The 72,089-nt window shown below is 46.3% G+C and overlaps 1 protein-coding gene across 6 annotated transcripts; it reads right to left on the reverse strand.

Moving 5' to 3' along the window:
- Positions 1-5,370: 5,370 nt before the first annotated feature.
- SMOX (spermine oxidase) lies at positions 5,371-41,440 on the reverse strand. 6 transcript variants are annotated; one of them, XM_012188709.5, is made up of 8 exons: positions 41,257-41,440; positions 18,181-18,414; positions 14,358-14,584; positions 10,046-10,219; positions 9,124-9,478; positions 8,286-8,446; positions 6,290-6,379; positions 5,371-5,846 (listed from the first exon to the last, which is right to left on the reverse strand). In XM_012188709.5, exons 2-8 carry the CDS (start codon positions 18,386-18,388, stop codon positions 5,709-5,711), a joined length of 1,353 nt encoding a protein of 450 aa, XP_012044099.1. In that variant the 5' UTR covers positions 18,389-18,414; positions 41,257-41,440; the 3' UTR covers positions 5,371-5,708. The 6 variants fall into 6 exon arrangements, with proteins under 6 accessions (XP_012044099.1, XP_004014407.1, XP_042085685.1 ...); XM_004014358.6 differs by having other exon boundaries at positions 9,124-9,883; XM_042229751.2 differs by lacking the exon at positions 41,257-41,440 and adding an exon at positions 24,533-30,070 and having other exon boundaries at positions 9,124-9,883.
- Between the last annotated feature and the right edge of the window lie 30,649 nt (positions 41,441-72,089).

Raw genomic sequence — 72,089 nt, forward strand, 5'->3', positions numbered from 1 at the left:
TAAAGGAATTTCCATACTGTCTTCCATAGCGGCTGTATCGATTTACATTCCCACCAACAGTGCAGGAGGGTTCCCTTTTCTCCATACGCTCTCCAGCATTTATTGTTTATAGACTTGTTGACAACGCCCATTCTGACTGGTGTGAGGTGATATCTCATTGTAATTTTGATTTGCATTTCTCTAATAATGAGCGATGTTGAGCATCTTTTCATGTGTTTGTTAGCCATCTGTATGTCTTCTTTGAAGAAATGTCTGTTTAGGTCTTTTCCCACTTTTTGATTGGGTTGCTTGTTTTTCTGATATAGACTTGTATGAGCTGCTTACGTATTTTAGAAATTAATCTTTTGCCACTTATTTCATTTGCTATTATTTTCTCCCATTCTGGGGGTTGTTTTTCATTATCTTACTTTTTCAATGTTGAGTTTTAAGCCAGCTTCTTAACTCTCTTCTTTCACCTTCATCAGGAGGCTCTTTAGTTCCTCTTCTCTTTCTCCCATTAGAATGGTATCATCTGCACATCTAAGGTTATTGATATTTCTCCTGGCAATCTTGATTCTAGCTTGTGATTCCTCCAGTTTGGCATTTCTCATGATGTTCTCTGCATAGAAGTTAAATAAGCAAGGTGACAATTTATAGAGCCTTGACAGACTCCTTTCCCAATTTTAAACCAGTCCATTGTTCCATGTCCAGTTCTAACTGTTGCTTCTTGACTTGCATATAGGTTTCTTAGGAGGCAGGTAAGGTGGTCTCATCCTGGAGGCCAACAAAGCCTCTTTTTACAAAAGGTTAAGAATGAAAAATAAATGATGCTCTGGAATAAGTTGCAATATTATTTTATTAACTTTATTCAGTATTAACTTAAGGTGTTTTCTATGATTTATTGAAAAATTTTTGTAATTCAGAAAAGGTCACAGACTCCCAGACACAGATGTTCTCTGTGCAGCAAGAGGGCTGCATTCTGACATGGCCAGCAGATGGCACCAGAGGATGTGGTTCAGCCCATGAGGCTGTCCTTTCATAAACCTTAGGAGTCCTCCTTACCTCTCCCAGCCATGGAAAGGAGAGCCAGCCTAGTCCTTCCCTCTGTGGCGTGAGGACCCCCACCAACCACTGCTAGAGTGAGGATAGTGAGGATGCAGAGAGAGCAAGTGTAGAAAATGCTAGTGTGATGCTTGACCAGAAAAAAAGGCAAGGAAAAGTGGGAGTAAGATGAGGGCTGGGGATGGGAAAGACATGGGGAAACTGAAATTCAAGTGGGAAGGATAGAGTAGACAGAATGGGATAGGAAATGATAAGTAAAGTCCCTGAGTCTGGGGCATGGAATACACAAGTGATGGATCACACACTTCCATTGTGTCTGGGAAAGGTCTATAAGGATGGGTGTGTAGGCTAGCAGTCTGTAGATCTGTCAAGGAAGTTGGCTCCAGGTGGCTTCTATTTTGTCTGTGAAGCAGGAGACCATTCTGCCTGTTGCCGGTTGGTAGGGGAGGGGAGGTGTCAGCGTTGAAGGGGTGCTGACAAGGGAAGCCCATAAGGACTGCTGGCCAGCACCAAAGATGGGTCTGGGGGATAACACTATTCAGCTCAGCTTCTTCATTCACTTGCTCATTCATTCTGCAAATTTTCATTGATAACCCACTATTGCTAAGTCGCTTCAGTCGTGTCCGACTCTGTGTGACCCCATAGACGGCAGCCCACCAGGCTCTCCCATCCCTGGGATTCTCCAGGCAAGAACACTGGAGTGGCTTGCCATTTCCTTCTCCAGTGCATGAAAGTGAAAAGTGAAAGGGAAGTCGCTCAGTCGTGTCCGACTCTTCGAGACCCCATGGGCTGCAGCCTACCAGGTTCCTCCGTCCATGGGATTTTCCAGGCAAGAGTACTGGAGTGGGGTGCCATTGCCTTCTCCGGATAACCCACTATACCAGGCACTATTTTGGACAATGCAAGCTACAACCTGGGGGAAGGGGCAAGGGCAGTAGATAGACAAATAAAGAGACATATAAATAAAAAAAATATGACATCATGGAAAGAAAAGGACTATGAAGAAACAGGCAAAGGGAAGGATAGGGAGTGCTGAGAGTGCTGTCAATGGGGTGTTTAGGGAAATCTTTCTAGGGAAGTGACAGCTGATTAGAGGGCTGAATGCAGCAAGGGAACGAGACCTGCATTACTGGGGGCAAGCATTCCAGATAAACAGGACAGCCAGGGCCAACAGAAGGGGGCCATGGAAGGGAAGAGGAGCCAAAGAACAGGTCACACAGGATGCTGGAAATCACGTTTTATGCTCAGTATAACGGGAGTCACTGGACTAGGGAAGCACATAACCGGATTCATGTTGGTAAAAGGATCATACAGGCTCCTGTGTGGAGAACAGGCTAAAAGGGCCAAGCATGGAAGAAGGGACACCCGCTGGTCAGTATGAGAAAACACACTTCATGTGAATCCACCATTACGTTTGGCAGACCATTAGTTAGACAGGCAGTTCTCTAGAACAGAACCAACAGCCCACTTCATTCTTGCACCTTGGGATCAACCATGGGCTCATTTTGACAGGCCCAAGCAAACTCAGAGTGACTCAAACCAGAGGCACTTCACTCCTACCTTTGTGCGTAGGTAGGGTAGACATTCCAGGTGGCTCCCATGAAGAGGAATACCTGTTCCAGAGCAGCAAAAGTAGAAAGAGTACTTGCCGAGTACCCCAGGGAACCTGAAGGAACATTTCAGAGGCTTCCACAAAGCCACAAACCAAACACCTTGGTTGTGGACTCACTGATGCCCACAAGAAACCATGCAACCGGTTCCACACAGAATCCAGTGCCAGGAAAGAAATTCCTTCTCAAGTGACCTCCCACAAGTGACAAGAATTGTGTAGCAGTTTTGGCACAGGGTGTTGGCCTGAGCATGCCATACTAGACGCCCCTAATAGAGTCATTTGAGTATCAATCAATGCCACAGCTATTTAAGAAACCTAGTCACAGCAAGGAATTTATCCTATGTATATCTCTCTGGTACATATTTCAGGAAGGCATATCCACTCATTTCTCTTGGGTGTATAGCCAAGAGTGGAAATGCTGCCAGGCACAAGGCCAGTTTTAGTAGAATCAGCCACAGAGTCTCCTAGAGTGCTTGTGCTCAGTTCCATCCTGTCTATAAAGGCCTGAGATTTTTTTTTTAAATGGCACCAGCCTCTTCTTTTTATCACACAATAACTAGAATAATCCTTCACTGTAGCATCAGGACTTCCCAGGTAGAGTTAGTGGTAAAGAACCTGCCTGCCAGTGAGAGGCGGGTTCAATCCCTAAGTTGGGAAGATCTTCTGGAGAAGAAAATGGCAACCCATTCCAGTATTCTTGCCTGGAGAATTTCATGGACAGAGAAGCCTGGCGGGCTACAGTCCATAGGGTTGCAAAGAGTCAGACATGACTGAAGCGTCTTAGCATGCACGTAGCACCAAACAGACCTTGGGTTAAGTCTCACACCACCAATCTGAGTGAACTTAGGTGCTTTACTTGCATTACATAACCCTCTGGAGGTTTTGTTTCCTCTCTGGGATGAATCACCCTCCCTAGTCTGAGGTGGCATCCATGTTAAATTAAGAGACTCTATGTCTAGCCCTTAAGTGTGGGCAAGTCAGACTACCTTCCTGACTTGCCCACATCTGAAGCTCTCCAACTTGCAATCACCAAATAAACTTCACCCTCCTAGAGTTCTTTAAATTCCTACAGTTGTGACCTGGAAATTCTACATATTATTTTCATCCTTCATACTTATGTGATGGGCCACTTCTGTCCATCCCAGCACAGTTAGTGGGGAAAATCCAGGACATGGGGAGGGGTCAAGACTGGATCAGTGCCTCCAAACGTGAAGTTAATAGGAGGTGCTTCCTGCAACACAACTCTAGCCAGGAAGGAGACAGACACTCTTTGACCAAAGTAAGATCCAAATTTACATTGTCCATTTAAGTCCCATTATGGTAAGATCTCCAAGACACATTATGTTAACTAAAACAAGCAAAATGCAGAACAGGATGGATACTTTGTCACTTTCACATAAAAAGAGAGAAGGGTACATATTTATAATAACATATCTAGAAATAGATACACAATATACTAATATATACAATATAATAATCCTGCCATTGGGATTGGCAGTGGTACTGGGGACAGCTGTGGGAGGAGGTTGTTCAGTGTATCCTTTTATGACTTTTGAGCATGAACTACAGTGACAGATCCTCTATTCAAAAAATAGTTTAATACATATACTTACAATTTTTCAAGTTACCCATGAGGTGAATATGAATCCCTAACATAAACTCCATGAGGGATGTCAGGTAGGTCAACCTTCACAAAACAAGGATGCCTCTTTGACATGTGCATGTAGGTGTGTGTGGCGGGGTGGGGGGTGGTGGCAGCGTGTATGTGCATGTAGGTGGGTGTGCATGTAGGGGTGTGCAGACAGGTACAGGGAGGAGTGTAGAGGCATATCCATGTGTTGGACATCTTCATCACAGCCTAAGATAAGGGAGTAAAGGATATAGAGTCATATGAAAGGCAGTGCCCTAAGCTTCTGAAGAGCTAACCCAACCTAAATTCACACAGTTAAACCAGGGGGTACACCTGGCTTTTCATCACATCCTCCACCACCCAACCCCTCAACTCTGTAGAATTCAAATTCTGTCACTAGAAATCTGGAGTAAGAAAATGACTAAATGTTCTTTAAGGTTTTATGCATGTGTGTATAGTTGTACTTGTGTATAGGTGTAAGGGTGTAGGGTAGTGTATCTGTGTAGGAGTGATATATGTGTGTGTGGATATATAAGGGGTGTATATGTGTGTGTGTGTTTTCACCCACCAAAATGGCTGTACTTCTGTACTTCCCAGAACTTTTTCTGGGAAAAAGCTTCCCAGAAGTCAACTGGAGCATCCCAAGGGCAGAACCAGGGCCTTCTGGCCAGATGACATTGATTAATAATTAACACATCTGAGCTACGCATGGAGCCACAACAGGTGTCCCCTCCCATAAAACTCACCTTCACTCCATGTGGCTATGTTACCCAGTCAGGCTCTGAGAAGTCCAACAAAAGGCCAGCAGGCAGACCCAGGCCTATCTTGAAGGAGTTGGGCTGGGTAATGAGGGGCTCTTACTCCTAAGGAGTCTCACTGGCAGGAAGGGAAACAATCACAAACAGATTGGGGTGAGAGGATGCCCCTTCCACTAAAGGCAGGCATCTTCCTTTCTGGGGGTATAACCAGACCACAGCTGGCCCCATTATCCCCTCGAAGAAGATATGACAAACACACAAAGACATACATACACACACATGCACACACACGCACACACACGAGGCTAAGAAAAATGGAAGAGAGAAGCTGAGGAGCACAGGAAGGGCAAGCCTCTTTTATTATCCCAAAATGCAAAGTATTGAAGGCACTTACAATAACAAGGTTAGAGATGAGGGGAAGCATAGGGAGGTCAGAGATCAGAGCACAGAGGTAAATCAACGGACCCCACCCTGGTCGCCACCCAGGAAGGAGAAAAGAAGAAGCTACAGGGCCAGCTCTGAAGCCAGTCAGATGTCTAGCTCTACAAAAGATACAAATCCATTCTACAGAGGATTCAGAAATGAGGAGTACACAGCAGCGAGGGGCAGGGCTGGCAGTCACGAGTTAGTGGTTCTTTAAGGAACACGCTCGGCAGCAATGAGGCACTCAGGTCCCCTGCTGGAAGAGGTCTCGGTACATCTCAATGAGACGGGCAGCCTCACGCTGGCCAGAGAGCAGAGCACCATGGGTGGTGGAATAGTACTTGCGATGCGTGGCCTCACCTGAGAACAGCACCTGCATAGGCTGGGCAGGGGGACAGGGAAGTGAAGATGGAGGAGCAAGAAAAGCTACCTGTCTGCCCCAGAATCCCCATCCATACTATAAGTTAGAAAGGAATAGGCGGGCATCTGAGATGCAGGTATTGCTATTTCCACAGGATGAGGAGCTGTCCATCCCACCTGCCCATCTTCCCCTGCTTCTTCCCCAAACATCCAGCCTCAGTCCTTTTTCCTCTGAGGTTTTTGTGAGTCCTGGCTCTACAGTTTCAGAAATTCACACTGCCTCTTACTAGTGAACTTGGGGAATGATTTAACCTCCCTAAGTTTTGATTTCTTCATCTCCAAAATGAGTTTATACCATCTACTTCTGAGGGTGACTGTGAGGATTAAGGGAAATGATGTATCTAAAGGACTCAGAACCTGAAAGAATATAAGAACTCGATAAAGTTAGGCAGTAATTTAACAAACCTTTATGGAGCCCCTATTAGGTTCCAGGGACTGTTCTGGGCACTTGGAAGATAAAAGGTGACCAGGCAGCTGCTTTGAGGAGCTTCCTTGCTGGTGGGGAAGCCAGACACGAAACCCAATTACTAAATGGCATCATACGTGACGCGATGGGTGTTTGGGCGAGGTGCTGAGAGCCCAGAAAAGAGGCCCTCTGTCAGGGAGATCACACAAAGCTTCCCAGAGGACAGGACCTTTGGGCTTCGTCTCAGAAGATGCTGGATAAATAAACAGGCAAAGGATGTTTCAGGAAGAAGGAAAAATGGGGGCAAAAATGCATCTCCTAGGCCTTGTCTAGGAGATGGTGAAAATTTTGGCAGAGCCAAGCTTAACATCAAGAAAGCAGGCTGTTTAGGTGGGGTCCAAGCATAGAACAAATGCTTGCATTCCAAGCTTGCATTTGGATTTTATTCCAATATACCTCAAGCTGAATGTGTCAGGTACCAGTTGGGGACCTTGTAGAATGAGGTTTTCATTCATCAGGTCTGGGGTGAGCTGCAAGTCTGCATGTCTAATATGCTCCCACATGGTGCCAGTGCTGCTGGTCCACAGACCACCCATCTTGAGTAGTGAGGTTTTAACCCACCAATAAAGAGCCTGCAGAGGTGGTTAAGCTGAAAGGGAGGCACATATTGTGGCAGAGGGCAAGCCGCCTGCTCCACATCCTTTCTCTTTCTCCTCAGTAACAAAAATCCTGACATTTAACTGGGTCCATGGACAGAAGAGCCTGGCAGACTACATACAGTCCATGGGGTCGCAAGAGTTGGACATGACTTAGCAACCAAGCCACCACCACCACTGCCATCCAGGGGGAAAAAAAAAGATGTATCCCAGTCTCTCTAGCAGCTGGTAGAGTCATGTGACTACATTCTAGCCAATCAACTTCAAGTGCACTGTTGCTTAGGGACACTGACTCTTCCCAAGGGTTCCCTTCTATCACTCATCAGCCTGTCACAGACAGGAGAACGAGAGCAACAGCCTCCACAGCCCTCTTGGATCACAAGGTGGCCTGGAAGATGGAGCCAGGATCTACTGATACTGGGCCCCAACATCTACCTCCAGATTTCCTTTTATGTGACCTAAGTAAATTTCTGTCTTGTTTAAATCAGTTTGTTTTGCTTTTTGTTATATGCGCTAATCCTAACTGATGCAGGGGACAAGAGAAGGAGGATGGCTATAGCAGTAGCCCTTCCTAAGCACAGCCAGGACAGGCACAACACATTGCTCTGCAATCTTCCTCATCAATTACACCAGAGAATTATTTTAAATATAATTTTGTGGGGGTTTTAACATTTATTGTATGGGTATGCTTGGTGGGGGGAACTCAAAATCTTCTTTATAGGAGCAGAAATATATATAGATAATTTCAATTTATTATTTTTCTATGTGTTTTACTATATAGTTACTATAATTTGGGGGAAGGTCAGTATTTTGTTTTATTTCCTAAAACAAATTGGGGGAAATAAGCAAAACATACCGGGTCAGCGCTGCCCAACAGACCTTTCCACAATGACAGAAATGCTCCATAGTGACACACTCTAACGTGGCAACCTAATGAGGCTACTAACGTGGCCGCTAACGTGGCCACTCTGATGAGCAACAACAGGTGGCTCTCAAACTTGAAACCTGGCTAATGCAACTGAGGAACAAAATGTTGTATTTATTACTTTGGATTTGAATTAAATTAAATGTGGCTAACGGCTACCATAGTGGACAGCACAGAATTAAAATTCTGTTATTTTGATAACTGTAAGAAAGCATTTAAGATATCCTAGTTTGACTCTGTTTGTTCTTCCAGGTGTTAAGTGTACTTTTTCTTGTTTTCTCCATCATTACAGGAGCTACTCCACCTATCTTACCTTGGCACTCCTCCCCTGGACCAAACACACATACAAAACATCCAACCCTCAAAGAACCCTCACCCCGCAGCCCCTCACGTACCCAGCACACCCACACTCACCGCTGTCTTGGAGCTCTCCGTGTACGGCAGGGGCTTGGCCAGCTTCTCCACATCCGCCCCACTTGAGCCCACCTGTGTGTATGAATAGGATCCCCGGAAGTAAGGGTTGCTGCCCCAGGCCGAGCGCAGGATTCGCCGAGGCTTTGGGATATTGGGGTTCCCTGTTGGGGAGTGAGAAGAGCCAAGGGGAAGGAAGATAAGAAATGGCTGCACACAGAAGACACTCCTGAGCAGACAACTCCCATTGTACTTCGGGGGCTCCAGGAAGGCCAGGCATGAAGAAGGGAGGGAGGGAGGGAGCCTGGGGTTCAAGGTATATACCCCTCAATGTCTCCTTGTAATCCCCAGAAAACACCTCCTCTCTGTGGGCCTTAATTTTCCTATCTGAAAAACATCCCAGATAATCACGTTCCCCCTTCCAACTTCAGGCGTTCTTGTGGGGCTCTTCTGGGATAGTGCAGGAAACATGTTAGACTAAAAATCAGACAAAACCACCACAAATCCATCTCTTAGCAAGACAACATGAGTAGGAAGTGGGGAATCTGAGGTTTTGGGGTGATATCTGAGTTTTTCACCATCAGCCTTAGAAACAGAGAAGAAACACAGACCCTGTGATCTTGAGTGTCTCAAATTCCAAATGGAGACAGCTTGCAATTTAGGAGGCCAAAGCCAAGACACAGTGCCCTACAGTATCTCTCCCAAGGGGTGCACCACCTCAGTTTCACAACCTGGGGATGAGAATGCTAGTACTGGTTCAGGAGACTCAGAGGGTCTAGAGGAGGAGGACAGACAGAGCGAGACCTGTTGAGCCGGCGGCGGGACAAGGACAGGGACGCACCTGTGAACTGCCGCAGCATCTCTGTGCAGATCTCGGCCACTGCCTCGTCATCACACTTCTCCATGACAAGGGCCTCCTCCCCACAGATCCAGCCACTCAGCACATGGCCATAGCGCTCAGGAGGGTAGAGGACATCAAAGCCACAGATCTTGCGATACCAAAGCTCGGGCGGGTAGGTGAGCGTGCAGCTCTCCGCCTCGTCCTCCCACACAAACCGTAGGCTGTTGCACTCAGGGCCCCAGAAGGGCTCCTCGAACTCTAGAAAGATCTTGTCAGTGGTGCCGATGCCCAGTCGGTGGATGGCAGCCACCTTCTCGGCGGGCAGGCCTGGCCGAAAGAAGCTGGCATGCTGCCTCTTGAGCACGCCCAGTGACACGGTCACGATCACATGGTCTGCCGGGATCACCTCGCAGTCCTCGCACTCCACCACCACTGGCCACTGCTCATCCTCATCCTGCCTCTCCTCCCGGGGCTCCTCTCCACCCTGACTGCCCTCCCCGGCATCATGATTATGGTCACCCTCATCCCGGGGCTCAATCTCAGGGCCCCGCGGGCGGGATGAGGCCTGGTCCCAGTGAACACAACGGACGGGTTTCCCCAGCTGGATGACGTGGGCTGGGAGGCCCTCAGCCAGCAGCTCCACAACCCGCATGAAGCCCGAGGGGATGACGTGGTGGGCACCAGGAATCTCAGTCCATTCCCCAAAGGCGCTCAGGGACACCTCATCCATGCTGTGCGAGCTACTCTCACAGCTTTCCACCTGTGGGAAGAGCCAGAGGGGAGCCAGGTGACCGCCAAGGCTGGGCAGGGATAGAAGCAGGACTTTAGGGCAGTGCTGCCCTCCTCGGACCCAACTTCCCCAGGGTCAGTCTTTCTCATTCTGGCATTTGTACTCAACAGAGCTCCGAGATGGCAAAGATACCTTCAGGTACTGTTGGATCATGGCGAGTTTCAGGCGCTTGGTGGCCTCTGGATCATCAGGGTCATCCCTGATGCGGTTGCGCACCTCCTCTCGGGTGAACACCCCCACGCTGTTCTGACTCTCAGCGTTAACTGGTTTACCATGCCGGAAGAACTCCTGGGTCAAGTTATAGACCTGCAAAGAGATCCCAGGAGACTGAAAACACATTCACTCATCCCACCTCCATCTCAGGCTCACCATCTCCAAAGTGTTCCCGGATATGCTGGGCACATGGCACCTCTTCCTTGGTGAATTAATGTGGTACTCAGTTTTGTACTGAGGCTGCACCAACAAAATGGAGGTTTGGGGATGGCAACCTGAACCTGTGCAGTCAGCTTCCTTGCCTCCAGACATAGGAGGTGGGATGGGCCCCAGAAACTCTTACTGAACCCCTGCTTAGAACAAAGTGAAATGTCTGGTGCCTGTACAGTGTGTGGGAAGGGAACTGCCCTTTCAAGTGGTCTACATAGCCAAGCGTACCGCCCACTAAAGAACCAATGTCTACACAGATAACCCTTTTTCAAGAACCAAATGCACAGACTCTCCCTTGACATTCCTGTCCAAGTGTATCTGCTTCACCCTCTCCCAGGAGGGCAACATAGAGCTGTGTCCTGGCTGGTGTTTTGCAGGGGAAAGAGCAAAAGGGGCCCATACATTGACAGCAATGTGTCTACCCTGCAACCCAGCTCTAGGACTGCTGAGGAAGAAAGGTGGTATGGCCCAACCCCCACTACTCCCTCAAGGGAAAAGCCTCTACTTAAGACAGAAACATAAATTAAACATTTCTCTGAATATAAAGAAGAAAGCAAGTTAAATTATTCCTTTTTCTTCTCCCAACAGTCACAAGATGCTGGGTTTTTGGCTTTAACTGAAGTCCTCAGCAAATTCCTCACCTAGTACCATTGCCAAGGAGTCAGGCTTTCAACTTGCCTCCTCCCCCTTAGATTTTTCCCCTTGGCGATAAGCAACCGAGTAGCCAGCCAGTCAGTTTATGTTAACTAAAGGCCAAAATGCCCAGCTGAGGACTAACAGATTCACATGATTCTTTGTGTCAACCACTGACTAGGACTGCCGTAATTGAACACGCATTTGTCACGTGGGTAGTCTCCTGTCCTGGGTTAAATGACATCTTCCTAATGTGACCCAAGGGAAATGGGACGGGTCTGTAAGAGCTAACAATATTCACCCCATTTCCCATTAAGCACTTTTCACTGGGGTCTCATTTATCCTTCATAACAATATGAAGTAGGTATAACTGTGTCTGTTTTACAGATGAGGAAAGTAAAGCTCAGAGAGTCTCAATAACTAGCTCATGAATATGCAGGTATATGCCATTCTCCATGAATGGTAGAACTTGAGTCAAGGCAATCTTGCTGCAGAGATTAAGCTTTATATGATAACTACCAAACAAACTCATCTATTTGTTAGCAAATATAACACATTCAAATGAGTAGCCCTTCAAAGTCATTGCCTTGGGAGGGAGACTACATATTTGTTATGAAGCCACCCTCAGGCAAGGCTTCACATGCTTAGAGCACACCTCTTCAGAATGGCCTCCAGCACTAAGAGCTATATAAGGAAATCTCTCTTTTAACCTCATGATTAACACCTTTTCCTTCTGACTCAAAGCAGCACCACTTAGAATGATAATAATAATAACGTAATGTTAGCCGCTCAGTCATGTCTGACTCTTTGTGACTCCATGGCTGTAGCCCACCAGGCTCCTTGTCCATGGAATTCTCCAGGCAAAAATACTGGAATGGGTGGCCATTTCCTTCACCAATGATAACCTACCTTTATCTATCCTACTTTCCATGACTCACACACTTGGCTTTCAAAAATCAGACCCACAAGCAGAAGTTGATGATGATCTACCTTCAGGAACGTTTAAAAGAACAAGTAAGTCCTGGACCCTGAATATCATTCTCAAGAGGCATCCATGCTTGAAGCACTCACAGTAACATAGGAATCAGGACATGACTGATTCTCAGTACACCAAGAAGGTCTACTTTCAAGAATGCTAATTCTTACTTGCTTAATATTGAGTGAGAACACGCAACACTATAGGATTGTACACAGCATACTGTATGAGTGCACACGCATAAGACAACGGGTGTTCCTGCCTTCCATGGAGCAGAGACAACCCCAAAGCAAGGGTCATTTCTCCTTCCCTATGCACAAGAGACATAAAAATGTATATTAGGTAAGTGTTGACCAGTTTACTAACCTAAAGTGAAGGGTCATTACGCTATAAATGGAAGCTATCAGAAGGCAGGATCTACAAGTTACCTTGCTTGTTTTTTGCAGTTCACAGCAAAGTTTCTAAAAATATTAACTTTTAAGGGCATATTCCCTGACTTACAAAGCTACAGTAATCAAAACAGCATGGTACTGACACAAAAACAGACACACAGATCAATGGAACAAACTAGAGAGCCAGAAATAAACCCACACACAATTACTCTATGATAAAGGAGGCAGAATATATATGGAAAAAAGACAGTTTCTTCAACAAGTGGTGCTGGGGAAACTGGACAGCCATATGTGAAAGACTGAAATTGGAACTTAATGGACCAAAGACCTAAATGTAACCATGGAAATAAAGAAACTTCTAGAAGAGAATATCGGCAGAACACTCTTTGACATAAATTGAAGCACTTTTTTTCTCCTAAGGCAGAAGAAACAAAAGCAAAAACAAATTTAATTTAATCTAAAAGTTTTTGCACAGCAAAGGGAATCACTGACAAAACAAAAAGACAACCTACTGAATGGAAGAATATATTTGCAAATAATATGACCAATAAAGGGTAATATCCAAAATACATAAACTGCTCATACAACTCAATTTAAAAAAAAAAACTATCAACTTGATTAAAAAATGGGCAGAAGACCTGAATACACATTTTCCAAAGAAGAAATACAGATGGTCAACAGGCATATGAAAAGATGCTCAACATACTTAATCATCAGAGAAATTAAAAATGACAATGAGATATCACACCTGTCAGAAGAGCTGTCATCAAAAAGAACACAAGTAACAAACATTGGTGAACATATGGAGAAAATGGAGCCCTTTACCCTGTTGCCAGGAATGTAAACTGATGCAGCCACTATGGAAAATATGGAGGTTCCTCAAAATATTAAAAATAGAACTGTCACATGACCCAGCAATTCCACTCCTGGGCATATATCCAAAGAAAAAGAAAAATTAATTTGAAGAGATACTTGTACCCCAAAGTTCACTGCAACATTATTTATAATAGCCAACCTATGGGAGCAATCTAAGTGCCCATCAACATATGAATGTATAAAGAAGATGTTAGATAGATATAGATATAAAACATAGTTATATATGTAGTATACATACACATGTTTTATATACATGTTAGATAGGTAGATATAAACTATATTGTTGTATATATATGTATATATACACACACACATTGGAATTTTACTCAGCCATAAAAAAGAATGAAAATCTGCAATTTTCAACAACATGCATCGACTTAGAGGGTATTATATTTACTGAAATAAGCGAGAAAGAGAAAGACAAATACTCTATATCATCATTTATATGTGAAATCTAAAAAATAAAACAAACAAATGTAACAAAACAGAAATAGACTCAGATATAGAGGACAAACTAGTGGTTACCAGTGGAAACAAGGAAGAAATGAAGGGTAAAACAGGGGTATGGGATTAAGAGACAAAAACTACTATGTATAAAAAACAAATAAGCAACAAATATATATTGTACAGCACAGGGAAATATAACCATTATCTTGTAATAACTTTAAATGGAGTATAATGTATAAACATGTTGAATTACTACGCTATACACCTGAAACTAGTATAATATTGTAAATCAACTAAACTTCAACTTTAAAAAATCAGTTATAATTCTATATACCAGGAACAATTAGAAAATAAGGGTTTTTTTTTAATTATCATTTACAAGAGTGTCTAAGAACATTAACAACAACGATCATACACATTTACCTAGTAACAAATCTAACAGATATTTAAGGACTTCCTGGGGAAATATTTAATCCTAAATATCAGTAATCTCTTCCCTAGTACTTCTCCATTCATTGTCTTCTTTCTACCTTCAAACTGGGGCCCAGAGAAAGTACAGACATGACCAGGATCACAGAAAACCCTAGCAAGTTGCCGAGCCCCCCACCCCCATCTTACACACACACACACACACACAGTGCCAGTGTGCTCCCTGTCTCCCACACCCTTGTGTTCAACTATTTCCGTAATACCTCACCTCGTTGTATAAATCACTGAATTCCTCAACCACATCCTTGGGGATCCTGCAGCCACGGTTGGTGAGGTAGCAGGCCACGCCATTCTTGGAGTAGAGGCTGATGCGGCCCACACTGCGCTCTCCATCCGTCGTCTCTTCCAGGAGGCCGTTGGCTTCTGCTAGATGATAGACAGGATTCCCGTGGGAGCCATGGATCCACGTGGCTCCCAGCTCAAAGGTAGCGTGTCCTGATGGCAACAAAAGGCTCTTAGCACAGCAAGGACTCTTCAAAGAGGGCCAGAACACTGCCTCATCTTCCTTCTCCAAGGGGATACTTCCATCCCCAACAACAGGGCAAGGAAGGGGATTAGGTCCCCCTCTGGCAACAAACCAAAGTCTTCAGTGAAAAGCTCCCAGTAAGAAACCACATGCAGCACAAAATGGATTCCACTTCATAAATGAGGTAACTTCCACCCTCAGCGACTCTGACGACACCAAGTCGCCTCACTGGGATAAGTAGAAGATTCTCCTTCTGTGATAACATCAGACAGTAGGCCCTCCCTCCTCATTGATGCCTCCCTCTCAGGAGAAATTCTATGGTACCAGAGGGTACCACATGGTACAGGTACCTGAAATACCCAGTGAGGAGGCCCAGCCTTCCAGACCCAAGGTCCCCATTTGGCCTTATTCCAATTCCTCAAAATCCAGTGGTTCAGGAATCTAAGCCACTCATCCAGATGGAAAATGGCCAACTCCTAACTCAGTCTAGGGCAGAAGAAAGAGAAAACATTCCAGTTTTGAAGACTCCTCCCCAGGGCAGTCTAAAAGAGACTTCCGGAGAAAACTAAGCTTTCGCATCCTACGGCACAGGCGGCAAAACCTTAAGAGACTGTTTAGGGCAAGGGAAAATCCTGGGTCCAAGGCTGATGGCTCATTTTACCACCCCATCCATAGCCAAGGGACCAGATACTCTGAGGCAAGTTCCCACTGTGCCTGGGCCTATTTCCTCTTCAGGGGCTCAGTTTCCTTTTCTTATGCTGCAGAGCCTGTGATACAGTTGTCTCCTCCCCTGCCTAGCTCCCAGGAAAGTTGAAACAAAGAAAGGAAAATATAGAGGAACATTTTTTGGTGTTTTGTTTTGTTTTGTTTTTGGAGGCCTGATTCAAGATATCATGTATGATAACTTTTTTGCCAAGATGGACACAATAATTCCTCCTATCCTTACCCACATGGCCCTTTGCAATCTGACTTTGTCAGTCCTCCCATCAAGAGATGGAGTCTTTCCTTACCCCTTGAATCTGGGCTTGCCTTGTGACTTGCTTTGATTAATAGAATGCAGTGAAAGCAATGTTGTGGCTTCAGAGGCTAGGCCTCAAGAAACCTTGTGCCTTCTACCCTCACCCTCTTAGACTGTGATCACCATGAAGAGAAACTCAGATTTTTGGAGCCACAGAATATCAGCAAATAAAATGATGTTGTTTTAAGCCACTAATATTTCAGGCTGGTCTGTTATGCAGCAATAGCTCTCTTATAAACCATAACAGACAACAATCACCCCTCACCCCAGGAATTGGGCATTCCTCTTTTTTTGTGCTTTCTCTTTCCTGGGCTGCTTCTAATTAAACCATCAGTTTAAAAAAAAAAAAAGCCCTGTAGCCCTGTATGCATCTATGTGCCAAACACAGAGCAAGAGAAAAAACAATCAACCTCAAACCACAGCCAGTAAGACAGAACTTCCTGGTGAATCTGGAATCAAGAGAAGGAATGTATGGGTCCCTTTGTCCAGGAAAAGTGGGCAGACTAGAGGTTAGGAAAAGCTAGAAACCCAGTGCCCTTCTTCCACAGGGTTCAAGGAGGGGGGCTGGTCACTGGGGACATTTATCACTAATTATCCTTTAGAGCCTCAAGTTCCCCAAGGTATTTTTTTGTTTTTGTTTTGCTTCTTTTGAGCTTCCAAAAAAAGCAAAAGGGGCTTGCATCATGGACCCTTCCCAGGGTACACCAGGGAGTTCCAAGTCATAGTCACTGGGCAGCAATATCCAGGCACGGGGTATCCAGGCATAAGCAGGAATAAGGTGAGCCGCTCAAGGTCAGCAACATCAGAGTTCCACCCTATCCCTCAAGCTTTACAAGGAGGTGGGGTGGCCCAGAGCAGCCTTAGTCTTAGGATGTTTCCTGTCGTCCCCCACAGGCCTCTCACCTCTGTCGTCCTTGTAACCACAGGGTACTGGGCACCATCTCCACAACTACCCAACAGTGTCCCTGGGGCTTCTGGTCATCACTGCTGCTGTTACCACTGGGATTCACAGCTAGCATGTCACACTGCCGCAGGTCCAACTGCAGCCTGGGCTTTCAGCCCCAAGTGTCTGCACACACAACACACACGCGCTTGTCTGGACTTGCTCTCCCATATTCTAGCAGAGTCTGCCTTGATCTGATTCCTCACAGACATCATCCGTTCCTTCTTTTGACTACCTATCCAACTCCCCTCATCACCCAAGGCCCACCCAAGCTCCTTCCCCTCCAAGAAGGCTTCCAGCCACATGCATCTCCTCAGCCTCCTGTAGCCCCATCCCTTCCGCTTCGCTCCCTCTACCAACTTCCCTGCAAAGCACATCTCAGTTGGCAACTGCCACTGAGACTGAGCCACTTGTCCTCCCGTCCCGCTTTTGTGTCAGACCCCGAATATCTCATCAAGACTTGAGAACCACAAATGGAGCCATCTCCTCCCTAAAGCTCCTCGCCAGCCAATCCCTAACGCTCCTAGCCAGCCAATCCCTAAGGCTCCTAGCCAGCCAATCAGGTGTTGAGCAGAGTCTCCAGGCTTCCCCCAGGAGGTCCCCAAGCTGACTGTCCTCAGATTTCTGTGTGCCTTGGGACGCACTTTCATCCTCACTGCCAACACATACTCCTGTGTCTGCCGGGGAAGACAGACATAACTTCACATATACCTTCTAGGAAATGCTCTATGGAAGATTTTTAATGTGATCAAAGTTTTTTTAAACATGAAAAGTTTCCCGTGTCTCCTCAACCTCTGCTTGTTCTAAGCCTGACCACCTACTTTTCTGAACCAATTGCCCCATTCATCAAAAGTAAATACACAGAATCTGCTTGGCCTTGCAGCCCAAGTAACAACAGACACAAAATCCTATGGAAGGTCAGTGTAGCCCACATACGCCAGGCCACCATGGGTAGTCCCACTGGGCCATTTTCATTGTCAGACCCCATGTCTAGGAAACCCTGACCTCTGGCTGCATTTCAGGCTATCCCCCACCTTCTAGGACCCCTGGCAAAATGTGCCCACTTCTGGGGTGTGTCTCTTAACTGGTTGCTTTCTCCAGAAGCCTTAATACTCTGAAACCTACACACATCCTCTTCCCAGATAATCCTAAGACCTGCCCATCACTCACAAGGAGGCCCAAAGTCTTCTTCCACCTCCACTGCGCTGAGCTCCTATCCTCCCAGGGCTAGCTCTTAGTAATGGTATACTAAATCATATTCAAAAGTTAACAACTAATAGAATCTTGCACAATTCCCCTTCTTGTGAAATAGAAACCAGTCTACCCACTACAAAGACAGTTTGGTTCTGGGTGTCCTCTCCCACCTAAACACTGTGAACCCTAGATTTTGTTCCAAAAACAGAGACCAGACTCCCCATTCTGCACACCTCAGAAGGGTGCTGAGGGGGCAAAGGAAGTTTCTGGAAAAGGCCCAGGCAGCATGCATGACAGAACACTAAACCCTGGGAAAAAGCTAAAATAACAAGATCTCAGGCTAGGCCAGGGCACAGGGGGACAAGAGGTGGCCTTGGGAGATGATGGACTGAGGTGACTGAGGCACTTACCAAGTTTCACACTCTGTACACGGCCCCCGATGCGGCTGGACGCCTCAAGCACAGTGACATCTGTAAAGCCCTGCTCCAGAAGTGCTTTGGCCGCAGCCAGGCCAGCCAAGCCAGCACCGATCACCACCACACGAGGCTGTCCCCTTCTCCGCAGGCCACGACTGAGAGGGTCATCCGCACTGTCGCCACTGGATTCACAACTTTGCATACCGTCCACACTCGCCTCCTAGGAACCTGAAGGGGGGAGGGGGTCACAGCTCACCTGCTCTGCCTTCACTTCCCACCTGCCCCAAGAGATACTCTCTGCCCTCAAGGGGGGACCTTGAGCCCTCTCATTCTCTTCTGAGGATCTGAACAAGAAGAGCCATCTCCAAAGGATGTGGGGAGAGAGGAAAAGAGGGAGCCATAAGGAAGGAAATAGGAAGGAGGTTATGTACTGTGGGCCCTCATCAGCAAACAGGAGAGCTGAGAGCCCATCCCAAACCCCTGAAATCCATCAATCCCACCCCAAATCAACTAGGTACTGCCTCGTCCTCAAGGATGAGACAAGAGTCAGCAAGAAAGGATGATCAAGAAGGTTAAAAGCAGGAGAAACTGACCCTGGTGCTGCTGAACCCGGACCAGCACAACCCAGCACAGCCCAGCATCACTGCTGTGGTCCAGCTCACACCAACCTCAGGATGCTCACATGGACCCCAGGATGCTGTACAGACCTCAGGGTGCTGGAACCAACCCCAGGATACTTGTACCCACTGCACCAGACCCTCTGCCCTCCCTCCCTGGCCTGGCCCTTCCCTGGCCCTCGCTCTCCCTTGCGCTGTCTTCTCTTCTCCTCTTGCTTTCCGTTAGTCTTTCAGAGCCTAAACGAGGTGGTAATTTGGTGGGCAGGACACAGTCCCACCTTCCCCCAAGAAAGTGCCACGAGGCTGGTATTGGATGAACCTCTGCTATTCCGGGTAGGTCTCCGGTTTTTTTGTCCCAGGCCACCCAGCCCCTCAGTCACCACAAAGCAGCAAAGAGCCCAGGAAACAGTGGACCGTGAGGACCTGTGGCACCAGAGGCCAGACATCAAATTGACAGTTACGCTAAGCCAGCTTGCTCAAAGACGCCAGTCTAGGGAGCTGATGAGAGGCCCAAAGGGTCCCTGAATCTGGCCCCAGGGCTGGGAGAGGTTGTCCTTCTATTCCCAGAGTGACTACAAGGGCTTGAAGGTATCTTTGGGCCATCCCAAGGGGCCACTCAGCTCTGATCCTGCCCCTACTTCCTTCCTGACCCAAGCTGCCTTTGCTAAGGTTTCAGAGGCAGAAGTTGCATACTGCCTAGTTAACCATACTATCCATAGTATTCAAGACCTAACAACAGGGAAGTGAATTCATGAGTGGAAAGTAGCTGCTGGGCCATGGACAGGGGGCATATAAATCTAATAAAGCTAAGAAAAATCCTTCCTATGACACAGCAATTCCACTCCTAAGAAAACACCCAAGAGAAACAGGGTATACTCTACCAAATAGATACACTAGAATGTTCATGACAGCTTTCTTCATGATAGCTAAAAACAAATATCCCAAAGACACATCAACAGAAGAATAGATAAATATATTGTGCTATTTGTAGTGTATTCATACAAGGTAATATTCTTCAGCAATAAATAGAACCAAACTACTCTCAACAACATTACATTGACAAAAGAAGCCAGAGACAAAAGAACACCATATTGTATCACTCTATTTATGTGAAATTCATGAAGCGGTAAAAAGAATCTGTGATGACAGAAGAGAGATTGGGAGGAGGGAAATGAGTGAAAGGGTCAGAAGGGAACTTTCTGGTCTGGAAAGAAATGTATCTTTCTATGAATGGTGGTTAGTGCCAGTATACATATGTATGCATAAACACCTCTATAACTATTCCTGGCTCACTGTAGAAAATAAAAGCTGTGCACTAACAACCTTCTTCCCACACTCCAAGGTCTGACCACTTACGTTTCCATCCCACCTCTAATATTTTTTTATCACAGATTTTAAAAGAGTTATTTTTCTAAATATGCTCAGGCTGAGAAGCTGCTCCTTGAGCTCCTCTTCCCACTCTACCTGCCGATATCACACCTGGGCACGGACAGGAGGGTCACCCCATTCCTGCCCCCAAACTCTCCAAACTGCACCCCACCTCCCATCCCCATGCTGCCCGATTCGGTGGAGGCCCTATTCCCTAGAGGGCCGGAAGGTGGCGCCCGAGACACGGAGACCTTCAGAGGCAGGGGCTCCCCTCCTCCTAGGAGAACCTGTATCCCGGCTTCCACATTCTTCCTCGTGCGTCTTCGGTCTCGCCCACCCCCACCGCAGTGATGTTCGGTTCCGCCTCCTGGGAGCGAGGAGGTCAGAGCTGGCTCGAGCCCTTTCCTCCCCTCCCCCTTACCCTTCCTCCCCTCCCCCTCTGCCGCCCTCCGCTTCCTCCCTAGGTTCTCCCTGGGAGGACTAAAATTAGAGGTGAGGGTGTGGCTGCCTGTACCAGCGCAGACAGAGAGGAAGAGTCCGCCCCGCAGCGCAGGCAAGAAGTGTGATCTACATCAGGTTTGTAAACACGCAGGCAGCTGCCGATGGGCACCACACTGAGCACCCTGCTATGCTGCCCCGACGCCTCAGTTCTCCAAGACTGGGGATCTTTGCCTGGGCGTTGCTCCTAGGCCTCCAGCCCCACCCCCAACCTGAGGCTGCCCCCCAAAAACAACTACTTTTACGCTGTAAAGGGGTGGGATTACTGCAGTGGTTCTCAGACCTTACAGATGGAACCCTTTCTCGAAAAGCTCCTGGGGAGACCAAGGTGTAACTGGGATGAAACGGGATCTCTGTACTCCCTCAAGTCGCTAAGGTCTCATGGCAGAACTCCCTTGCTGCCTGCAGCACCAACTCTGAAAACGTGGAGGAGTAGGATAACTTCAGCCTTGGGACGCCTGTAAAGGGAAGAAACGCCTGGGGCAGCACATTGGGGTAGGGGATACCTAAACTTCCTGGCTTTCCGATCTCCATTTCTTTCTCTCTCAAGTGGTCCAGCGTGTCCTAACATACATTATTATGACAGTTAAATAAGGCCTTATTTGGATGTCTAGAAATTGTCAGCATTTTTAAGAGCCTTGTCCAGGAAAATCATTGGTAAAGTTCTGTAGCTAAATTTTTTTTAAGCTATTTATTTATTTATTTTGATTGTCTGTATTTACTTATTTTAAAATAAGCATCTAAGAACTCATCATCTAATACAAAAACTAGAAAATTGATAATAGCTAAATTTTTATTAGACTGCCTTTGGTATAGGCTTCAGGAATGGAGTGTGGGAAACGTGGGCAGGCAGTTTGCCTTTAAGATGAACACAGAAAGGACGTTCCCACCATATCGGAGACCTTCAGCTTAAAGAGACATCACCCATAGGGTGCCATGGTGCATGCGTTAGTTGCTTAGTCGTGTCTGACTGTTTGTGACCCCATGGTCAGGCTCCTCTGTCCATGGAATTCTCCAGGCAAGAATACTAGAGTGGATTGCCATTCCCTAGCTTCCCAACCCAGGAATCAAACCCAGGTCCTCTGCATTACAGGCAGATTCTTAACCATCTGAGCTATAGGGAAGTCATGATGGAAACAGGTAAACAGGGGCCATGTCAGTCACCTATTCCACAGGCCCTCACTGCTAACCCTAGTTCTATGTCTCCACAAGCCTTGTCCCAGATGGGCCTATCAACCCCTGGAGCCCCTAAGCCAGAGAAGTCACAAGCACTGTCCGTAGATGGCAAAATGAGGCATCTCCATCTTCCCATAGAGTCAATCTACCCCGGGATCCAAACTGAAGCGAAGAGAGAAAACTATACCTAGAAACACCTACTGTGTGCTGGGCCCTCAGTTAAATGCTGAACTGGACTTTTGGACCCTCTGTTATCTCAGATTGGGAGGGAGCACATTTGTTTTCTGTTGGTTTGTGCCATCTCTTCCTTTGAAATTTTTTTGATTTTATGAGAAAATGCCTTCCTGAGGAAGAAAAATCACTTAATGCTCCTTGATGCTTGCCTCTCCTCTTGCCTTCAGTAAATGAATAAATAAATAACATACCCTTCCTTGATCTGTATGCACAGGAGAAACAGAACACCCTGTACTTTTCGAGCAGATAAAGGAGAGAAGAAAAAAGTGCTGGCTCAGCCAGGCAGGGAGGGGGAGGGGGAGGAGAAGGCGGGGGAAGGAGCAGGGACAGAGTGAAAGACTCTTGCCTTCTTGCTCCAGTTTCCAAGGCAAAACAGGGGAAGGAGGGTAGGGCTCCCATGTCCCCAGGCAGGCCATGCCTAGTAGCTTCCACCCCCATTCAAGATATCCAGATGCCCCACTGCCTCCCCATCCAACCCCCAAGCCCCTCCTACCCTCACTCCCATTTCTCAGGCCTGCAGGCCACCACCTCCCCCTGCAGGCCAGAGCCAACACTGCCCCAGCTGAACCCACCCAAGTAGCCAAATTGGAAAGCAGACAGAAGAGAGGAAAAAGGGTAGAAAGGCCCTGTCCCATGGCAGGGTCACCAAAGAAGGATGAGTGAAAACTACGAGGCCAGGTGCCAAGAATGGGCACTAGCCACCGAGCATGTGTCCACTGCCACTTTCCCACCCACCTTCTCCCAACATACTCAGCAGTTTCATTTTGTCACCCTCGGAAATTTACCCTCCAAGAAATTAAAAGAATAAAAGAGATAGTCCTGTCCAGCCCTCTAAGAAGAATTTCCTAATTGCCAGATGCTAAAAACATGTTTTAGTCCAGGCCTCCAACATCTAAATTTGCTGAGCCACTTCGCTGAGCCCAGAACTGAACTGGGGACACCATGCATCTCCTTATGCTTTCTCAACGACAGTAAAACCACTCAAGTGCCAGCGCACTCACAAGGCTCAAAAACATCCTAAGTAGAAGTTCTGCCCTTACCCCTCAGGTCAAATCTTGTCAACCCCACACCCCATATCACTGTTCCCCAGGTGCCTGCCTGCCTGCCTCCTCCGACTGAACCACACTCCTGGAGAATTGTTGGGCCTATTCCAAGTTCCATCCCTTAAAGACAGCATGTTGTTCAGTCACTAAGTCATGTCCAACTCTTTGTGACCCCCTTGGACAGCAGCACACCAGGCATCCTTGTCCCTCACTATCTCCCAGAGTTCACCCAAGTTCATTCCACTGAGTCGGTGATGCCATCCAACCACGACAAGCACAGCCAGGGATTAAATCTAACAATTCATGAACATCTACTATGTACTTCTATGCGGAAGGCCTCAGCATGTCAACCCTTGACCCCTCTGAACCCAGCTGTTCTTTCTGGTTCCAGTTTTCACTCCCTGCCCAGTTTTACACACACTCCCTTGCCCCCTCCAAACATATACACATACTCCAGCTTCACCAAAGACTCAGGTATCCCCAGCCTAGCCTCTCTGAAGGCCTATGGAAAACATCCCTCCCCACACATTACAGAAGGAGGCTCTGGGTTCTCTTAACACATGTACAGCCTTATGAAGGACACAGAGCTTGTGCAACTGTGTGACTGCACGACTCTGTGTTAACTGAACCACCAGCAAGGCCTGCTCCACTGATGTTTCCGGAAGCTACAGACATCTTGGAAATGAGAGTTCTTTGCAGCCATCACCACCCAACCCCAGCCTGTTCCCGAAGCATGAGCATCTCACCCCCAGGAACTCCTGCTGCCTATTACTCAAGTGAGACTGCAGTTCCACAATCACTGAGCAGGGCTGAGGTCCCAGACTAGACTGGTGACCCCTTCCTCAAGCCCTGGGAGTGAATCACAAAGAATGTCAATGACCCAGGTTGGTGCAGGACGCCCCATCCCCCTCAGTATTGGAGCCCACTTCAGCCTATCAGGCTAATTCCGTCCCTAATAGTGAACACTGCAACAAAAACAGTGCCACAAGGGACCGGGCTCCCAGGAGCCCCTCACCCTTCCAGAATTGTCTCTCAGAAGAAACAAAAGCCTGCCTATCCTTGGCTCCCTTCTGAATACAAGCTCAGGCTCCCAAATGTGTCTGTCTCCCTGTCCTTTTCTCAGGGTCATCCCAGGATGAATGACCATACCCCAGACAACTGTATGACCAAAGCGGTTAGCCCACCTGGCTCACCTCCAGTCACCCTTTAGAGTCCAGACTCCCAACAGCTGACGCACTCCAAAATGGGCCTACCCCTTCCAATAAGCAGGCTTCTGTACGCCACATGCTTGCTCGTGTGAGCTCTGTCCAGAGCTTTAGGGGCCACTTGTACCTTCCTTAAGCAAACTCAGGGACTTAAAATGGTCTCCTCCCAACAGATACTCCTAGTGCCCTGGAGAAGCAACCCTACCTCGGTTTCTCTGAAGGAACCCCTCTCTGCCTCAGGCTCCTCACAGGAGGGAGGGAGTGGGAGGGAAGCTGGGATACTGGTCCTGAGGAATCTCTCTGGACTGCCTGACAGGTCTGGGGAGGGATTTGGATTCTCAAGGGCCCCCTAGACAATGCAATTATTCTTCAAATGTAAAAAACGCCCAGAAATCCCAGACCAGCTGCTTTGCACAGCGGCCCTGACAATGGGGCTCTGTGTCTGCCCATGAGGCTCCTCCCACCCTCAACCCCAGGGAAGGACTGAGCCTGAACTCCTCCTAGCCAGACCCTCTCCAGCCCTCCTCACCCAGGCTAGCCAGCCAGGAAGTGAAAAAAGCAGGATTGCTGGGCCAGGCCTGGCCCGTCACGGAAGGTAGGCTGGGGTGGGTCAATGTGGGGACAAGGCAAGAGCAGTCTGTGACCCAAGAAGACACCGGGGGAATGGAGGGAACACTGGCCCGGGAACCCAGAGACCTGGATTCAGGCGCCAGCTCAGTCTCTCTTGGCAGTGACCTCAGACTGGTGTCTTCCCTTCTCTGGGTTTCACGTACAAATACCTCTGAACTCACCCCAAAGGCATAGCACCTGTACCCCGTCTTCTGAACATATTTTTCTAAGCCCCATCTGATGTGTAAATGCCTGCCTCCTTCAGTCTTTAAGTTTCTATTCTGTAAAATGGGGATAGATACAGCTATCTGGTGGGACTGCTGGGAGAATTCAATGATAGCACAGAAAAAAGGTGGGGCCACCTGCCAAGGTCACCTCAGAGAGGAAGGGAAAGGGAGGATGATCCCCAAAGAGACTAGTACAGAAAGGGAGGGAGCCACCTCTTCTAGGGCCCAGAGCTCCATTTCTTGTATAGAAGAACCTGTCTTCATCTGAGCTTAGCCTCAACCTTGACCCCAACCCTAATATCAGGGTAAACCTTAGCCTTGGCATCAACCAGACTATCCCACAGCCTGTGTATGACCGACCCCCAACCTTGACTCAGCCTGACTATCCCACCAGTCTTGCCAGGGAGTGGGTGGGGAGTAGGCATCAGATATGGTGGCCATTTGCCAACTGTAAGCTCAATCAATGAAAGAGACAAAGCATGTGGGCTGCATTCTGCAGAGCCCTCCCACCGGCAGTGTTCTCTGCCCCTCCCAGGCCAACATGGGGAAGGGGCTCTAGGGGCCACATCTTCCTTCTTGGCACTTAGACTTTTCTCCAAGCATAATGTCTTTATTAGCCACATTTCTTTCCTGTAACCAAATGCGTAAAGTCCCTAAAAGCACAATTTTAAAAGGCCTTGTAAGCCTTTTTCAGAAGAGAAGTGGGGAGCCTGCACTGCATGGAAAAAAGACAGCCCTAAACTCAGTGTTTGGGGGGTTGTCAGAGCCAAAGGCATGACCCACGAAGGCACTGGTAGGCAGGACGGGAAGGCATTCCTGGGGGGTGAGTGCTCTGGCTAGTTCATATTTCCCTTGATACTCTGCAAGGTGGGATAGACTAAGTGAATTGTTTTAAGAACCCAGCTTATAGCTGCCTGCAGAGACACAAACCAGAGACTACCTGAGAAGGGGTGGAGGAGGGGAAAAAAGGAAGGGGAGAAGTCAGGGAAGGGATAGGGTCTTTTTGATGGGCATAAAGCTCAGCTGGCAGTGGAACCAGGGAATCCATCCTAGAGATCCCTCCCACCTTCAGCAAAAATGAGTGGATCATGCTCTGACATCGAACTGCCAGAGATCAAATTGCCAACATCCACAACCCGTACCTTGAATGAGGCCAGCCAGGACCCCGGACCCTATTAGCCAATGTCCTGTGTCCCCAGCAAAGTCCTAAAGGCACAGGTTTCACTGTGGCTCCCTTTAGCAACCCTTAGGATGAGACCTCACGGCCTGAATTTCCCTCCTTCTGAGCAGGACCTGACATCCCAACTCTAACCACCCCTCTAGGAAGCCATTAACTACAGAAGTATAAGAGACCACAGAGCTGGTTACTACGCCAGTGACTACACTGGTGTGAGACTGCCCTTGGTGACGTGAATCAGGCCATGGGCAGGGGAGGGCTGATGGGAGATGGTACTCATAGTCACTCACTACCCTGGGAAGGGCTGAATCTGGGGAGAGAAAATCAGCCTCAAGACCATACCAGCCCTGTTCTGAGGCACCCAAGTCACCATGGCCCTTGGGGAACCCCAGGAAGACACCTTTTGTTTCTCTCCTCATCCTCCTTTGTCTTTCTGTTCCCAACACCCCCCGACACACACACACACACACACACACACATATACACACACACTTTTGTGTCTCCCTTGATGACTCAGCTTGCTAAATAGTTTCCTCCTTTGGGACTACCTTTAACACCATGGTTTTCATGGAAACCATGGTTCACAGGAAAAACCCTCAGAGAGGACCCAGAGTGCAGGGATGAGGTCTAACTCTAAGTGACCCAGGGAAGACTCTGTTTTCTCATCTGCAAAATGGGTATTGTCATCACATCTGTTCTCTAATGGATCTTGGGCTCCCACTCAAGTTTTTGGAGGGATATATGTTTTGCTTCCCTCAAGATGTACCTTCCCCCTCCTTCATAGCAGAATTATTCACAATAGCCAAAAGATGGAATCCACTCAAGCGTCCATCAATGGATGAATAAACAAAATGTGGTAACTGCATACAATGGAATGTTATTCAGCCTTGAAAAGGAAGGAAATTCTAATACACACAACAACATGGATGAACCTTGAAGACACGATGCTAAGTGAAATAAATCAGTCACAAAAGGACAAGTACTATATGATTCCACTCATATGAGGTACGAAGAGTAGTCAACTTCAGAGAGACAGAAAGTACAATGGGAGTTGTCAGGGACAGGGGAGTGGGGGAAAACGGAGTTAGTGTTTAAAGGGTACAGAATTTCAGTTTTAGTGGTGATGGTAGCACAACAAGGTGAATATATTTAAAAGCCACTGAGCTGCATGTTATGGATAAAGTGATAAATTTTTTGTGTATTTTACCACAATAAAAACAACAGTAAAGTTGAGTGAGTGCTACTCTGTGACTGGCTCTTGCACAGAAACAGCCAGATGCCTCCCCGTCAAGGATTGGGGTGGCAGGTGTATGCGTGTGTGTGCATGCGTGTATGTGTGTCTGTATGCGTCTGTGTTATTCACTCAGTCGTGTTCAACTCTTTGCGACCCCATGGAGTGTAGTCAATCAGGCTCCTCTGTCCATGGGATTTCCCAGGTAAAAATACTGGAATGGGTTGCCATTTCCTTCTCCAAGGGAATCTTCCCAAGCTAGGCATCGAACCCACATCGCCTGCACTGGCAGGCAGATTCTTTACTGTCTGAGTCGCCAGGGGTGACAGGTGCCACAGAGCAAAGCAGATAAGGGGAGAGGCAGCTGCTCTGTATGGGGAGGTCAGGGAAGCCTCTCTGACAGAGTGACACCAGAGCAGAGGAAGTGAGAGGCAAGAGGGGGCCAGAGCCTACAAATGCTGTGGTGACCTCCTACGGATTTGCTGAGTGAAGGAATGTGGGAGTGAGAGCAAGGATGGGGTCAGGATGACTTGGGTGGCCAATCATGACACCAGGACCAACCCTTACAAGTTCTCTGTCAACTGGTCGTCTCCTTTCCCCCTCACAACAAGCCTGTGAAGTAAGAAAGACAAAAATTGGTTCAGGGACCCACATGCAAGAGAAGGGCCCTGGTGGCCTGATTCCAGAGCCCAGTTCTTTCCTTGGGGCTTCAGGAGAGTTAGGAATGCTTCTCCGGGCCACCTCCCATCGCAGGGCTGAGCCTGCCCCTACACAGCCGAGGGCCCCTCTCCCAGCCCCACTGCATAAGGCATCACCTGCAGGCGTGGCCTTACCCAGCCCCTGACCTGAGCTAATGTGCCCACATGGAGATCCACCCATTCAGAAGACAGGGCACTTGAGGCCAAGGAGGTGTGAGCTGGCAGATGAAGAGGTAGCCTCCCGGCAGGGCTTCTCCCCTCTCCCTGCCAGGAGCCGCAGCCTCATAGTTCTGGAGGGAAGGAAGTCAGCACAGTCAGCAGTTTCCAATGACTCTTTCAAAATCACTGACAAGAACTGAGGCTTGTGAGGCAGCTCGGCCAGGCGCAGTTCCCCCTTGCCTGCCCCTCGTGACTCTGCACAAAGCCGATCTGTGCTTCAGCTCCAGCCCCGAGGGGGTGGGGGGCTCTCTAAGTAGAGTGGGGACCCCACTCATGGCTCTCTCAAGGAAAGATTTTCCTCTCTAAGAGAGGCTCTGGAGCCACAGGTGGGGCTCCCAAGCTACGGGTGGGGTCCCCATTCTACTCAGCGCAGGACTCAGGCTCCTAATGGCATAGTTGAGATATCCAAGGCTTTTGCTGGTTCAGGCAGCATTTGCAGGAAGAGGCTCCTTCCTGCAAAGCTCCCTTCCTGCAAAGCTCCCTCTTCTCTGCTCATCACCCCCAAACTCAACCTGGTTTATCACAGAGCACAGGTGGCAGGCATGATCATGAAGAAAACATCTCTCCACCGTCCAGTTACTAAATAAACCCCAGAGCAAATCTCTATTAATTGAGCCCTTCGTGTGCCAGGCCCTGTGCTGGGCACTTTCCATTCATGGCATCATTTAATCCTCCCAAACACCCTGGTGCCCATTTAAAAGATGAGGAAACAGGCTCAGAAACGTTCACAGGTGTGAAAGAGGACACCCAGACAGAGTGAAGGGCAAAGCAGGCTTGTCAATGCCCAGCTCAGCTCTCTACCCTGCACTTGCCCACCTCTCAGGCCCTCGGTCAGCCTCCCAGAGCAGCAGGCCTGAGGACAGTCCTCGATCTGGCACTTCTGTCTTACCCCTCCCCACACAGTGGCACTGTACAAACTGTACCAGGCACCCAGGGCTAGCTACACTGCCAAAACTTGCTGCCCAGAGGCCACTCGCCTCCTGGCCAAGGCATTAGTCAGGTGGGCTGTGGGTCCCATGGGGACTGACTTAAGGCTTGCCAGACCACAGCCCTTTGCCCTTGGTTTTACCCTCCATAAATAGTGACAAGGATAGTGATTTTGGTAGCACAAAAGAAAGTTCTAAGAGCGGCTAAATGATAATTCCCTCTAAACAGTCACCTCTTCTCTCTGGCCCAAGATTTTCCTCTCCTGGTAACTCCAAGGTGGTTTAACTGTGCTCTCCTTATACAGGATCACCCAATAAAGAGCTCTTCATAAAGTTCAACCCTGAAGCAGAACACCACCACCCTCCACCCTTGCTATCACCTGCCAGCCTCAGAAAGAGCTGGAACCAAGTCAGAAAAGCCAATGGTGTTCATTTCAAAATGCGTATGTGGGCCCCATGATTTAATCCCTAAAACACCTACAGAGTTTAAACACTGAGCTTAGACAATAAATATATTCTTCAAGTTCTTTTGTTGAGTTCAAAGACAAACTTAAAAACTCACCAGCTTTTAGAATCAAGAAAAGTCTGTTCTTATAATTATATCATCGCTGTTACCACTATTTTTCACTGAGTATGTCTGAGGTACAGAGGGCAATTTGGCATGGAATGTTTAGGTTAATCATGTCAATATCCCCCTTCTACAGAGGACAAAACTGAGTGAGTTTCAGAGAGGTTCCACAACCTGTCATCTGGCAATCTAAAATATACTAAGATATTAAGGCTCAGATTTTACTCTTTCTTAAAGCCAGAGAATGAATCAAATTCATCATCTTTTCTTGAGTTACTTTCTCAGATTAACTCAAAGTTTTGCACTAAGTGTATATGATTTTTTAATTTTCCAAAACAGAAGAAAGTAAAAGAGATATGTGCGTTCAACACTTAAAGACCTCACTTAAAAAGTCTTTGCTATGAACATTTGCCCACTGGTGGTCCTGTGTGTCTCCTACTTAGCAGACTTAAGGTCTAGCTATTTGCCTGTCCACTGAGAGCACCCATCAGCCCTCTCTCCCTGGAGTCAGTAGTTTGGGGTGGGGCTGGGCTGGACTGGCCTGGGGAATAGGTCTGGTTGTGGGTAGGAAGGCATGGCTGAAGGTGTGGAGATAGGCTCTGAGGGGTCTGTGACTTGAGAAAAGGGCATCAAACCAGATGTCCTAGAACCCAGATTTGAGACCCAATCATGCTACTTGCTGGCACTGCCAGCATTCCCATCTTTGGGAAATAGCTCATGCCCCATGCACCACAAGGAGAGGAATTATGTGTCCATCAGGGCCTCAGACAAGGCTGCAGAAGGTGGCTGGGTTCTTTGTTCTGTTTCCTAATAAATTACAACTCATTTCCAAGTGCTGCTTCTCTTGGTCTTAAATCAAACCTTCCTTAACACCCTCCCCCAAGAAGCAGCTAAAGAATCTATCTGCCAGTGCAGGAAACATGGGTTCGATCCCTGGTCTGGGAAGATCCTACATGCCACAGGGCAACTCAGCCTGAATGCCACCACTTCTGAGCCTGTGCTCTAGAGCCCAAGAGCTACAACTACTGAAGCCTGCATGCCTAAAGCCCTTGCTCCAACAAGAGAAGCCACCACAACGACAAGTCCAGGCACCACAATTTCAGACTAGCACCCAGTCACCACAACTAGAGAGAAGGCCACGGCAGCAGTGAAGACCCAGTGCAACCAAAACTAAATAAGTTATTTTTTTTAATGGAACCTAGACTGAGAGGCAGGGGTACTGAATTTACCTGCCCCAACACAGCTAAGTCATCCTGGTTTGGCTGAATCCAAATGTTTTTCTTCATCCCCTCCTACTGACTCCTGATTTAGAGAGAGCAGGAGAAACCTTGGGTTCCTGCCTAGTTGAAGAAGAAAGAAACAGGGGCAAAGGAAGAAGAGGGTGCAGCTGAACTGGGTAAGAAAGCTCACTGAGCACCCAGGGCCTCCCTGAGAGCTGTTGTCAGCAAGTAGGGCTCTTACCCACATGCACTATTATGGCAATTTCTGGATTGTTGTTTGAAATGCCATACCATCACCTCCATCACCTCCACCTGAGCTGCTGAACAGAGTCCTCACACCTCAGAGGAAATGAGGTGTGACAAGGGGCAAGGAAAGGTGACCTCACTGACCTCCTCTCCCAGCTACAGGGGAGGCAGGAGGAGCACAGGCCCAGGGATTCTCCCTGTCTTACACTTTAGACACCCCTTCCGAGAAAGTGACAAAAGTGAGATTCTTAACCTTTTGGGAAAATGACTCAGAGCTCTGAAAATGACTATGAGCAGTTCACTCATCCCTGGCCCCATGCTTGAGACATGAAAGAGCACAGCAATTCTCTTAGGAAGCCCAGTAGGGAGTCCTGTACTCCTCACCCACCATCACACCCAGCCACTTTTCTTACTAAAACACTGTTCTGATCAAACCACTGCACTGCCCAAAAGCCTTCAATGGTTCCCAGTGGCCTAATGAATGAAGACAGGTCCCTGACACCTCTTCCCTGCCCGCAGGCCCTTTGTCTTCTGCACACTCCCACTGGACCCCAAGACTCCCACACCCAGACCTGGCCCATAGGGCATGTGAAACCTCCACCTTCTGCCCAGATATCCCCACCCTGCTAGCCACTCCCCTAGAAAGCCAGTCCTCACTCACTCCTTCTCTCGCCCTTCCAGATCACTCTTCTGTTCTAATCAAGACCCTACCCCAAGCCTCAAGGTGAGTGCAAAGAAAAAGAGAGCAAGCCGGACTGTCAGGCAAGAAAAGGGAAATTTATTAGAGTGAAACGAGAGGGTGACTGGCCCTTAAGGAGAATTCTGACAGGGTCTTTCTTATACCCCACCAATGAAAAATTCTCTGAAGGGATGGTTAATTTTTAGCCTGTAGTTGAGTCCTGTGGTCACGTAGCCAGAGGTCTGGAATCTGGTGGTCTCATAGCTTTGAGAAGGTAGGCCAGTGAGAAAACAGAATGTCATTTGGGCAATTTGGTCATTTCAAGGATCACTGTGATTTTATTCTTTGTTTGCGAGGTCAACATAATGAGCCATCAACAATGAAACCCCATCAATGCTCTATCAATGCTCTCTCCTGACCTTCAGTTCAGTTCAGTTCAGTCGCTCAGTCATGTCTGACTCTTTGCAACCCCATGAATTGCAGCACACCAGGCCTCCCTGTCCACCACCAACTCCCGGAGTTCACTCAGATTCATGTCCATTAAGTCAGTGATGCCATCCAGCCATCTCATCCTCTGTCGTCCCCTTCTCCTGCTGCTCCCAATCCCTCCCAGCATCAGAGTCTTTTCCTGACCTTTGTGCCTTTCAAATCTCTGACAGTCTGCTTCCCTGGATCCTCCTGGAGACACTGCCTGCAGCCCTGTCAATCACACTAAGAGCAGGCAACAAGAATCTGGGTGTTACACAACCCTAAAAGGGAGATAGCATTATCCTCACAGTACCAATGAGACTGAGGCATAGAGAGGTTTTAGCCTGTTGCCCAGGAATCACAATCCCACTCTCTGAGATTAAAGGATGGGAGAGAACTTGTAGGGCAAGAAGACAGCAGGGTATGATGGGGTAGGAGGCCCTCCCAGAATCCCTAAGACTCAGGCCTGGCTACTGTTGGGTCCCTTGCCCACCCACCAAGTGAAGCAAAGCTTCCTAGAACCCGAGTCCTAGAACCCAGGACTGGTTCTGGGCCCCAGTCCCCTCCTGGCCATCCCTCCCTCTACAGTGCTCTTTTCTTCCACTGACTGTCCAAACTGAACCCACACCACCAAGTCCACCTCTCCCAGGAAGCTATTGCTCCATCCTACCTCCCCTCCCTGGCACTTCTGGGCCCACCTATCACCCATGTTTACAGTCTCTCATGGAACAACATCCTCCCACATCAGCCCCTCCCATCAGGTGTTTTATTGGTCAGGTAGTCATTATTAGGATGTCTTCAAAAAATTTTTCTTTCTATGATCAAATCAGTTTAGGAAATACCAGTTTCTTTTCTACAGGACTTGTCAGAGTCTTTTAAATGTATTCTGAATCTCCCACAGAGTTGTAGAGTGGCTTTTCCAGTTTCTACCCTTGTTTGTCCCCTGAAACCTTGAGGCTTCTCAGAACAGTCTTTGAGAAACACTTCCTCCTCCCAACCCCTCAGGCTTCCCTGGTGGCTCAGCAGTAAAGGATCAGCCTGCCAAAGCAGGAGATGCAGGTTCCAGCTGCAGAAGGAAATGGCAACCCACTCCAGTATTCTTGCCTAGGAAATCCCATGGACTGAGGAGCCTGGCGGGCTACAGTCCATGGGGTCACAGAGAGTTAGACACGACGACTAAGTGCAACAGTCCACCCTTCAGGACAGCCTGCACAGCAGGGAGACCATGGGTAGGAATCAAGGAGGGGAGCACGGGGTCCCCTTTTAGGAGTTATGAGTGACACTTTGGGAGCTCAGCCTGAAAGCCCCTCTTGGCACTGCCCAGGGCAGCAGAACCAGTGTCTTTAGTGTCTGCTCTTCCTACCTTACTCCTTGGAAGGAAAGTTATGACCAACCTAGATGGCATATTCAAAAGCAGAGACACTACTTTGCCAACAAAGGTCCATCTAGTCAAGGCTATGGTTTTCCCAGTGGTCATGTATGGATATGAGAGTTGGACTGTGAAGAAAGCTGAGTGCCAAAGAATTGCTGCTTTTGAACTGTGGTGTTGGAGAAGACTCTTGAGAGTTCCTTGGACTGCAAGGAGATCCAACCAGTCCATTCTGAAGGAGATCAGTCCTGGGTGTTCTTTGGAAGGAATGATGCTGAAGCTGAAACTCCAGTACCTTGGCCACCTCATGTGAAGAGCTGACTCACTAGAAAAGACTCTGATGCTGGGAGGGACTGGGGGCAGGAGGAGAAGGGGACGACAGAGGATGAGATGGCTGGATGGCATCACCGACTCGATGGACATGAGTTTGGTTAAACTCTGGGAGTTGGTGATGGAAAGGGAGGCCTGGCATGCTGCGATTCATGGGGTCGCAAAGAGTCAGACACGACTGAGCGACTGAACTGAACTTCCTACCTTCCTTTGGGTTGGGTGACTGCCTACACTTCTGCTAGGGTCTAGAGGAACCTCCTTTGACCAGGGGCCTCAGATACTACTTTCAGGCTATGCAAAGCCCAGAGAACAAGGGGTCTTGGGAGACTCCCCCAAATCAAGCTGGACAGCTCTTCTAGGCAAATCACTCTCTGTACTCCATCTTTAGCACACGAGTTTCAGTAGTAATCCAGGATTAAAATGTATTAAGCTGCCATTCTGGGAAGATGCAGTGTTCCATTCAACAAACCCTGCAACTCTCCCCACTGCTCCCCAGGGAGGAGACTGAATCCCTCAATTGACAGGAAACTCATGTCCCTCGATGGACATGAGTTTGGTTAAACTCTGGGAGTTGGTGATGGACAGGGAGGCCTGGCACGCTGCGATTCATGGGGTCGCAAAGAGTCAGACACGACTGAGCGACTGAACTGAACTTCCTACCTTCCTTTGGGTAGGGTGACTACCTACACTTCTGCTAGGGTCTAGAGGGACCTCCTTGACCAGGGGCCTCAGATACTACCTTTCAGGCTATGCAAAGCCCAGAGAACAAGGGGTCTTGGGAGACTCCCCCAAATCAAGCTGGACAGCTCTTCTAGGCAAATCACTCTCTGTACTCCATCTTTAGCACATGAGTTTCAGTAGTAATCAGGATTAAAATGTATTAAGCTGCCATTCTGGGAAGATGCAGTGTTCCATTCAACAAACCCTGCAACTCTCCCCACTGCTCCCCCGGGAGGAGACTGAATCCCTCAATTGACAGGAAACTGAGGCCTCAAGGCAGAGCAGTCACTTGCTTGTAGTGACCCAGCCAGGGGCAGAGCAGAGAGAAGCATTCACGCCTCCCCACGCCCACGTGGCCCAACAGCAACTCATGCAACCATCAGGGCAGCTTCAAGGACTCACGCAGGCCAGGCAGCGATAAGGGTTACTTGCTGGGGGGTAATGGCTCAGCAACTGGGGAGACTTTCGGGGCTTTGAGGAGAAGATGGCATGTCTAGGGCTGGAGTCAGCTGTTTCCCTAATCTCCTTGGCCACACCCTGGCTAGAGGAAGGGTGCTCACCCCAGATTGGCTAACCATAGGCCAGCTTGGCTGTGGGGAGAGATAAGATGCCCAACATGCTACCCACGTGTCATCTTGCCCTGGGGCAGTCACCTAAGATACTTTCTCATGGTTTCGGGAGCTCCTCAAAGTCTGGCAACCTAGAAATCAGGCTTGTGTTCCCAGTCTGAGACCCAAGTTCCCAGAAGCCCCTCACTTGGCCCCACCTCCCAACAGAGTAGCCCCTCCATCCCATACCCTCTTCATAACTCCCCTCTGCCCTACCCTCATACAAGTAGTCTCTACACCTCCCCCAACACAGTCCGCAGGAGCCAAGACAGTCTCATTTACCTGTTTCAGGTCTCACCTGATCTGTGCCCATCCCTGCATCTGCCTGGCCCAAAGTCCCCAGTCTCAACCCTCACTACACAAAGATAACCCATAAGCCAGCAGCACCACACCAACCAGGAGCTTGTTAGAAATGCAGAATCTTGGGCCCCATCCCAGACCTGTTGAAATGGAACCTGACTATTATTAACAAGCTGCCGAGATGACCCACATGTATGCTAGAGTTTGAGAAATACTTTTATAGACCACTGATGTAATCAAGTCCTTGCATTCATGGCAAGCTTCGACGGCTCCTTGGGGGCCTAGTGAATCAAGTCTAGACTCAGTGACTTGGCAATCAGTGCTTCAACTGACTTGTCCAGGCTTGGGCTCCTGCTCCACCTCAGGAAAACCATCCCATCCTGTGTTGGCCAAAGCCACCCAGGACTTCAAAGGCCCCTTAAAGCACCACCTCCTCCAAGAAGCTGTTCTGAACCACGTTCCACTATATCACATCTGGCTTGGCTCACTCTTATCCTGATGAGTGGGGACCCAGTCCTGTGTTCCCAGTGGCTCCAAGCACCGGGATGGGGCACAGATGTCAGGTGCCAGTTCCAGGTAACAAGGCCCAGGGCCAGTTATTGGGAAGTCCACACTCAGCTCTAGCCTGTCTTCACCTCAACTCAGCAGACAAGGACTCGGGCAGGGTGGACAAGCCCATTGCATACTTCAGAGAAGAAGCACTCCTCAGAAACATGGGCTTAATTAGCTTCCAGCAACAATGTGGAAAATGCAGAAGAGAATGCCTCCGAATCTCCCTCTTTCCCTGGGGGACTGGGAGGTCTGCTGTGATAGATAAGCAGATCCCCTAAAACCTGGGGTCAGAATGTGGAACAAGGAGACTCCATCCCTGTGTGGTCAACAAACCTTTTTTCTGCCTATTTAGCCAGGCCCCTGGAAGGCCAAGTCACCTGCCCCGAGGCATCCTCATGACCAAACAGAAAAGCCTCAAAGGACAGGGCTGCCACACCCTCCTGCCCACCCCCTCCTTTCTGGCCCAGTTCCTGCAGGCTGGCATCCCATGAGAAGTCCTTGCTCCTTTGCCCTGGGTCTTCAAGAAGGTATTCAAGCATGGACCTCAAGGAGTTCCTGGCTTCCACAGCCTCTGGGGATCAAAGAAAAAACGTCTCTGGACTCTCATTTTACAGACACAGAAAGAAGTAAGGACAGGGCCAATACTGAAGTAGAGTAAGCTCTTTTCAGTTCCCATTTCTCTGTTCCCCCAGCTCTGCTCCCACCTTCAACCCAGCTCTACTTAGACCCCCATCCAGGTTTCCCAAGGTCAAGTCTGAACCTCCACCTCATAACATCCTAGATTGAATCCAGAATAGGCTAGTTTATCTGCAGAGCTCCTATCTGACCTCTCTGGAGTCCCCACAGGCAGATGAAGAGGGCAATGGGGCAATGCTGAATCAAAGACGTGACATTCTAATGGTGGCATCTCAAGCAGGGAGCTGTTTTTGTACCAGAAGAAAATGTCCTCCCTAGCTCCCCAAAATCGCATTATGCATGACACCCTATTTGGCTTGGGCACAATGCCCCTCCTAGAAGAAAAGGAGAGGCATGAAACAGACAGACTCAGCCACCCACTCTGAGTAAGGACCCCTTCTACCTTAGAGGGTTTGACTTCTTTCCTACCTCTCCAGCCCCAAGGCCAAGCACCTTTGGGAGCAGGAAAAAAAACACTTGGTGAAAAGACTTCAGCTCACATGTCTGAGAGGTAAGAAAGAAGTGACCGAGTAGAGTGACTTAGAGCATGGATTCTGAAGCCAGATTGCCTAAGTTCAAATCCTTCCTCTGTGACTATTGAGCTGGATGACTATGCCTTGGTCTTCCAATCTGTAAAATGGGAATAAGACCTACCTTATAGAGCTGTTAAGAGGATGAAAGGAGCTAATATTTGCAAAGTCCTTAGAATACTGCCTGGCACTCAGTGAGTATACCAGGGCCCTGGACTAGCCTCTTGGCCTCTGCTCAATTTCTCCCACCCAGGACACCCTCTTTTCTCCCCGTTCTATCCCAGCCCAAAGCCTTTCCTAGGCATGCCAGCCCAGTTGTGATCTGAACCCCAAGCCCCTAGGTCTAGCACTCACCTCACAGTGTTATCTTGCTCCATCACCAGTCTCCCTGACTAAGGCTGCACTTCCCACCCCCAGATTTGAGGACCCTTGACTTCATTCTGAGAACACTAGCCAAACAGCTCATTTCTCAGCTGGGCTCCTTTGTGCAAAGAAGAGAGCTGTGGGTGGGAAGATAAAGGACTAGAGACCCCCAGACCTCAGCTTCTTCCTCCCCGTCAACTCTCTGCCCCCAGGGCTGGGTACCCAGCAGTCACCCAAGAAAGTAACCTGAAATAAAGCTCTGGCTGCCAGGCCATCTCTAGTTCCTGAGTTAGAAAACATACACAAGCACACAGGTACATACCCTTCTGTTGATCTAATCTGGATTTCCACCAAAGGGAGCAAAGGAAAGCATTGATCCCCAACCCACAGCAATCCACATCAACTCCACACCCCCCCCAAATCCATCCAATCTGCCACTACATGTACAGGCCTGCCTTTAAGCCATTTGTACCATCTCTACTTCCCTTTTCCCACTGGCCCCCTCAGATTCTTGCAGTGATTTGCACAACTGCTTTCAAGGAAAGAAAATAAAAGTCCTATGATCACTTGAGATTTACAGGGGGCTCCTGCACTGCCTGGCCTTCCCACCTGGCTGAAGATTTCCTGAATATTGGCTACATTCCAGGCATTCTGCTAGATGCTCCAGATGCAACAGTGGGCCAGTCCTTAGGACGCTACACAAAGTAAACAGACAGCTGCAACAAATGGTTATGAACTGTGATAAGCACAATGAAGAAAGTAAACCACGTGCTATGATGAATTACAAAGAATGATGGGAAGGCATATTTGAGGCAAGACCTGAAAAATAAGAAGGAGCAGAGCCAGTCCAGTAGAAAACATTGGAAGTACATTCTAGGCAGAGAAAACAGCACAGGCAAAGGCCACAGGGCAGGAAAAAGCTTAAGTGTTCAAACGGCAGAAGTGATTCAGGTGTGGCTGTCAGAAAAATGCAAAGGGGACAGTGGTCAGGATTAGCCTAGGGGAGGTCAGCAGTGACCAGATCATGGGAGACCTGAAAGGCCAGGGGAAAGCTTTGAAATTTTACTCCAAGTACAAAAGGGAGCTGTTTAGGCTCTTAGAGGAATGAGACTACTCAATATTTTTCTAAATTGTTCTTGTTGCTGTTAAAACGGATTTGAGGAGGCAATTGCAGACTTGGGGAAAGCAGGCAGAGGCTACTACAGTATTAAGGCAAGACGGAAAAGATAGCTTGGCCTGGGGCAGTAGCCTAGGGCAGTAGCATGGAGTCAGAGTATGAAGAATAGGCCTGAGATAGATTTGGCAAAGGAACTTGCTGTAATACCAACTATGGAGAGAAGGAAAAAGATGCCACCTAGTTTCCTGTCTTTGACGGCAGGTGGGTTATTGGGCCTTTACTGAGACGGGAAGGCCACAGGAGGGTCATGCTTGGGGACTGCAGTCAGAACTCTGTTTCATCCATATTAAGTTTTCATACCTATAACATCATAAATCATTAGACTGTGGCTGGATAGAGAGGTTAGAACTGAAGATAAAATTTGCTACATAAAATTATGAGAATGAAAATGATATACATTTAAGATTTGTGCTTGTAAATTAATGTTTGAAATTAATGATTTTAAAAATTAGAAGAAAAAAATGAGAGCTTGAGGGGAACGTAAATAGAAGGGACTCAGGAGAAAGGAGGGGGCTAAGAACAGAGCCCAGGATCCTCCAACATTTACAACTGTGTGAAAAAGTCATCCTTAAAAACAAGTAAGGAAGGGCTTTGGTAGGAGGAAAGGGGGTTTGTGAGGAAGAAAACCAAAAGTCAAGACAGGACATTACAAAGAATGATCTAGACCAAGGGAGGCCGAGGAAGATATGCTTATAGGGGAGTATAAACCACCGGAGACCTTTACTAGGGCAGTTTCAATGAAGCAGTGGGACCAAAGCCAGGTCAAGTGAGCTGAAGAACAGAGAGACCATAGGTACAGGCAGCTCTCTGGAGAAGTATTACTGTGAAGGGAAGTGAGGTCATCTGTAGCCGGGGGAGAATGAGGGATGAAGAAAAAAAGGTGGGGGAGGGTCATAAAATGGAAGGGGGGGGGTGCCAAAGCATGTTAAGAAGGTACTGTTGTGAATGATCCAAGAGGAGAGGTAACTGAAGAATGAGGGACAGGGAGCAGACTACGTTGGAATCCTAGTGGAGGCATTAGCCAGAGGCAGGAACTGGGATGCTTCGACCCCAGCTAACTAGAGGAAAGAGGAGGAGGGGCAAAGATGCAAAACGCAGATGTGGGTCCTTCGCTACACACTTTCAGATGCATGCATACCCATTCCAATGACCCCCTCTAGACACCTGCCGTTTTGCTGCCTGCTCCAGACACAGACAAGTTACCCACCTACTTCGCGGTCTAGCACGGGATGTGCCACCACCGGCAGATCCTGCAACCAACCTGTGGGGACAACTCACCACAGTTGCCAGCTACAGCGCTTGTCTTATCAGGCCATGCCTTTTCCTGGTGCAAGCTCCGAGGGGGTCCCCAGGCCTCTCACCGGCTCTGTCTCTAAGCCCCTCCTCCAAATTGGGCACTCAACACTCCCTACCCCTTTCTGAGTAGGTAGGGAGCCTAACCTACAGCAGCCTGTGAGCCCCTAGTTGGCTCTTCGGAGAGAGCTGCTCCCCACCCTGTCCGGGGGACTCCTCCCATACCCCCCGCGAGGAGACTGCCTGGAGGCCCTTTGGGAGGACGGCCCAGCCTCTTCCAGAGTCCCGACCATCGCCCTGGCGCCTTCTCTTCCCTCCCCAGCGCCCACCCTCTGGGTCGCCCGAGCAGTCGAGGGGCGTCAGCGCCCGGCTTTGTCTGCTCCCACCGAGGACGCCCGCCGGGCGCACGGGGTGCTCTCCTGTCGCACGCAGCCCCAGGGTCCCGCCTGCCCTCCACCCCAGCGCAGCCCCTGCCCCGGGAACCACCGCCACCGGGTCGGACCGCCGCCTCCCGCAACACGAGCAAAGGGGCGCGGCACCCACCGCCCCCGCCAGCCTCCGGGAACACCGGACACCCTCGCCCTCCCGCACGACCGCCGCTCTAGCTGCCGGAGCCCCGGACCGGCCGAGCCCTCGGGGCTGCTGCGTGCCCCTCACCCTCCCGCGGTCGGCGCAGCCCCAGCCTGCGCCGGAATGGGGCCGGCGGCCGGGGGTCGAGGATCGGGGAGCAGGCGCGTGCTGTACCTTTCCCTGCTGAGCCGGGGAAGAGAGTTTTCGGCGAGTGGCGCTCCACCTCGGCCTCCTCCACCTCCCCTTCTCCTCAACCGCTTGGCTTCCTCCTCCAGCCGCTGCTGGGACCTTAGGGGCCCGAGCCAGCCGCCGCGGCCTGTGTGGGGCCCCGTTCAGCCTCACGTCCCCGACCAACCCCGCCCAATCCGTTCAGGCCCAGCCCCCGCTCCGCCTCTAGGCGGGGACGCGCCGAGCTCCTCCCGGGCTCAACTGGACAGGGGCGGGGAGGCTGGAGGCCGCGTTGGCAGAGGACCTCTGTGTCCCTTCTTGCAGAGGGACTGGGACCCAGCGCTCCCCACCTGAGCTCCAACGTCACCTCCTCAATCTGGGCACTTAACGTTCCCACCTGCCCCCCAAGAGAAAAGCAGTTAGTCCAGCTCTGCCTGCCCTGTGCTTGGGCATAAGGTGGAGCCTGCCAAGCAACAAGCAGAGCTAGGCCCCTGGACTCAGTTTACCTACAGAACTCCAAACCCTACCGTCGAAAGGAAGAGGAACCTCTCTCTCCTCCCAGAGCTGCCTTCACTTTCGCAGATCCACTGGATCTCAGTTGGGGGCAGGGGGGAGGGGGGGTCCCTAAGGGGCTTCCTCTAGCCTCAGATTGTCTGCAACACCACTTCACACCCAGCCACCACCACCCCTTCCCATGCCACCTCACATTAATACTGGTGCGGAAATCTCAGCATCTCTATACACTGGTGCCGATCAAATCTCAGAGACAGAGTCTTGGGTGAAGTAGGAAAGGATAGCTTTAGTGCTTTGCCCTCAAAGCAGGCCACAGCTAGCTCATGCCCTCAAAACTATGGGTCCCAATTTGGGGAAGATAGTGAGAAGTTTTATGTTAACTGTTTAAAGAGGGCGTGATCAGCTCCTGGACATTCTTCTGCTGGGCTGGTGGTGAGGTAACTAGGAGTCAGCATCATTAACCTTCAGGTCCAACTGGTCTGGGGTCTACCTGCTTGTGGGCAGCATACCATCATTAATCATTAACTTGCCCCACCTGGAGCAGGTTTCAGTATCTATGAAATATCTCAAAGATGTTGTTGTGTGTATGTCTTGAATAGCAAGGAGAGGTAAAGGGGCCTTCTTAAATGAAAAGAAATAGAGGAAAACTATAGACTGGGAAAGACTAGATATCTCTTCAAGAAAACTGGAGATATCTAGGGAACATTCCATGCAAGGATGGGCACGATAAAGGACAGAAACAGAAAGAACCTAAGAGAAGCAGAAGAGGTGGCAAGAACAGAGGAACTATATAAGAAAGATCTTAATGACCCAGATAACCATGACAGTATGGTTACTCACCTAGAGTCACACATCCTGGAGTGTGAAGTGAAGTGGGCCTTAAGAAGCATTACTACGGAAAAAGCTAATGGAGATGACAGAATTCTAGCTGAGCTATTTAAAATCCTAAAAGATGCTGCTGCTAAAGTGCTGCACTCAATATGCCAGCAAATTTGGAAATCTCAGCAGTGGCCACAGGACTGGAAAAGGTCAGTTTCATTCCAATTCCAAAGAAGATCAATGCCAAAGAATGTTCAAATTACCAGGCAGTTGTGCTCATTTCACATGCTAGCAAGATTATGCTCAAAATACTTCAACAAGCTAAGCTTCAACAGTACATGAAGCAAGATGTACAAGCTAGATTTCAAAGAGGCAGAGGAACCAGAGATCAAATAGTCAACATTTGCTGGATCATGGAGAAAGCAAAGGATTTCCAGAAAAACATGTACTGTTACTCACTGACTCCACTAAAGCCTTTGACTGTGTGGGGGTCAAAAGAAATTGTGGAAAATTCTTAAAGAGATGGGGGTACCAGACCATCTTGCCTATCTCCTGAGATGAACCAGACATGGAACAACTGACTGGTTCAAAAACTGGGAAATAAGTACGATAAGGCTGTATATTGTCATTCTTCTTATGAAACTTATATGCAGAGTACATCATGCAAAATGCCAAGCTGGATGAATCACAAGATGGAATCAAGATGACTGGGAGAAATATCAACAACCTCAAATATGCAAAAGGTACCACTCTAATGGCAGAAAGTGAAGAAAAACTAAAGAGCTTCTTGACGAAAGTGAAAAAGGACATTGAAAAAGCTGGTTTAAAACTCAACATTAAAAAAACTGAGATCACAGCCTCTGGTCTCATCACTTCCTGGCAAATAGAAGAAGGGAAGGTAGAGGCAATGACAAATGCTATTTTCTTGGGCTCTACAATCACTGCAAATGTGACTGCAGTCATGAAATTAAAAGGTACCTTACTCCTTGGAAGGAAAGCTATGACAAACCTAGACAGGAATTAAAAAGCAGAGATATCACTTTGCCAACAAAGTCAATATATTTGTTTCCAATTTCAAGCTTGGTCTGTTTGCAGCATGACAGGCCAGTTAACCCAGCAGCAAGCTATTGAGACAAGGAATATGACTTTATTCAGAAAGCCAGTTGACAGAAGAAAATGGTTGACAAATGTCTCAAAATAACCATCTTTTGGGGGTCTGGATTCCAGCTGCTTTTATAGGACAGAATGGGGGAGGAATTGAGGAAGTAAAAGCCAAGTCTATACCCCCAGCACTAATGCCAGAGAAGATGAAGTTGAACAGTTCTATGAAGACCCGCAAGACCTTCTAGAATTAACACCAAAAAAAGATGTCCTTTTCATCATAAGAGGTTGGAATGCAAAAGTAGGAAGTCAAGAGATAACTGGAGTAACAGACAAGTTTGGCCTTGGTGTACAAAATGAAGGAGGGCAAAGGCTAACAGAGTTTTGCCTAGAGAACATACTGGTCATGGCAAACACTCTTTCCAACAACACAAGAGATAACTCTACACATGGACATCACCAGATGGTCAATACCGAAATCAGATTGATTACATTATTTGCAGCCCCGAAGATGGAGGAGCTCTATACAGTGAGTAAAAACAAAACCTGGAGCTGACTGTGGCTCAGATCATGAGCTCCTTACTGAAAAATTCAGACTTAAATTGAAGAAAGTAGGGAAAAACCACTGGGCCATTCAGGTATGACCTAAATCAAATCCTTTGTGATTATACAGTGGAAGTGACAAACAGATTCAAGGAATTAGGTCTGATAGACAGAGTTCCAAAGAACTATGGACAGAGGTTCATAACACTGTACAGGAGGCGGTGCCCAAAACCACCCCCAAGAAAAAGAAACACAATATATACAAATAGTTGAGAAAAAAAAAGAGAAGCAAAAGGAAAAGGGGCAAAGGAAAGCTATCCCATCTGAATGCAGAGTTCCAAAGAATAGTAAGAAGAGTAAGAATAGTAGGAATAGTAAGGAGAGATAAGAAAGCCTTACTTAAAGTAAAGACTGCTGCTGCTACTGCTGCTAAATTGCTTCAGTCGTGTCCGACTCTGTGCGACCCCATAGACGGCAGCCCACCAGGCTCCCCCCGTCTCTGGGATTCTCCAGGCAAGAACACTGGAGTGGGTTGCCATTTCCTTCTCCAATGCATGAAAGTGAAAAGCGAAAATGAAGTCGCTCAGTCGTGTCCGACTCTTAGTGACCCCATGGACTGCAGCCTACCAGGCTGCTCCGTCCATGGGATTCTCCAGGCAAGAGTACTGGAATGGGGTGCCATTGCCTTCTCCAATCTTGCAAATATCTGCTGGAATGGCCAACCTCAGAAAGTGTGTGCCTGTGCTCAGTTGCTTCAGCTGAGTCCGACTCTTTGTAACTCAATGGAGCTACAAGAGCCTGCAAGGCTCCTCTGTCCATGGGATTATCCAGACAAGAATACTGGAGTAGGTTACCATGCCCACCCCCAGGGGATCTTCCTGACCCAGGGAGCAAACCTGGTCTCCTGCATTGGCAGGTCGATTCTTTACCACTAGCACCACCTGGGAAGCCCCAACCTCAGGGAAAGTGGAAGTGAAAGTTGCTCAGTCATGTTTAACTCTTTGCAATCCCGTGGACTATATAGTCCACGGAATTCTCCAGGCCAGAATACTGGAGTGGGTAGCCATTCCCTTCTCCAGGGGATCTTCCCAATCCACGGATTGAACCCAGGTCTCCCACACTGCAGGTGGATCCTTTACCAGCTGAGCCACAAAGGAAGCCCAGGGATGTATTAATCTCTTCAGGCAGAGGGGCAAGGTTCCCCAAGGCAGATCATTATGTATGATTATAATAGCAAAAACAATGAAAAACAAAGTTTAAAGTCAAAGAAACAGATACATCATGGAGTCGGAATTGGCTCTTCCCTGCAACACAGTTAAGGGTATGGTTTTTCCAGTAGTCATGTTCAGATGTGAGAGTTGGATCATAAAGAAGGCTGAGCACCAAAGAATTGATGCTTTCCAATGGTGGTGCTGGAGAAGACTCCTGACAATCCCTTGGAATGCAAGGAGATCAATCCTAAAGGAAATCAACCCTGAATATTCATTGGAAAGACTGATGCTGAAGCTGAAGCTCCAATATTTTGGCCACATGATGCAAAGGGCCAACTCATTGGGAAAGACCCTCATGCTGGGAAAGATTGAAGGCAAATGGAAAATGGGAGCAGCCCAGGATGAGATGATTAGATAGCATCGCCAACTCAATGGACATGAGTCTGAGCAAATCCTGGGAGACGGTGGAGGACAGAGGAACCTGGCATGCTGAAGTCCATGGGGCCACAAAGAATTGGACACAACTTACTGACCAAACAACAACAATCCCTTGATGGGGAAACAAGACCTTGCCCCAAGGCTGCTCTTGACTGTTTCTCCCTGGTCTCACTCCTCCTCCCTTTCCTAATTATCAACTGTTTGAATTTACCCATTGGAACTCAGGGAAGGTCATGGAGGCTGCATGAAGATTATTTACTATAATCAAAGAAATGGGGGACACAGAAAGGCCTTGTGTCCAGAAGCCCCACAGGACCCTGCATAGTATCAATCTTGAACGTTTAACTGCACGAAGAGGAAAGTAGGATGGGAGGGGGAGCATTCAAATCACTGCAGCCTGTCCCTTCACAGTATATGACCTTGAGTGGAAGTGGCCTCTGTAAGAAAATATTTTTCACTTTTATCCACTGCCTCATCCTCGATTTAATAAAACCCAAAGCAACTCTAAGTGTGAGGGTCAGTTTTCCCTTAAAGAGCAAAAAAAAAAACAAAAACCCCCAAAGATTTTGAGGTTATTTGTTCATTTATTTTCTACTTGAGATTCTGCTCCCTGGTAGTCTTTCACTGCGCTACTTTGATGGCGGGAAGGAGGGAGTGTCTTTGACAATTTCATTCTATTTAATCCTGTGAGCATCTGCAGGGCTTCCTGGTAGTGACAGAGTCTCAGTCCAAGGGGTCAAGCCTTCCATGGAAGCTGAGCCCTGCCTGAACTGAGTCCACTAAGCTCCTCTGTCCATGGAATTCTCCAAGCAAGAATACTGGAGTGGGTTGCCCTGCCCTCCTCCAAGGAATCTTCCCAACCCAGGGATCAAACCAAGGTCTCTCACATTGCAGGTGGATTCTTTACCCATCTGAGCCACCAGGGAAGCCCCTGGTGCAATTGTCTATTACTGTATAACAAACCAACCCCAAAACTTAGTGGTTTAAAAAAACAATGATTTCTTCCTCAGAATTCATTGGATTCACTAGGCTCAGCTAGATAATATTTTCTGTTGCGTTCAGTGTTGACCAGGGAAAACTTAAAGCTTGTCTGGAGCTCAAACAATCCAAATGGCTTCTCTCTACAGAATATACTAACAACCTGGCAGCTTGACTTCCCAGAGGGTGAAAATGGAATGTGCTAGGCATCTTAAGACCTCTAGGCCCAGGAGGACCTGCAAGATGGTGAAGGAATAGGACAGGGAGACCACCTTCTCCCCCACAAATATATCAAAAAATCATCTGCGTGTGGAACAATTCCCATATAACATCTGAATACTGACAGAGGACCCCAGACTTCCAGAAAAACAAACCAATCTCCTCAGAATCAGGTAGGGCAAAAGATAAAGCCAAAAAAAGGGAGGCAAAGAAGTTCAGGACAGAGACCTGCACCTCAGGGAGGGAGTTGTGAAGGAAGAAAACTTTCCACACACTTTCCTAGTTTCCTACTCACTCAGAGACAGGGTCAGAGGGGAACTTCAGAACCTCAGAGGGAAGCGCAGCAAGACAGGTGCTCTGAAGGCAAAACAGAGAAAATTCACCACAGAGATCACACCAAATGGCACTTCCCAGCTGAGAAGCAGCTTACATGCTCGCATCTGCCCACAGCGAGTGGGGGCTGAGTGCAGAGGCTCAGGCCTCAGGGGTCGGTCCATAGCGACAGGACCAAGGTTGACTGCCATGAAAATAATCTGAGAGGGCTACTGTGACACTGCAGAGGCAGACCAGGGAAAACCACCCGAGGAGCAAAAGATCATTCCTGCAGGAAGGCTTTAACACAGTACTCTAACTCCACATGCTCACAGAACAAAGGAACCCTGTACTAGCTAATGCCTAAAGAGGGGCGAGCCAGCCATAGTCTACAGCCCCAGAGGCAGAGAAGCTGGTGAGAATGCAAGAGGCAGAAGGCAGGGCAGCGCTATGGTCCCAACCCCAGAAATCACAATTACCGCCAAGCTGTGAGCTGCCTCGGGTTGCTACCCAGTTTTTCCTGGGAGCCCAGGTGGTTCAGCTCTGCCAAGGGTGTCACAATCCAGGACCAACTCCCATAGGGAAACACGAGACCCACCTCAGACTGTGGCAACCTCCTGCAAGGACCAAGTGAGGCAAGCACACCCCACATACCCTAGCAGCATCTGCTGTACTTCTACCCTTTCCCAGCACAACTGAGCAAGTGATCCCTAATAAGCAGCTACCTTCACCCACTTCATGTCTGGGCAGAGAACAGACACTAGAGAGAGATTTACAAGTAGAGGTAGGCCCAAAACCAAAGCAGAACACCAAGGGCTGCGTAAGCAAAGGAAAGAAGGGGAAACCACCCTGGAAGTGGCAGGTGCAATGGTTTAAATTCCTGCAATTAGCCCAAGACTGTACTTCAGGGACAACTGTAGACTTTGAGAACAAGTACAAGCTGGAGCAAGGGAAGATCTAATTCTGAACTTATCCCACACTGCCCACAACAGATCCAGAGACCTTCCTAGGTATACTGGAGGACTTTCTGAGTCCTCCAAATCAATTAGGCAAATCAACTGGACCAGGAAAATGGAAGAATCACTTGGTCATTCCTCTCACTGCTGCTGCAGCTAAGTCGCTTCAGTCGTGTCCGACTCTGTGCGACCCCATAGACGGCAGCCCACCAGGTTCTCCCGTCCCTGGGATTCTCCAGGCAAGAACACTGGAGTGGGTTGCCATTTCCTTCTTCAATGCATGAAAGTGGAAAGTGAAAGTGAACACACTCATTCATATTCCTCTCACTATTGCTATCTATATATTTCCGCCCCCCTTTCCCTTTTTTCTCATATTGTCCTAATATGTTTCTTTATTACTTCCTTAATTTTTTATGACCTACTTCTTCCTTTTTAAAAAACACTCTATTTTAAAAATAAATTCCATACTTTTTATTTTTGATTTTGATGTTTTGTTTTTGATTTTGTATTTTTGAGTCTAATTTTTTCCCATGTTTTTGATCTTTGTTTTTTGATCTTTTGTTTCTGATTTTGTGTCTTTGAGAGTCTAATTTTTAGTATTAATTTGCACTTAGGGGTTTGATAATAATCTTGATTGCTGTCTTCTGACTCCTTTTCTTACCCATCTTTTTTTCTTTTTCTTCTTCCTCCTTTGTTTCCCTATATAAGTGTGTGAATCTCCTTGGGAGTTCCTGGCTATTTATAGTTTTTTTCACTGTTAGTCTAGAGATTTTTGTTTTCTGTGCTGTGTGACCTGGGAAGTCTTCATGCTACTGTAAGGAACTCGAGTCCAGGAATCTGGACCACCAGAGAACTCTTGCCCCATGGAAGATTAATAGGCACGAGCCCTCCCAAAGGCCTCCATCTCAACACTAAGGCCAAGCAATACCCCAAAGACAGCAAGCTCCAGTGCTGGATGCCCCACACCAATCCTTCAGCAAAACAGGGGCACAACCCTGCTATATGGCAGGCAGCCTACCCAAAACCATACCAAACCCAAAGACACCCTAAAAGACACTACTGGTCACAGCACTGCCCTCCAGAGAAACAAGACCCAGCCCGGTCTACCAGAATACAGGCACAAGTCCTCCCAACCAGGAAACCATCACAAAGCCCTGGCCCAATCCCAGCCAGGGGGACAGACTCCATAAGAGGAACTGTGACCTTCCAGCTTACAGAAATGAGGCCCAAAACACAGTAAATTAAACAAAATGAAAAGGCAGAGAAAAATGCAGTGGATGAAGGAATATGTTAAAAACTTACAAGACCGAATTAATGAAGAGGAATCAAGCAATCAACCTGAAATGGAAGTCAGAGTAATATTAGTAAAGATGATCCAAAATCTTGAAAATAAAATGAAGGCACAGATAAATAGCCTGGAGGCACGAATCAAAAAGATGCAAGAAATGTTTAACAAGGACTTAGAAAAGAGTAAATAATCAACAATGAACAGCACAATAACTGGTATTAAAAATACACTGTAGGGAACCAACGAAAGAGTGACTGAGGCAAAAGAACAGATAAGTGAGCTTGGAAGATAGAATGGAGGAAATAACTGAAACGAACACAGTAAAAATAAAAAGTAATGGGAACAATCTCAGAGATCTCTGGAACAATGTTAAGTGCTCCAACATTTGAATCATAGGGATCCCAGAAGAAAACAAATGAAAGGGCATGAGAAAATATTTGAGGAGATTATAGTTGAAAACTTCCCTAAAACAGGAAAGGAAATAGCCAGCCAAGTCTAAAAAGCCCTGAGAGTCCCATACAGGAGAGACCTGAGGAGAAACTTGCCAAGACATGTATTAATCAAGCTAACAAAAATTAAGCACAAAGAACAAATATTAAAAGCAGCAAGGAAAAGCAACAAATAACATACAAGCAGATCCCTAACAGCTACAAGGCTAACAGCTAACAAAGCTAACAGCTGATCTTTCAACAAAAACTCTGCAAGCCAGAAGGGAATGGGAGAATACAGTTAAAGAGATTAAAAGGGAAAAGCCTACAACAAAGATTATTGAGCAAGGATCTCATTCATATTCAAAAGGGAAATCAAAAGCTTCACAGACAAGCAAAAGTTAAGAGAATTCAGCACCACCAAACCACATCTACACAAACACTAAAGGAATACCTCCAGACAGGAAACACAAAAAGAAAAGGCATATAAAACAAACCCAAAACGCAAAGTAAATGGTAACAGGATCATACATATCAATAATTAAATTACCTTAAATGGGCTAAATGTTCCATCCAAAAGACACAGATTGGCTGAATGAATGCAAAAGCATATATTCTGTCTACAAAAGAACCACCTCAGACCTAGGGACACATGCAGACTGAAAGTGAGGGGCTGGAAAAAGATAATCCATGCAAACAGAACTCAAAAGAAAAGTAGTAGCAATTCTCACATCAGATAAAATAGACTTAAAGACTGTTAACAAGAAACAATGAAGGACACTACATAATGATCAAGGGATCAATTCAAGAAGAAGATATAACAATTATAAATATATATGCACTCATCATACAAGCACCACAATATGTAAGGCAAATGCTAACAGCTATCAAAGAGGAAATCAACAGTAACACAGTAATAGTAGGGGACTTCAATCCTATATTCACACCAATGGACAGATCAACCAGACAGAAACTAAGTAGGGAAACACAAGCTCTAAATGATATATTGGACCAGTTGGACCTAATTGATATATACAGGTATTTCACCCCAAAACAATAGATTTCACTTTTTTCTCAAGTGCACATTGAACATTCTCCAAGATAGATCACCTCTTGGGCCATAAGTCAATCCCTGGCAAATTTTTAAAAATTGAACTCATTTCAAGCATCTTTTCTGATGACAAAGCTATAAGATAGATATCAACTACAGGAAAAAGCTGATAAAAAACACAAAACCTAGGCCCAGAACTGCCAATTCATTATTTCTGTCACATTGTATTGGCTACAGAAAGTCACAAAGCCAACTCAGATTAAAGGGAAGAATAAGTTTATTCTACCTCTTGACGGGAGGATTACGATGTTATATTAGTTTGCTAGGGCTGCTGGAACAAAGTCACGCAAACTGGGTGGCTTAATTAATATATAGTTTCATAATTCTGGAGGTTAAAAGTCTGAGATCAAGGTGTCAAGGGGTTGACTCCTTTCATCAGACAGAGAGAATATGTTTCATTCCTCTCTCCTGGCTTCTGACTATTTTCTGGCAATTACACCCTCCATCTCTTTATCTTCACATGCATTCTCTCGGTGTGCCTATGCCTGTCTCTGTGCACAAATTCCCCCTTATAAAGACACCAGTTGACTAGGGCCTTCCCTGATGACTTCATTTTAACTTGATTACCTCTATAAAGACACTGCCTCCAAATAAGGTCACATTCTGAGGTCCTGTGGATTAGGACTCCAACATATCCAAGCTATCTATTAGGAGGGATATAATCCAACCCACCAGTTCAGTTCAGTTCAGTTCAGTCTCTCAGTCATGTCCGATTCTTTGCGACCCCATGAATCGCAGCACGCCAGGCCTCCATGTCCATCACCATCTCCCGGAGTTCACTCAGACTCACGTCCATCAAGTCCGTGATGCCATCCAGCCATCTCATCCTCGGTCGTCCCCTTCACCTCCTGCCCCCAATCCCTCCCAGCATCAGAGTCTTTTCCAATGAGTCAACTCTTCACATGAGGTGGCCAAAGTACTGGAGTTTCAGCTTTAGCATCATTCCTTCCAAAGAAATCCCAGGGCTGATCTCCTTCAGAATGGGCTGGTTGGATCTCCTTGCAGTCCAAGGGACTCTCAAGAGTCTTCTCCAACACCACAGTTCAAAAGCAGCAATTCTTCAGTGCTCAGCCTTCTTCCCAGTCCAACTCTCACATCCATACATGACCACAGGAAAAACCATAGCCTTGACTAGACGGACCTTAGTCGGCAAAGTAATGTCTCTGCTTTTGAATATGCTATCTAGATTGGTCATAACTTTCCTTCCAAGGAGTAAGCGTCTTTTAATTTCATGGCTGCAATCACCATCTGCAGTGATTTTGAAGCCCAAAAAAATAAAGTCTGACACTGTTTCCACTGTTTCCCCATCTATTTCCCATGAAGTGATGGGACCAGATGCCATGATCTTCGTTTTCTGAATGTTCAGCTTTAAGCCAACTTTTTCACTCTCCTCTTTCACTTTCATCAAGAGGCTTTTGAGTTCCTCTTCACTTTCTGCCATAAGGGTGGTGTCATCTGCATATCTGAGGTTATTGGTATTTCTCCCGGAAATCTTGATTACAGCTTGTGTTTCTTCCAGTCCAGCGTTTCTCAAGATGTACTCTGCATAGAAGTTAAATAAGCAGGGTGACAATATACAGCCTTGACGTACTCCTTTTCCTATTTGGAACCAGTCTGTTGTTCCATATCCAGTTCTAACTGTTGCTTCCTTACCTGACCTGCATACAGATTTCTCAAGAGGCAGGTCAGGTGGTCTGGTATTCCCATCTCTCAGAATTTTCCACAGTTTATTGTGATCCACACAGTCAAAGGCTTTGGTATAGTCAATAAAGCAGAAATAGATGTTTTTCTGGAACTCTCTTGCTTTTTCGATGATCCAGCGGATGTTGGCAATTTGATCTCTGGTTCCTCTGCCTTTTCTAAAACCAGCTTGTAACAAATATGCAATACAGGAACAGGAGTCCTTAGTAACCATCATTGCAGATATCTACCACAAAGCAGAAGGTGCAAGAAATACCTCTCTCTTATCTTCAAGAACAGATTCTTCAGGTAGGCCATTTTAACTGATGCCTGGAACTTTAAATGCTCCTTACAAATCTAGCCACCGCATCAGCCTTGGGTATAACCTGTTTTTCTCTCCTCCGAAGGGAGACTTTGGAGTCTGATTGGTGCAATGTGACCTGGAGCTAAGACATTCCCTCATTGTTTTCTCCCAGAACTACAAGAGGAAAAGGTCAGGTTCAGGCACCTGACCCTCTATGAGATTTTGAGCAGCTTTGCCAGATTCCCGTTTGCCATTCTTTAAACGGGAGTAGTTATAAAAGACTGTCTCTCAGGATGGGGGTGAAAATTTACAAGAACAAAGTATGTAAAAACTAATGTCTAAACTATCAGGATTTGTGTGTGTGTGTGTGTTATTCACTCCGTCATGTCCAACTCTTTGCGGCCTTATGGATGGTAGCTCTCCAGGCTCCTCTATCCATGGAATTCTCCAGGCAAGAATACTGGAATGGATAGCCATTCCCTTCTCCAGAGAATTTTTCTAACTCAGGGGTCAAACCCAAGTCTCTCACAGAGCAGGCAGATTCTTTACCATCTGAGCCACCAGGGAAGCCTTCTGCTACTGCTGCTAAGTCGCTTCAGTCGTGTCCGACTCTGTGACCCCATAGACGGCAGCCCACCAGGCTCCCCCATCCCTGGGATTCTCCATCCAAGAACACTGGAATGGGTTGCCATTTCCTTTTCCAATGCATGAAGTGAAAAGTGAAAGTGAAAGTGAAATCGTGTCCGACTCTTAGCGACCCCATGGATTGCGGCCCACCAGGCTCCTCCATCCATGGGATTTTCCAAGCAAGAGTACTGTAGTGGGGTGCCATCGCCTCCTCAAGGGAAGCCTTCTAGATGACCATAAATAATGGCATCAGTCTCTACCACATCAATACAGCTGACTTAGACTACATTTTGAGTTGAAACATTAGTAAAGCATTAATCATAGTAAGACTTCATTTGTGTGGAGAACTACACAGTTTACTAAGCACTTTCACACCCACCATCACAGCGAGTCAGATCTCTCTGTTTTATGAGAACAGAGTCCTTCATATATCTGGAGAAAAACATGATCCAAAAGAATACATGCACCCCAATGTTCATTGTAGCACTGTTTACAATAGCCAAGACACGGAAACAACTTAAATATCCACTGACAGAGGAATAGATAAAGAAGATATGGTACCTATATACAATGGAATATCACTAAGCCATTAAAAAGAATGAAATAATGCCATTTGTAGCAATATAGGTGGACCTAGAGGTAGTCACACTGAGCAAAGCAAGTCAGACAGAGAAAGAGAAATATTGTATGACATCCCTGTTGACTTAAAAAATAGTCACAACCTAAAAGTTGAGAATTATGTTTTATTCGGAATTTTTAGGACTTAAGCCCAGGAGACAGCATCTCAAGTAAACCTGAGAGAAATCCTCCAAGGAGGTGAGGGGAGGAGCCAAGTAATATAGAAGTTTTGCAACAAAGGTCAGGTAGCCTGAACATCAAAATGTTATTGTCACTGAAAGGAAACCAGATATCCCAAGTTAAGGAATTTAGTGATTTTGTATGTATGGGAGGATGGAAGGGTCTGGGCTCACAGAAATCATTCCTTTCATACGTATCTCAATTATCCTGTATTTTTCACATCCTGAGTTCTTAAGGGCTCATGGCAGGGAGTGACTGCAGCCTGATGGCTGCTAAATCACAGGTATTCTTCTCCTTCCTGAGTGCCCTCAGGAACTCACACTGAAGGGCTGGAATAACTAATGATTGTGACATACTTATTTACTGACATGCCAGGAAATACTCCGTTTCTCATCCCTTATGCTGCTGTTGCTGCTAAGTCACTTCAGTTGTGTCCGACTCTGTGTGACCCCATAGACGACAGCGCACCAGGCTCCCCCGTCCCTGGGATTCTCCAGGCAAGAGCACTGGAGTGGGTTGCCATTTCCTTCTCCAGTGCATGAAAGTGAAAAGTGAAAAGGAAGTAGCTCAGTCGTGTCTGACTCTTTGCGACCCCATGGACCGCAGCCCACCAGGCTCCTCTGTCCATGGGATTTTCCAGGCAAGAGTACTGGAGTGGGGTGCCATCGCCTTCTCCCTCATCCCTTATAATGGAATCTAAAAAGAAATTATACAAATGAACTTCCTTACGAAACAGAAAGAGACTCACAGACTGAAAATGAACTTTTGGGCGCTGGTGGTGGGATGGGGGAAGAATGCGGGAGAAGGGATAGTTAGGAAGTTTGGGATGGACATGTACATACTGCTATATTTAAAACGGATAACCAACAAGGACCTATATGGAGCTTTGCTCAATGTTATGCGGCAGCCTGGATGGGAGGGAAGTTTGGGGAGAATGGATACATGTATGTATATGACCAAGTTATTTTGCTGTTCACCCGAAACTATCAAAACATTGTTAATCAGTTATACCCCAATACAAAATACAAAGTTTTTTAAAAAGAACAGAGACCTCGAAGAAAGGACTTTAAGAAGTATATTAATAAAAAATAAGTATATTAGTAACAATAATACTGCCTTCTATAACAAAGAGACCCAAGAATACAGTGGTTCAAACATAATAGAAATGTATATCTTACTCGCATGACAAAGAAGTTTTCCCGTCTCATAATGGTCTTCATCCACACAGTGATTCAGGGATCTAGGCCCATTCTATCTTGTACCTTCAGCGACTATTAGAGTCTTATAGTTATCTGCACAAAGCCTGCAGCTTAGGAAAGCCTTAGCTTGACAAATGGCACTACTTCAACTCATATACCATCGATGAAAATGAGTCACATAGTCACCTAACTACAAAGAAGCCTGGGAAATGTGTTCTAGGTAGAAGACCAGGAAAGGTAGGAAAGTGACTTTTGGTGAACAGCCAGTAATCTCTTCCATGGGAGAGTTTATAAAGTTCTAGAAGGGATGGATCACATATTCCCAAGGAAGTATAGTTTCTGGTTAGAGGATGCAGTGAGTTGATGTATGGGCCATAATTCTTCACTTTCCTATGTAGTACTGTGTACCCATAATATTGCCATGGACAATATATTTTCCCACCCACTGATATTGGACTTGACTATATGACTTTCTCTGGTCACTGAAATCAGGTAGAAGTGGTAGTGTATCAGTTTTGAGCTTCAGTCTTAAGAGTTTCTGCGTGTTTCTACTTTTCTTATGCTTTCACCATCTCCACTAGAAATTCTGCCTGGATAATCACTGCCCTTCAGCCTGGGACTGCAGAGTGAAGACAAGAGAAGCAGACCAGAGATCAACCCAGCACTTAAAGCCCAGCTCACTAAGGCCATCGTCTTGAAGTGCCTGACTGATGCAAATTTAGATCTCCCAGCACCCAGACAACTTGTAGATACATGAGATCAACAAAGTAATCTCAGTCAACCCACATACACATGAGAAATAAATACTAGTTTTTATATGCCACTGAGGTTTCATGGTTGTTACACAACACTATTGTGGCAATAGCTGCTGATACAGAAGGACAAATAAAGAGTATCCTCATTCCCCCTAGCCTTTTGTAAGTGCTCAGTTGTGTCCTATTCTTTGCAAACCCATGGATTATAGCCCACCAGGCTCCTCTGTCCATGGAATTTTCCCGGGCAAAAATACTGTAGTGGGTTTCCTACTCCAGGGTATCTTCCCGACCCAGGGATCAAACCTGTATCTCTTGCATTGGCAGGCAGATTCTTTACCACTGTGCCACCTGGGAAGCCCAAGTGATGTCCATTCCACCTGATTGAAGAAAGAGTTGGAAAATAAGAGATTACTTGGCTCAGCACCAGGCATGGAGTAAATGAACACTGCGTCTGAAGTCAAAACCAAACTGTATACTTTGCTTGTCCTCTCCACACACCCTGACTTGGAATCCTTAGGTTTCTCTTCCAGGACAGGATTCCCTGATTTTCAGCCAACATCCTTGGTCACTGTATGGTTATTCTGACGTAATAGTGATGCATTAATGAAAAGACACTAACAGACCCAGACAAACATAAGTTCCATTACTTAAGTCTCCAACTTCATATGCCCAAGAACAGGAGACTCTGAGCAGACTGATGGAGGGACCTATGGCTTTCAGGTTCCCATTGAAGGAAGCCAGCTGCTGCCAAGACCACCCCATCAAGACTAGGCTCCTGAGAGATCCACTAACGCAGGTCCTCTCAGACTGCATACAAAGCACCCAGGAACTTTGTTAAGTGCATATTCTGACTCAGCAGGTCTGGGATAGCACCTGAGATTCTGCATTTCTAGCCATTTACCGGGTGAAACTGATGCCTCTGATCTTCAGGCCAGACTTTGAGTAGCAAAGCTCCAAAGCAAGGGTATCAACCTTGGTTGCACAATCTTGGCTGCACAATAACCTAAGAAGCTTTAAAAACATTAACCACCCCTGGGTCCCACCCCTAAAGATTTTGATGCAGGAGGTCTGGGATGCTACTTGGGCATCCTGGCTATTCCAATGTATAGCCACTGCTTTGAGAGCACCCTCTGCTGTTTCCAGGGGGTTTGTGCCCTCTTGTCTCCTCCCTGTTTTCTGGAGGCTCTGGCTCTCAGTTTGCCTGACTATCCTTTATTTTACCAAGTAAGAGAATATAATATTTTTCAACTAAAATAATTCCCATTTTGTGAAAGAAGAGACAACCATTTATCAAAAAGGTAAAATAGGAAAACAAAAATGAAGTCCTTAAAACTGAACTAATATGACCTTGTGAAAGTCCCACTCTCCTGCTCTTCCTTTCCTAGTTCACTGGTGCCTGGTGCAAAGAATTCCAGGGCCCCCCTTGCAGCCCAGGGCCTCCTTCTGTCCACCTGAAAAATTGGTCATTGAGATGACAAGGCTTTGCTTCCTAGGTGGCTCAAGTGGTAAAGAATCTGCCTGCCAGTGCAGGAGAAAACAAGGCCTTAACTAGTCCACAACCAGGTGTAAATAAGTGGAATATGTTTGCTTTCTAACCCAAATAGTTTAATACATGTTTTATATCAAAACAAGGATAGAAACATGGAGATTAACTTAAATTTATGTGAGTTTTTTGATGAAATCCCAGACTTCAAAATAATTCAGGGTCTGTCTCAGGTTGGAGGTAGAGGCTGGCTTTTGAAGGGTTTGGAAGTGTTGCCAGATCAAGTGAGACTCCCAGTTCAATCTCAGTTTCAGACAATGAGTCATTTCTTAGTAGAAGCATGGGCCCCAGTCACACAGTAGTGAGTGTTGGACTTGGACCCCTGAACCCTCTGTCTGGTTCTTCACCATCATAGTTGGTGTGCAATCAGGCCTGGATACGGACCCTGGCAAGCTCCAGATGACTTCAGGAATTCTGACAACACCCTCAAAGTATCATAGGGCATCCACCTAGACTCTCAGTTTACATGTGTGTTTTTTCGTTCCTTGGCTTTTTTTGTTTGACAGTGTTTGTCTCCTTGGGCTTTCACATTCACAGCTTACAAGTCAGTTCCCAGGCAAGCATCTTGAAAACAGAGCACCATCTTTTTGGCCTGGATTCCTCCATGCCTTCACAAAACATTTATCCCCTATGTGTCTAGCGTTACTCCCACCCTTTCCCCACTCATACCACCACCTGAAGACCTTGTCAATCCCCAGCCTACCCCTGTGTATTAGCCATGGCATAGGATTTGGGGAAACCAAGAAAAACAAAAATGTGTATCTCAAATCACATGAACTAGTCAAGAAAGGCAGAGCATAGAGAGGACGTGGTTTAGGGTGATCCATTCTCCAAGCTCTTTGCTGTCTCTGGTCTCTTTTTTTTTTTCTTTTGCCTCTGGTCTTAATGCCCTCCTCAGGCATCCGGTCCCATCACTTCATAGGAAATAGATGGGGAAACAGTGGGAACAGTGTCAGACTTTATTTTTTGGGGCTCCAAAATCACTGCAGATGGTGATTGCAGCCATGAAATTAAAAGATTCTTAATCCTTGGAAGAAAAGTTATGACCAACCTAGATAGTATATTCAAAAGCAGAGACATTACTTTGCCGACTAAGGTCCATCTAGTCAAGGCTATGGTTTTTCCTGTGGTCATGTATGGATGTGAGAGTTGGACTGTGAAGAAGGCTGAGCGCCGAAGAATTGCTGCTTTTGAACTGTGGTGTTGGAGAAGACTCTTGAGAGTCCGTTGGACTGCAAGGAGATCCAACCAGTCCATTCTGAAGGAGATCAACCCTGGGATTTCTTTGGAAGGAATGATGCTAAAGCTGAAGCTCCAGTACTTTGACCACCTCATGTGAAGAGTTGACTCATTGGAAAAGACTTTGATGCTGGGAGGGGTTGGGGGCAGGAGGTGAAGGGGACGACAGAGGATGCGATGGCTGGATGGCATCACGGACTTGATGGACGTGAGTCTGAGTGAACTCCGGGAGATGGTGATGGACAGGGAGGCCTGGCGTGCAGTGATTCATAGGGTCGCAAAGTCGGACACGACTGAGCAACTGAACTGAACTGAGGCAGAAGTGGGATCTCTGAGCAAGATCCCTACTACATTATCCCCTTTGAATGCTGCCCTTCTGGCTTCTGAGACCTTCACTGCCCTCCAAGGAGCTGTGCACTACGCACTCAACTTCAGTCAGGATATCTTTTCTGAGCTCTGAGTCCACACCAAGCTCAGACCAGCTGACTGTCTCACAAGATCCCAGACATCAGAGTGGGACAGCCCAGGACCTCGCAGCTCTGGTGGAGCAGGCTGACCTGGTCATGGCTGAGTGTGTGTCTACCTGTGTGTGTCAGCATCCTGGCCCCCACCCACACCATCCTCGCTGGCAGACAGCCTAGCTGACCACAACCCACTGTGTCAATAAGTAAACAGGATGGGTTTATTGCTACCTTGGTAAGCAAATACCAGTCACCATCTAAACCAGGAAGAACTCAACCCATTGGGAGGGGAAACTTCACAACTCTGTATTGTAGGAAAGAGGGAAGAAATGGATAAAGAAAAACAAAAATGGACAGGGAAGCAGTGAAGGAGACAGAGAAAAGAAAACCAGGGCCAGCATTGTAGGCAGTACCAAAACAAAGGTCTTGGGCTACTGTGTTTTCACCAGCTGCTCTGTGCTCCCAGAGATGCCCCTACTTGCCAAGCTCCCTTGCCTCGGGCCTGTCTCCCCACATCATACCTCCTGTCTCTCCTTCCATGCAGGCCCCCCTATCCTCCTGCAGGCCCTGATCAGGCTATAGCTTGTCCTAGAAATCCTCAAGGATAAGCCATCTCCAGGGCTCCCCCTTATTTGTACAGAAAGGTCCAAAGTGTGTCTGTCTCCAGCCAGATAAACTCCTGGAAGATTCATCTTCTCTTATTTGGGGCCCTCTACTGAGTGTATTAATATTGTAGGGTATTCAGTATAGGGACAGTGAACCTTTCATTGGTCCATCCAGGGTCACCAGCAAATGCAGAACAAATTTAGCCTCCTACATCTTAGCCTTTCATCTCTCATCTATCCTTTTCCACTTATCCTTGACCTTTCTTGGCTTGCCTCCCTGGGTCTCAGCGGTAATTGTGTCTTAATAGGAGCACCTCTGGTGAGATGGTGAAGAATCTGTCTACATGAAGCAGGACACTCAAAGTCAGTGCTCTGGGACAACCCAGAGGGAAGGGGAGGGGAGTTCACAATGTGGGGACCCATGGACTCCCATGGCTTATTCATGTTGATGTATGGCAAAAACCACCACAATATTGTAAAGTAATTATCCTCCAATTAAAATTAATTAATTAATTTTTAAAAAAAAGAATCCACCTGCAATGTGGAAGACTTGGGTTCGATCCCTGGATTGGGAAGATCCCCTGGAAGAGGGTATGGCAACCCATTCCAGTATTCTTGCCTGGAGAATCCCCATAGACAGAGGAGCCTAGTGGGCTACAGTCCATGGGGTCACACAGAGTCAGACACGACTGAAGCAACTAAGCAGCATCAACCCTGGGTCTCAGTGGTAACTGTGTCTTAATAGGAGCATTCAAGGCTGGTGACTCAGGTAGGGGGAGGCTGGAGCTGCCAACTTCCTGGGAGGAGCACTTACCCTAAACAGACCATCCACTGAGTCACTGGGAAGACTAGGAGATTCTGGAGGTTGGCAGAGGCTGACTCATCCTTGTCTTTATATTTCAGTGGAGAAGGAAAAGTCCTCATACAAAGGAAAATGGCCAGTTCATCATTGTTTCTCCACAGACTTGAAAGCTGGATTTGAGTCATAAGGAAAGATGGCACAGGCTTCAAGAACATCCCTGTGACAACCCTGGAAGACATGACCTGGGGAGAGAAAGGAGTTCTGGGGTCCTTTCAAAATACAATGGCAGGAGCAAAAGATCAAGATATAAAAACTCAGTCAAATTCAGACTCAGAAAAATAAAAAGTGTATTTGAAGGCTATGTTTGCCTTGTGAAATAATCTTTTATCATAAAGATCAGAGCTCTTAACTTTATATAGCATTCTGATCTTGGTAATTTCCAAGGTTTGCTTATAGATCTGTCACTAGTTAAGAGAGAAGACACCCTGGAGCTTGGGCTTCCCAGGTGACTCAGTGGGTAAAGAATCTGCCTTCAATGCAGGCAAAAGAGGAGATGCAGTTTCTACCCCTGGGATGGGAAGTTCCCCTAGAAGAGGCATGGCAACCCACTCCAGTATTCTTGCCTGGAGAATCCCATGGACAGAGGAACCTGGCGGGCTATAGTACATAGGGTCCCAAAGAGTTGGACATGACTGAGCAGAAACACATGCACTCTAGAGCTCACACCACTAGAAACTTCTGCCCCAGAGAATGGTAATTCTCACCTGTAAGTTGCAGATCATCCCTCATACCCTCAACTCTAGTTCGCTGCTGCTGCTGCTAAGTTGCTTCAATCGTGTCCTACTCTGTGACCCTATGGACTGTAGCCTGCCAGGGTCCTCTGTGCATGGGATTCTCCAGGTAAGAATACTGGAGTAGATTGCCATGCCCTGCTCCAGGGAATCTTCTGAACCAGGGATTGAACTTATATCTCTTAAGTCTCCTGCATTGGCAGGCAGGTTCCTTACCACTGGTACCACCTGGGAAGCCCCAACTCTAGTTCAGAGCCTCTCAAACTTTCCAAATAAACTGGAAAGCCTGTTAAAAACAGAGGTGGCTGGGCTGAACCTCAGAGTTTCTGATTCAATAGGTTTGGGGTAGTACCCAATTGTTTGTATTTTCAACAAGTTCCCAGGTGAGTCTCATTCTGCTGATAGATAAGGTACACTTTAAGAGTAATTGATTGAGTTAGCTGCGCCTGCTAGCACTCTCGGCACACACCCCAGAAAACTTGGAAAACTAGTGCTTCCGGGAGAGTCACTCCACCTAAGCACTGGTCTCTTTACATCCTGGGCTACAGGGCTGTCTGTGTTGCCTGCTGGGCACACTGCACTTCCTGTGGGTGTTGCCTCTCCCACTGTCTGCCGTGACTGGCTCACGTCTTCTTTGTCTTCAAATCTCTTCATGTGTCCAGTCCAGCTAGTGAGGAAACAGACACCATCCTCTCCACGGTTTCACTCTTTATTGAGGAAACAGATGCCATCCTCTTCCCAGCACTAAATCATCAGACCCTCCTCCTCAGGCCCCACTCTCTCTGCCCACCCTGCTCAGAGACAGAGGAGAACCTGTGTCCATCAAAAACCATTCATGTCACTCATGTCCTTCCTCTTTTCATTCTCCCTCTTCCCCTATTTCTTCCCTTACTTTCTCTCTTATGAGAATACTGGATCATTACCACAAGCAAACAAACATCTCCAGCATTTCTCATCTTTTTAAAAAAAGAGAGGGTGAAGTTTCCCTAGACCTCCATAACTGCCTCTAGATACTACCCTATTCCTCACCTAATATTGAAAGCAAAACTTCTTCAAGGGACTTCTCTGGTGGTCCAGGGGCTAAGACTCTGAGCTCCCAGTGCAGAAGGCCTAGATCCAATCCCTGGTCAGGAAACTAGATCTCCCATGAGGCCACTAAAGAGCCTGCAAGACGCAATAAAGATCAAAGATTCCATGTGCTGCCACTAAGACCTGGGTCAGCCAAATAAGTAAATATAAATAATTTTTTTTAATACCTTCTTCAAAGTATTATGTACAGTTCCCGTCACTACTTCCTCCCTTCTCAATCCGCTTTAGTCTGCCTTCCTTCCTTCACACTCTGCTGAATCCCCAACCACTCCCTCATTCCCAGCGTCCTGCTGATAAGATTTTTGACTCTAGGTTTCTTTGGTCCCACCCTCTTCTGCTTCTCCACCTACCTCACTGGATGTGCCTCCTGAATAATGAAGGGCTCTAGCCTTGGAATTGACCATCTTCCCTTCCCTACACTCCCTCTAGCCCATGGCTATAACAGGCTGACTGTTAAATCTGCATCTATAGCCCATGGTCACTTCCCCTGTGCCTGGAATTTTCTCTAACTACCTTTGAGCATCTCAAACTCAAAATGCCTAAAATAAACTTCTTGATTTCCCCTGCCTAACTAGTGTGTGTGTGAGTGGGGTGGGGGGTGGTCAGTGGGGAGGCTTTGGGGTGTGAAAATACATATAACATAAAATTTATCACTTCAAGTGTACAATTCAGTGGCATTAAGTATTAATACATATGTTATGTTGTACAGCCGCATCACTACGTATTTCCAGAACTTTTTATCATCCCAAACTGTTCAGTAAAAACTTCCCTTCCCCCAACCCTATCTTCCTACTCTGGCCTCAGCCTTGGTAATCACTCAGTCAGTTCAGTTCAGTTAAGTTGCTCAGTCGTGTCCGACTCTGCGACCCCCATGAATCGCAGCGCGCCAGGCCTCCCTGTTCATCACCATCTCCCGGAGTTCACTCAGACTCACGTCCATCGAGTCCGTGATGCCATCCAGCCATCTCATCCTCGGTCGTCCCTTTCTCCTACTGCCCTCAATCCCTCCCAGCATCAGAGTCTTTTCCAATGAGTCAACTCTTCGCATGAGGTGGTCAAAGTACTGGAGTTTCAGCTTCAGCATCATTCCCTCCAAAGAAATCCCAGGGTTGATCTCCTTCAGAATGGACTGTTTGGATCTCCTTGCAGTCCAACGGACTCTCAAGAGTCTTCTCCAACACCACAGTTCAAAAGCATCAATTCTTCGGCGCTCAGCCTTCTTCACAGTCCAACTCTCACATCCATACATGACCACAGGAAAAACCATAGCCTTGACTAGACGGACCTTAGTCGGCAAAGTAATGTCCCTGCTTTTGAATATGCTGTCTAGGTTGGTCATAACTTTTCTTCCAAGGAGTAAGTGTCTTTTAATTTCATGGCTGCAGTCACCATCTGTGGTGATTTTGGAGCCCAAAAAAATAAAGTCTGACACTGTTTCCACTGTTTCCCCATCTATTTCCCATGAAGTGATGGGACCGGATGCCATGATCTTTGTTTTCTGAATGTTGAGCTTTAAGCCAATTTTTTCACTCTCCACTTTCACTTTCATCAAGAGGCTTTTGAGTTCCTCTTCACTTTCTGCCATAGGGGTGGTGTCATCTGCATATCTGCGGTTATTGATATTTCTCCCGACAATCTTGATTCCAGCTTGTGCTTCTTCCAGCCCAGCGTTTCTCAAGATGTACTCTGCATAGAAGTTAAATAAGCAGGGTGACAATATACAGCCTTGACATACTCCTTTTCCTATTTGGAACCAGTCATTATTCCATATCCAGTTCTAACTGTTGCTTCCTGACCTGACCTGCATACAGATTTCTCAAGAGGCAGGTCAGGTGGTCTGGTATTCCCATCTCTCAGAATTTTCCACAGTTTATTGTGATCCACACAGTCAAAGGCTTTGGCATAGTCAATAAAGCAGAAATAGATATTTTTCTGGAACTCTCTTACTTTTTCCATTATCCAGCAGATGTTGGCAATTTGATCTCTGGTTCCTCTGCCTTTTCTAAAACCAGCTTGAACATCTGGAAGTTCACAGTTCACGTGTTGCTGAAGCCTGGCTTGGAGAATTTTGAGCATTACTTTACTAGCATGTGAGATGAGTGCAACTGTGCGGTAGTTTGAGCACTCTTTGGCATATATGTTTTAGCAAACCATATTTCATCAGATCTTTAATGTGTAATGTGTATCTTTTTCTTAATGTGTATTCAAGTGAAATTTATTCACTTGAATAAATTTCAAGTGAAGTAAAATTAATTATTCCTAAAGCTTCACAACTAAAGTTCAACTCTTCTGCATCACTTTTTAAAAAATTAATAGGTCTAAAATAGTTTTAGGGACTTCCCTGATGGTCCATTGATTAAGAATCCACCTTCCCATGCAGGTAACAAAGGTTCAATCCCTGGTCAGGAAACTAAGACCCCACATGCCAAGGGTCAACTGAACTCTTGCACTCTGGAACCAGCACACCACAATGAAAGACCCTGCATGCCACAAATAAGACCCAGTGCAACCAAAAATAAATAAATAAATAAAACTGTTTTAGGTTTACAGGAAAAAAAATGAGCAAAAATTACAGAGTCTTATATACTCCCTCACCCTTTCTCCTAATTTTCCCAGTTTTTAACATTTTCCATTTTGGTGGTACATTTGTCATAATTGATGACCCAATAATTGAATATTGATGCATCATTATTAACTAAAGCCCATAGTTTATATTAGGGTTCACTTTCAGCATTGTACATTTTATGGGTTTGACAAATGTATAATGAAATATATCTACTATTATGGAATCATACAGAATAATTGTTTCACTGCCCCCCAAATCTCCATGCTACACCAATTCATCTCTCTCCTCCCAAGCCCCTGGCAGCAATTGATCATTTTACTGTCTCCATAATTTTGCCTTTTCCAGAATGTCATATAGTTAGAACCATACAGTATATAATCATTTCAAATTAGCTTCTCCCATTTAGCCTTAAAAGGTTAATTAGTCCTCATATGATCTTAAAATGTCAAGGGATGCCAGTGTCTGGTAATACCACCAAGTTATTATACTTTTTCTCCTGAGATTATTTTATTTTTTAATAATTATTTTCAAGACTTCTGGAGTGGTCCAGCAGTTAAGACTCGGTGCTTACAATGCAGGAGGAGCAAGTTTGATCCCTAGTTGGGGAACTATGATTCCACATGCTGCGTGGCACAGCCAAAAAAATTTTTAAAGAATAAAATAAATAAATAAAAATAAGAAAAACCAGCTTGAAGTAGAGGAGAGAAAGGTCAGATGTGTTCATCTAATCCAATTCTTCTTGGTACAGTAGGTGGAAAAGTCATCTGCTAAAAGGAGATAGAAGGCTAGTAGGAGTAATTCTGGAAACTTGACAGAACAAGGACCAGTGTTTTTATTTTGGGGAGCTATGCTGCTGCTGGTGGTGGTGTGTGCATGAGAGAGAGTGAGAGAAAGAGATGAACAGTGTTTATTTGCGTGTCAAAGAGTGAGACTGTACCCTGAAGATGCCTGCATTTTTTCTTTTTCTAAGATATAAATTATAATACATACAGGAATGCTCACTCTTTTTCACGCACAGTTTTCCACATTTTGAAACACTACTACAGTTATGTTATATGCCCTTTGGTAATGAAACTTTATCCCTTGACCACCCTCCAGAATCGACTGATCTGTTTTCTGTCCCTATAGTTTTACCTCTTCTGGGGAAAAAAAAAAAAAAATGGAATTACACATCAGGTAGCCCTTGAGACTGACTTTTTTCCCTTAGCCAAATGCCTATAAGATTCACCCATATTGTGTATATTAGTAGTTCATTCCTTTGTATTGCTGAGTAGTATTCCATTATATGGCTATATCACAGTTTATCCTCTGACTAGTTGAAGGACATTTTGGTTATTGCTTGTTTTGGAGATTGTGAATAAAACTTCTATAAACATTTGCATATAGATATATGTGTGAACAGGTTTATCCAGTATTATATAAACCCCTAAAAGTTGGATTGCTGGGTCATATGGTAGGTGTTTTGTTACAGATCATTGTAGTTTTGATTTGCTTTTGCATAATGACTAAGCATGTAGAGTATCTTCTCATGTGCATTTTTCTCATCTCTATATATTCTTTTGTGGAGTGTCTATTCAAATCCTTTGACCATTTTTTATTGGGTTGTTTGTTTTGTTGTTGAATTAAGAGTTCCTTTTAGATTTCCATTTTAAACAGTAGATAGGTCTTGAAATGATTCCATAGTGTTTTTCCTTAAAGTCATATTTTTCTCTCTCTGGTTTCTATCACATATTTCAAAATAAAGACAGTCATAGTCTTTCTAATGGCAGCAAATACTCTGCCTTGAAATGACCTTCCCTCAACCTTCTGAAAGCAGTTGGTAGCAGTGCTTTTATTTTCTACTTCAGAAAGTCCTGAGAATTGGTCTAGTAGGAAAGCCATAACAAGAGAGTGCATCTGATATTGGAAAGTGAATACAATGGAAAAGCACATGAGCACATTTACTTAGTTCTGAATGAACAATCTTTAGTAAAGTTCCACTGGAGATAAACTCATAATTTAAATGTATTGTTTTATGGAAATGCCTTTGCTTCACCTTTCTTGAAAGATGTTTTAGCTGGGTATAAAAGTCTATGGGCTTTTGTCCAAGAAATATAATGAAAATACTATTCCACTTTTCTTGCCAGCTAATTAGAAGTAATCATCTCTTTTTCTCTCTCTGGCTGCTCTTAAGATTTTTCTCTGTGTCTTTGGTTCTCTGTAGCTTCGCTATAATCTATCTAGGTGAAGGTTTCTTTTCTTTCTTTCTTTCTTTTTTTTTGTAGACTGTTTTGAAATAAACTTCTTGAATCTGTGAATAGGTATCTTTCAACAGTTTCAGAAAATTCTCAGCTATTATCTCTCCAATTATTGCTTCTGTCCCTGTCTTTTTTCCAGGTCTTCAACTTTAAGAACACTGATATTTTAGAACTTCTCTCTGTGCTCTCTGTCTTTGGCCCTCTCATGTGTATTTTCATTGTTTGCATCACTTAAGCTTATTATCTCACGCCTCAAATAATTGCTAATGAAATCCATCATGACTAGTGTACCAAGTGGATTTGTTGCCCATGGCTCCCATATATCTATTCTGTGCTTGCTTAGTTGTCCAGCCATGTCCAATGCTTTGCGACCCCATGAACTGTAGCCCACCAGCCTCCACTGTCCAAGGAGATTCTCCAAGCAAGAATGTTGGAGTGGGTCACATGCCCTCCTCCAGGGGATCTTCCCAACCCAGGAAAGGAACTTGAGTCTCCTGCATTGCAGGCAGATTCTTTACCAGCTGAGCTACCAAGGAAGTCCACATCTATTCTAGATGGATTTAGTTGGCCCAGCCAGCATCCTTCCATTATTTTATGAATCATTGGAGAAATTCTCCTCAGAAATTGTTTTATAATTTAAAATTATGGTGACCCAGTTTAATTGGGACTGTCCTTCCCATCCTTAAAAAAGAATTCATAACTCCCTCTTTGTCTCTCTGCAGTATTTTATTTTGGAAATTAAACTATCTTAATACCTTATTCATAGTAAGCATCTTTTGGTTTGTTGTCATTCATTCACTCAGTCATGTCTGACTCTTTGTGACCCCATGGACTGCAGCACTCCAAACTTCCCTGTCCTTCACTATCTCCTACAGTTTACTCAAACTTATGTACATTGAGTCAATGGTGCCATCCAACCGCCTCATCCTCTGTCACCCCTTCTCCTCCTTGCCCTCAATCTTTCTCAAAATCAGGGTATTTTCCAATGAGTTGGCTCTTTGCATCAGGTGGCCAAAGTGTTGGAGCTTCAGCTTTAGTATCAGTCCTCCCAATGAATATCAAGGGTTGATTTCCTTTAGAAATGAGTGGTTTGATTTCCTTGCTGTCCAAGGGACTCTCAAGAGTCTTCTCCAACACCACAGTTCAAAAGTATCAATTCTTTGGTGCTCAACTTTCTTTATAATCCAAATCTCACATCCATACATGACTACTGGAAAAACCACAGCTTGACTATATGGACCTTTGTTGGTAAAGTGATATCTCTGCTTTTTAATTCACTGTCTAGGTTTGTCATAGCTTTCCTTCCAAGAAACAAGCGTCTTTTAATTTAATGATTGCAGTCACCATCCACAGTGATATTGGAGCCTAAGAAAATAAAATCTGTAACTGTTTACATTTCTTCAACATCTTTTTGGCATGAAATGATGAGACTAGATGCCATAATCTTAGTTAAAAACATTTTTTGAATGTTGAGGTTTAAGCCAGTTTTTCCAGTCTCCTCTTTCAACCTTATCAAGAGGCTCTTTATTTTTTTTTTTCATATTGTAAATGAATTTTTTTTTAATTTTTAATTCTTACATGCGTTCCCAAACATGACCCCCCCTCCCACCTCCCTCCCCACAACATCTCTCTGGGTCATCCCCATGCACCAGCCCCAAGCATGCTGCACCCTACGTCAGACATGGACTGGCGATTCAATTCTTACATGAGAGTATACATGTTAGAATTCCCATTCTCCCAAATCATCCCACCCTCTCCCTCTCCCTCTGAGTCCAAAAGTCCGTTATACACATCTGTGTCTTTTTTCCTGTCTTGCATACAGGGTTGTCATTGCCATCTTCCTAAATTCCATATCAGCCACTATGGAGAACAGTGTGGAGATTCCTTAAAAAATTGCAAATAGAACTACCTTATGAATCAAGAGGCTCTTTAGATTCTCTTCACTTTCTGTCATTAGGGCGGTGTCATCTGCCTATCTGAGGCTACTGATATTTCTCCCGGCAATCATGATTCCATCTTGTGCTTCATCCAACCTAGCATTTGGCATGATGTACTCTGCATATATGTTAAATAAGCAGGGTGACAATATACAGCCTTGGGGAAGCCTCCTTCCCCTAAGGAGTGATCAAAACCATCCTTAAGAAAAAGAAATGCAAAAAGGCAAAATTAAATAAACACCCTTGATGTACTCCTTTCCCAATTTTGAACCAGTCCATTCTTCCATGTCTGGTTCTAACTGTTGCCTCTTGACCTGCACATAGGCTTCTCAAGAGTCAGGTAAGGTGGTCTGCTATTCCCAGCTCTTTAAGAATTTTCCACAGTTTGTTGTGATCCAAACAGTCAAAGACTTAAGCATAGTCAATGCAGCAGAAGTAGATGTTTTTTTCTGGAAGTCCCTTGCTTTTTCTATGATCCAACAGATATTAGCAATTTGATCTATGGTTCCTCTGCCTTTTCTAAATCCAGCCTGAACATCTATAAGTTCTCAGTTCATGTACTGCTGAAGCCTAGCTTGAAGGATTTTGAGCATTACATTGCTAGCGTGTGAAATGAATGCAATTGTGTGCAAAGTTCATCAGTGGCCACAGGACTGGAAAAAGGTCCGTTTTCATTCTATTCCCAAAGAAAGGCAATGTCAAAGAATGTTCAAACTACCACACAATTGTATTCATTTCACATGCTAGCAAGGTAATGCTCAAAATCCTTCAAGCTAGGCTTCAGAAGTACATGAACTGAGAACTTATAGATGTTCAGGATGGATTTAGAAAAGGCAGAGGAACCAGAGATCAAATTGCCAATATCTGTTGGATCATAGAATATGACCCACTTAGATAGCATATTGAAAAGTAAAGATATTACTTTACCAACAAAGGTCCGTCTAATCAAGGCTATGGATTTTCCAGTGGTCATGTATGGATGTGAGAGTTGGACTGTGAAGAAGGCTGAGTGCTGAAGAATTGATGCTTTTGAACTGTGGTGTTGGAGAAGACTCTTGAGAGTCCCTTGGACTGCAAGGAGAGCCAACCAGTCCATTCTAAAGGAGATCAGTCCTGGGTGTTCTTTGGAAAGAATGATGCTGAAGCTGAAACTCCAATACTTTGGCCAACTCATGCGAAGAGTTGACTCATTGGAAAAGACCCTGATGCAGGGAGGGATTGGGGGCAGGAGGAGAAGGGGATGACAGAGGATGAGATGGCTGGATGGCATCACTGACTCAATGGGCATGAGTCTGAGTGAACTCCGGGAGATGATGATGGACAGGGAGGCCTGGCATGCTGTGATTCATGGGGTCACAGTCAGACACAACTGAGCGACTGAACTGAACTGAACTGAGTACAGCACTTTCACAGCATCATCTTTTAGGATTTGAAATAGGTCAGCTGGAGTTCCATCACTTCCACTAGCTTCATTTACAGTAATGCTTCCTAAGGCCCACTTGACATCACCCACTCCAGGTGTCTGGCCCTATGTGACTCATCACACCATCATGTTTATTCAGGTCATTAAGGCCATTTTTGTATAGTTCTTCTGTGTATTCTTGCCACCTCTTCTTAATATCTTCTGCTTCTGTTAGGTCCATACCATTTCTGTTCTTTATTGTGCCCATCTTTGCATGAGATGCTCCCTTGGTATCTCCAGTTTTCTTCAAGAGATCTCTAGTCTTTCCCAGCCTATTATTTCCTCTATTTCTTTGCATTGTTCACTTAAGAAGGCTTGTTTATCTCTCCTTGCTGTTCTTTGAAACTCTGCATTCAGATGGATATATCTTTCCTTTTCTCATTTGCCTTTTGCTTCTCTTCTTTCTCAACTATTTGTAAGGCCTCTTCAGACAACCATTTTCCTTTCTGAAATTCTTTTTCTTGGGAGTGGTTTTGATCACCACCTTCTGTACAACATTACAGACCTCCCTCAATAGTTCTTGGGGTACTCTGTCTATCAGATCTAATCCCTTGAATCTATTTGTCTCTTCTACTGTATAATCACAAGGGATTTGATTTAGGGAATACCTGAACAGCCTCTGCCTTTTCTAAAACCAGCTTGAACATCAGGAAGTTCACGGTTCACGTATTGCTGAAGCCTGGCTTGGAGAATTTTGAGCATTACTTTACTAGCATGTGAGATGAGTGCAATTGTGCAGTAGTTTGAGCATTCTTTGGCATTGCCTTTCTTCGGAATTGGAATGAAAACTGACCTTTTCCAGTCCTGTGGCCACTGCTGAGTTTTCC

This window comes from Ovis aries, chromosome 13 (genome assembly GCF_016772045.2).
Source record: "Ovis aries strain OAR_USU_Benz2616 breed Rambouillet chromosome 13, ARS-UI_Ramb_v3.0, whole genome shotgun sequence".
NCBI classification, from domain to species: Eukaryota; Metazoa; Chordata; class Mammalia; order Artiodactyla; family Bovidae; genus Ovis; species Ovis aries.

What these genes read in the sequence shown, in the direction of transcription:
- SMOX (XM_004014358.6), bottom strand. Translation starts at nt 18,388, where the DNA reads ATGCAAAGTTGTGAATCCAGTGGCGACAGTGCGGATGACCCTCTCAGT. An exon ending in TGTACAGAGTGTGAAACTTG is followed by an intron (nt 14,585 to 18,180) that starts GTAAGTGCCTCA and finishes TGTTGCCATCAG; the next exon opens with GACACGCTACCTTTGAGCTG. An exon ending in CTAATAGGGGCTCCATAAAG is followed by an intron (nt 5,847 to 6,289) that starts GTTTGTTAAATT and finishes CCCCCTGCCCAG; the next exon opens with CCTATGCAGGTGCTGTTCTC.